General features: G+C 41.3%; 4 protein-coding genes across 4 annotated transcripts in view; all 4 read right to left on the minus strand.

Annotated features, from left to right (window-relative positions):
• Nucleotides 1-9,359: 9,359 nt before the first annotated feature.
• On the minus strand, nt 9,360-12,352 carry LOC114571777 (G-protein coupled receptor 4-like). The gene is made up of 3 exons (XM_028602970.1): nt 12,209-12,352; nt 10,014-10,201; nt 9,360-9,918 (listed from the first exon to the last, which is right to left on the minus strand). Exons 1-3 carry the CDS (start codon nt 12,350-12,352, stop codon nt 9,411-9,413), a joined length of 840 nt encoding a protein of 279 aa, XP_028458771.1. The 3' UTR covers nt 9,360-9,410.
• A 2,891-nt stretch (nt 12,353-15,243) lies between these two features.
• Nucleotides 15,244-17,693, minus strand: LOC114571778 (G-protein coupled receptor 4-like). The gene is made up of 3 exons (XM_028602971.1): nt 17,514-17,693; nt 15,847-16,034; nt 15,244-15,751 (listed from the first exon to the last, which is right to left on the minus strand). The coding sequence occupies exons 1-3, from the start codon at nt 17,691-17,693 to the stop codon at nt 15,244-15,246; spliced, it is 876 nt and encodes a 291-aa protein (XP_028458772.1).
• A 2,263-nt stretch (nt 17,694-19,956) lies between these two features.
• LOC114571779 (G-protein coupled receptor 4-like) lies at nt 19,957-24,530 on the minus strand. Its single transcript, XM_028602972.1, has 4 exons — nt 24,384-24,530; nt 23,995-24,179; nt 23,554-23,899; nt 19,957-20,088 (listed from the first exon to the last, which is right to left on the minus strand). Exons 1-4 carry the CDS (start codon nt 24,528-24,530, stop codon nt 19,957-19,959), a joined length of 810 nt encoding a protein of 269 aa, XP_028458773.1.
• A 26,008-nt stretch (nt 24,531-50,538) lies between these two features.
• Nucleotides 50,539-72,089, minus strand: part of arfgef3 (ARFGEF family member 3) — an 88,930-nt gene continuing 67,379 nt past the window's right edge. The window contains exons 35-42 of the mRNA XM_028604057.1: nt 66,059-66,190; nt 62,741-62,871; nt 61,029-61,247; nt 58,396-58,567; nt 57,691-57,792; nt 55,700-56,085; nt 53,331-53,835; nt 50,539-51,580 (exon numbers count right to left, since the gene is read on the minus strand). Coding sequence (XP_028459858.1) covers nt 51,389-51,580; nt 53,331-53,835; nt 55,700-56,085; nt 57,691-57,792; nt 58,396-58,567; nt 61,029-61,247; nt 62,741-62,871; nt 66,059-66,190 — 1,839 coding nt within the window. The 3' untranslated portion in view covers nt 50,539-51,388. The remainder of the gene's footprint in view (nt 51,581-53,330; nt 53,836-55,699; nt 56,086-57,690; nt 57,793-58,395; nt 58,568-61,028; nt 61,248-62,740; nt 62,872-66,058; nt 66,191-72,089) is intronic.

Genomic DNA, 72,089 nt, shown 5'->3' on the forward strand with positions numbered 1-72,089 from the left:
TGCCACCACCACGTAATGCGGTGTTATAAGTTCCTGATCGATTCACGGAATTCTGTAATACCAGGCTGGTTAGACACCACAAAAAACATGAAGTTGACTAGTGGGCACCAAGATAAGCCACACTCTATTTTACTTTCTTTGTTTTTTTTTTAGAACTGTGTCTACACATGCACACCGAGAACTCTTTCGACACATGCTCACCAAATGGTTTTTACTTCCTCATATCATCTCTATGACTAGGTACCTATTGCTGTTCTGCTGTTATTCAGCATTACAAGGATGATTCTTCAATGTCATTGTCAGTGTTCAAAGTTTGGAAACAGTTAAGAAAACTTAAGAAAGCAAAAGTGTCACATCTCATCCCTGTGTCAAGTTTCTGTGTTTAGTTGGGTTCATGTTTTCGGTTGGTTTTTCCATTTTTTGTTTTATTTTGTAGTCTGTCTGTTCTCTTATGTGTTGTCTTGTTGATCTTCCTGTTTTTTTGGTTTTCAAAAAAACATTTTCTTTGTGATTATCTGCTCCGCCCGGATGTCTTTCACCTGTTCACCAGCCTTTGTGTCACCTGCCCCTTCTTAACCCTTGTTTACTTGTGTATTTAGGCTCTGTGTTTTCTGTGTCTGTTGTTGGTTGATTGTCATTCGTCGTTCATCGTCTGTCTTTTGTGAAGAGTTCTGTCCTGTGTGTTACTGGGTTTTTGTGCTCCTGGATTTTTACATGTTCCTTCCAAGTTCTGTTTCTTTTGGATTATTATCTCCTGCTTAAATCTCTGTGTTTCATTAAATTATAGTTTGTTCTAACTGCTGCTTACTTATGCTTACACTTGTATGTAGTGTAGTTTATCTGTACACAAATTTAGTAAAACAAACTAAATTAGTTCTAGCGCCATTGATGCGGGCTGTTGAAAGTTTCATATAAATTATGTCAAGAAAGGTCAGAAGCCATTGCTTAATGCGTTTACCTGTGTGTTTTTTGCCCCCAACGGTGCCTTCCAGGCAGCGCTGCCTGGAAGGCACAGTTGGGAGGCACTGGTAATGGTTAGGGTTAGGGTTAGGGGGTTAGGGTTAGGGTTAAGGTTAGGGTTAGGTGCCTTGAAGGCAGCGGTCGTAGCGCTGCCTGGAAGGAGCAGTTGGGGGCAAAAAACACCATTGAGCGCTTAATGCTCAAGGTGTGTGGGGGCTTCCAGCGCACCGCCACCATTTTCTTTGCAGCCGTGAGCCCGGACTGAGCCAAGGACTATCCTTTTCTGACATTTAGAAATTTAGAGTGAAGAAGTGTCATTCAGCAGCAAAACGACGAATGTCGTCAGTTCTGAGGCAACATTTTGCCAGAACCGTATAACAGGGGGACACTCCTAAAACATATGAAGAAATGTGCCCATGGTCTTAAGCGAACATTGTGTGCATGAAGCATTAGCAATAATTTTTATCAGGCACAGCCTACGAGGGGTCAAATAAATCCTATGGACTAAATTATAGTGGATCTTCTGGTGGAGCTCTAGCTCTAGAAGCCAATTTGACATTATTTAATACTTTTAAAGTGCTTACCTCCTTATAACACAATAACAGTCACAATTTATAAAAAGTAAAAAGTCTTTGGATACATTTTTACTTCTTCCAACCATATTTTAAATTAAGAGTCAATGTAGATTACATTATGCAAAAATAATACCAAATAAAATGCCCTACTTTGCATCTGATTGGCTAGAACTTGTTTCATTGGTAGGTGGAAGTACAATGATTGGTTAAACCCAGCGCATCAAATACAAATCCCATGTGGCACCACGTCGGAGTACTTTAAGCCCTGTGGTACAATATTTCTGGGGTTTTAGTCAGTGGTGGAATGTAACTAAGTATATTTACTTAAAACATCTATAATATGACACAGGTGTGTCGGAGAGGTCCAAAGTTGCAAAGAGAAGAGTGATTGGTGCAGATTCAACGCCTACAAAGATGGCTTACATCAACAGTTAGGTGTCTTATTGGAAACCATATCAATAGAAGACAGAATCTGTGTTGTCTCTATGCTTTCTATTTACCTACATGTCTTCTTCTGTTTCTCCCCTTTCTCTCTCTCTCTCTCTCTCCCTCTTTCTCTGCCTACATGAAGCTGACTGTGGACATGTTGTCGTCATTCATACTGTTGAACTGCTGACGTCATTGCTGTCCATTCTGCAACAACACACAGTGGCCAAAAGCTTGTCTATGGACCCTTTCCTCATGACAACATACAGAACTAAGTCTGCAAGAGGACTCAACTTAAGAAATACACCAGACAGGATGTAGAGGGTCACGTCATATCTGTCATATTCTTTCAAAACGTGATGATTACGGGCAGGAACAGCAGCGTGTAAATAACCAGCACCAGGACCAACATTGCCACAATTCGTCGCTTTTCATCAGCAGGAACTGAGATGGAAGCAGACAGGGCTTTAAGGGTCCCAACCAGGAAGAATATGAGCGTTGGGAGGGGAAGGAGGAAGAATATGCAAGTGATAGTTATTGAAAAACCTGAAACATGCCAAAAGAAGAAAAAGAGAAGAGGAAAAACCCAGACCAGGGGCCTGTTACGCAAGGAAATGTTGCGTGAGGCAGGGTGAAATTTGCCATCGCAACATTCCTTGCAAAAGTTGGGATTTATAAAGAATTTCCATGCGTAAAAATGTGCCCAGTTTTCTACAACCAGAGACATATTTACTTTAGTAAAAATAGAAGTACCACAATGACAACCCTACTTAAGTTAAAGTAAAAAGTACCTGATTTTTAAGTATTAAAAGTAAAAATACTTGCATAACGATTATTCTCTTGTCTATATTATAATAATTAAAAGAAAAACAGTATGGGCTGTGGCATTTTAAGTGGATGAAGTACTCTGGATGCATAGCGCACAGCCTGCATGTGAGCACACTAAATTTGAGGTCTATCCATGAATTATAAAAATGGATATTTATATCCAACAAATAAATCTATTTAACCCTTGTGTGGTGTTCAGGTCTGTGTGACCCATTTTCAATGTTTGCTAAAAGAAAGATTATGCTATTTATTATTTCTTCTAATTCAAACTCATTGGCCTTGGCTCATTTTCTGTGAAGAACATAATCTGAACTGCTCTTCCTAAATATTTCTGCAGGGTCCAATCAGCTTCATGTACATTTTAACTATGGACTAGATTATTTTTGTAAATTCATAGGACATTAAAAGACTCAATCCCAGCCCCCTGACAACTCAGATCAAGATCCTTTACAGACAGACACATTACACAAATAGATTACAGTCATAATGTACGTACCAGAGAATAAAGAGCATAGATGGCCACGAGGGTCAAAGGAAGTCCGATACAGATGATTATGCATATGATGAATTGTGCTATATTATATTGTTTGCCGTAATCATGGCTCATGTCCAGTGATGTGTCATTAATGTAGACATCTCCCATTCTTCAGAAGGAAACCTGTTTACAGATCAGGTTATAAATCGAGGCATGAAACATGTTGTTTAATATCTACCTAACATTCTTGACATCACTAAAGCTGTGAGGAGCAAGTTCACACAAATACAGAATGCACATATATGATACCCACAAAACAAATCAGATCAAAAATATGTGCAGACGAGTTACTTTATTTCCTGCGTGAAGTGTGTGGAAATGGTGCAATGAAAATGTTGTACCACTTCCTGTTTCCACAAGAGTCGACCAGTACTGCCTGTTAATCTGCAGTTTTTTCTGAGCAGACGTCAATTTGTGCTTTTAAAATACTACACACATTTCCTGCTTTAAAGATATAACCTGGTTGATAACATCATCAAATATGTGTTTGGTTTCATCATGCTCTTGTCTAACATTTGTACTGAAAATGCTAAGCTTATTTGCTTAGAAATACCCTGAATACAACATGCAACAGTTATAGAAAGAACAAAAACAGACAGGCATTTCCAACGTGTAGGCATTCTACATCAAAAAGACGGACATAATCATAAAGAAATATGTAATTTTGACATACTTCCAATAATACTGTAACTTAAAATCTCAAGATACCAGTCCCCGCTCCATACTTGGTCCGTCTGACTGAGCTGCTGCTGTCCATGTATAATTTGCTCTGGCAGATACATCTGGTCCCCCTCCCATTCAGATTCCCAGCGGCCTGAGACGTGCCGGCCACTCAAAACCTTTCATCTGATATGGTGCGGGTTTAAGGCAATGGCTCATAGCACAAACTGGGCGGTGCTGATCAAATATGAATCAGGATGATGTTATTGTATTGCATACTGCTTTCCTAAAAGTTTTCAGAAACATTGTAGTGTACTGTTTAGCTGTAATTTGCTTTGTAATAAGTTTGTGACGAGGCCGCCATCTCTTTCCTGCTTATAAACCAACATCGCCCAGAAGTAACTATTAATTAGCCACCCAGTACAGGAAATAGAAAAAGACAAACAATTAAAGGTGCTCTAAGCAATGTCACACGTTTTTTAGGCTACAACTTTTTTTGTCACATACAGCAACCATCTCCTCACTATCTGCTAGCTGCCTGTCCCCTGAACACACTGTAAAAAAACCTGCACCATGAACCATAACAAACAGTGTTCCAGACAATTACCGACAATAAGGAGCTGGTTGAGCCATCACCGCAGCAGCATTAGCACGTAGGCTACTTCCACAATGCACGTTCATGACTCAACCGACTCCTTATTGTCGGTTATTGGCTGGAACGCTGTTTGTTATGGTTCGTGGTGCTGAGGCCTGTACTATGAAGCAACATCAACATGCCCTGGATTTCTTTAAGTCACCCGGCTTCACTAACCTTAAAAACCACGGTCCTGCATAAGCTGTGTCACGACGGTGGTTATCAACTAGTTCAATCAACCCAGGGTTTCCCAATCCATAAAAGAGGCTGTGTTTTTGCACAGCACGACCAATCGCAAACATCTACCAGAGCCGCATAAGAAGATAAGATAAGAAGAGCAAACTATAATTCTACATAAATATGAAGAACACAGACACAGTTTTGCAGGCAAAACACAATACAGTCGCTGCTTCCTAAAACAGGAAGGAAAGCTGGCAAAAAAAATAGGTAACGCTGTAAATGTGTAAATCACAAGGCTTATCAATATCACTTCCTTATCAGTCAGGCACAAGATCTGACCATATTTACGCTTGTGCTTTCCATAAACTGTCGTTACTTTAGCCTATTATTTCAGTTGCAACCCTGGCAGTGGAAGCGATCGTCCACATTGGCAACACATGGCTCAAGAAGCCGATAAATAGCTAATATGTAATTCCCTCCCATTAAAAGCTATATATCTCATAAAAATACCCATCAGGGAATGTTAACGGGGTTGTCGGTCTCTAAATGTTTTAACTTTTATGAGTGCATCTCCCTCTCTCTCTCTCTCTCTCTCTCTCTCTCTCTCTCTCTTCTCTCTCTCTCTCTCTCTGCGCACCGAGCTCCGCCTGATCTTGTAAGAACGGTGACGCTGTTATGAATCGATTGGTATCAATATTGATTGGTCGGTAGGCGGTGTTTTAACACCGGTTGATCTCTGATCTCCAACGTAACCTGCTCCCGACCAGGTTAGGCGTTCAGCATAAGTTATCACGGCGATTGAATCCGGTAACAAGTGATCCACCTTCGTGATACACAAAACCCTGGTTGAACCTGAAGTTACCTCTGTAACGCCAAAAATGTTGTAGCCTAAAAAACGCATTACATCGCTTAGAGCATCTTTAATATGGACCAGTTTCTCAGAAGATGTAGTTCTCTCAGGAGAAATGGATATCGGGCAGAAAAGGTGAAACAAGACACAGACTCAAGGGGTTATATTTAAAAAGGTGAGAAAACATTTATTATTTCATCTTGCACTTATCTTCTTTTTCTATTTATTTGTCTTGTTCTTAAAATACAATTTAACACAGAATAACAACAATATACAAATAAAACCACACAACACATGATAATAAATAAAATATCCTTTCCTATATGGTTTATCCTGGAATCCACCTGTCAGGTAAGTGCCTAGTGTATTTCCATTACCTTATTATATTTCAGATTTGAATGTTTTATTTAAATCCATTTTTGTCAGGCACTCATAAACTTGTTTTTTTCCCCCTTATTTTGTCTTTTACGAATTTATAAACAGTGTCTATTTGCACCCCAGGTACGAATAGCCTCGGCCACACAGCTGAGCTATTCACACCCTGTGACGTAACAACAAAAACACGTTCGCGTGTACCGAAAATATGGCCAAAATTCATCTTCCTTGACAGAAGATACTGGCATATTAAGAAAGTTTTGTCTCTAAAGTTTATAACAATTGAATTTCTGGCGGAAAATGGATACTACAGTTGCGCTTTCTGTCTTCAGTGAAAGCATACAACCGTTAGTTTGTTAGTTAGTACCTATTTTTTTTATACAGTTATTTATATGGTACAACAAGGGGTCAACAGTTGTACTACGTTCCATAAGAACTGCTACATGAGTGGTTAGAACAGTGAGCTATGGCCCAGGGGTCTATGGTTTGATTCCCCAGTGAAGAGATCTTATTTCTTTCATTTTGGATGCACTTTGATCATCAGAACAGGACAAGTGTGAGATTTTAAATCTGTGCGTTTTATAATGCTTCTTTAATCTGTTGAGGAGTACGGTCACAAATATGTGATCAGCTGCTGCTGGGCCCCTGGGAGTACAGTCACAAATATGTGATTAGAACATTAGCGCAGTATTATGTCATAAGGAAAAATGTTGAGAGATTTCCATTTTTTTTATTATATTGTGTGATCAATATCCCAGGGTAAATGCACAGGGGTGCAAATAGCATACATTGATATTTGTACCAGACAGGGTATTAATAGAAGACATTGCTGTGTGCACCAGCGGGGTAAGAATAGCATTTACTGCTAATTGTACCAGGGGTGCAAATAGCGTCACCCATTTATAAATCCTATTTTATAGTGCCCCTAATTTAACAAGTAGCTTCTTTAATTTTTCCTCCTTCAAATCAATTAAAATACCAACCAAAATATAAAAACAAATGAAAAGTTTCTTTGCGTCAGAAATCCACTAATATCACTCAGTCATTACCAAACTGTGATGCATAACATGACCATACATTCTATAACAAACCAACTTATGCTGTAAATAATAAGTATATAAAGAGGTTGATCAAAGAGCTCCATTCAATCAGTGTGTAAGTCCCTCTCAGACAGTGTTTTCTCTCCATCGACTGTATTCGGGGGAAAAAAAAAGGAAAAAGTCCTTGTGTGGGGGGAAAGTTAAAAAAGGTTTGTCCTACCACTCTTTACTGGACTTCAGTAACTCAACTTTCTCTCCTCCTACACTCCTACACCTCTCTCCAACAGAAGAAACGCTGGCTGAAGACTCTCCATGAAGACAAAGAGGAAGAAGAAGACCTGGCCTTGTATGCACAAAGCCAAGAAAATAATCACTATATAGTTCAATTGTTTCTTTAATTACAGTGTAAATAATAAAACATTCAACCATTACCTCGCATAAAACACTGGCCATATCCTTTTTGACACCCGACCCTCAGGCAGGCTTAGGGTCATGAGGGCGCAGACAAACCACATGAGAAATAGCTTTTTTCCCAGGGCCATAACTGAGCTGCCGAAAGGCTGAAAGGCTAAGCTAAGCTGGACTGGAACCAGTGTTGATAATGCACTGGTTTCCTTATTCTGGTTTTAATACTATTTTTTGTGTTTTCTTTTTTTCTTTACTCCATATTAATCTATTTATTGTTGCCGACACTGTCACTTTTTTATCTTTCTGTCATCATCGCTATGAACTGAACTTATCTTTTTCGTATCTTTTTGTATTTACAAACGTTGTTCCATTGTTGTTTTATTCTATGTTACATAATTTAACTCTACCTTTGCCTAACTATATTCATGGTACCTTGCACATGTGATTATGTATCTTTAAGGCATACTGTTTCTGCCTGTATCTATCTATCTATCTATCTATCTATCTATCTATCTATCTATCTATCTATCTATCTATCTATCAATCAATCAATCAATCAATCAATCAATCAATCTAGCTATCTAGCTATCTATCTACTGTATCTATCTATCTACTGTATCTATCTATCTATCTATCTATCTATCTATCTAAAAGGTAACTTCCCTAGAACACATTACTTTCACCCAGAAGCTGCCTCACTACAGTGTGCAAGCAAAACAATGGCTGAGTCAACTCACAGTAGTGGGCCACAAGCCTGCAGAAACTGCTATTTTTAATAATAATAATAATAATAATAATAATAATAATAATAATACGTTTATTTTATATAGCACCTTTTACAAACAAAGTCACAAAGTGCTTCACCTGACAAACTAGGATTGGTTTAGCCCAGCGAATTGGTTTTGCCCAGTGAATGAGATCAGTACAGTTATCAAATAAAATTTGTTTTGTTATTTATATATTCATATTTTATATAAACTTTTCCCACTATATTAATTTACAGTTTAGTTGACTATTTCACAGGGTTCTGGTAACCAGGGGTTACAGGGCCTTTTTTATTCTAACACTGGGGGGCACCAAATAATAAATCTTACATATCAAAGACCTTTAGGCTATTAGAGGTGTGTGTTTTGGGGGGGTGTTACAGCTTTACCAGTGATAAGGGTTTCACTGTGAGGATTGTTTCTTACTTGATCTACCCATCTTTAAACTCTTTATCTTTTAACTGTCTCACATAGTCACAACCGGTCACCAAGTGTAATAATGATAGACTTTAAAGGTGCCGTAGCTAGGATTGTGAAGATCCAGGACTTAGCCAAAACATTTGAACATCGACAACTTCTCAGCCCCTCCCCCCTTTTCTGCTAAAGCCCAAAATGGTCTCCTAAGACCCTCCCCTCACAAGGGAGAATGAATGTGTGTGAATGAGCAGTGATTGACACACAGTTAGACACCCCCCCTGGCCCTTATTGGTGCATCTGAACAGGGAGAGGTGGATTTTTGCAAATCGTAATACAGGCTGTAGGTGGTGACAGAGGAGCCAGATTTGTTTTTTAAATGACCTGCTTCATGTAGTTCTACTGGAAAACAGGGTCAGTTTCAGCAAATATGACAGTCTTACCTACTGAACCTTTAACAAATGTCAATCAAATATGCTGTTATTAGGTTGCTAGTCTAGTTAAAGAAATCACAGTGAAGCTGAGCAAGTTTACAAAAACATTTCCCAGTGAGCAGAACTCCCACAGCATGAAGACAATACTTCCTTGTTTGAACAATTAGGTGTCTTATTAAAAACCATATCCGTAGAAGAGAGAATCTTTCTTGCCTCTATCCTTTTTCATTGGCCTACATGTCTCCTTCTGTTTCTCCCCTTTCTCTCTCTCTCTCTCTCCCTCTTTCTCTGCCTACATGACGCTGACTGTGGACATGTTGTCATCATTCATACTGTTGAACTGCTGACATCATTGCTGTCCATTCTGCAACAACACACAGAGGCCAAAAGCTTGTCTATGGCCCCTTTCCTCATGAAAACATACAGAACTAAGTCTGCAAGAGGACTCACCCTGATAGAAAAATAAGGCAGGCTGTTCATGTTAGTAACACATCTCTCTCCCTCTTTCAGACAGAAAATCATTGGGTGCAGGAACAGAAGCGTGTAAATAAGCAGCACCAGGACCAACATTGCCACAATTCGTCGTTTTTCGTCAGCGTGAACTGAGATGGAAGCAGACAGGGCTTTAAGGGTCCCAACCAGGAAGAATATGAGCAGTGGGAGGGGAAGGAAGAAAAATATGCAATAAATAATTACTGAAAGATTTGGAGTATCCAAAAATAAAGAAGAGAAGCAATAGACAAGAGGAAGAGTCCAGACCAGGACACAGACCACCACGGAGATCTTGATGGATCGTCTGAAGCGGTACCACAGTGGGCAGGCGATGACCAAATACCTGTAATACAAGATGTAAGACACAGCTTCAGAATGATGTAGTAATACAATGGTCAGACACAGAAGTAGATACACACATTCTGGATAGACAGATACCTTTCCAGGGAGATGCACACCATGAAGCAAACACTGGCCACCAGACTGGAGAAGTAAATACTATACACAATGTCAGTTTTGTGATAGTCCTCGGGTTTTGCCACAAAACCGATCATGCAGCAGAACTGAATGAGGTCGGAAATGAGAAGGTTGATGACGTAGATCGGAGCAACATGATCCTTTCGCACCTGCAGGAAAACATTGGTTAAAGTAAAGAAAGTAGTTGTAAACATTTTCTGAACTCCTCCTCCAAAATATGTCTGCAGGGTCCAATCAGCTTCATGTACATTTTGGGCCCTTTTTTAACGATCTGAAACGCAAGTATCAAACGTGAAACGCAAGTAGCTTTGTGGACAGATCTGCCCGATGCAAATCTAAAATGGGTTGGTCTGAAGTAGCTGGGTGTGGTTTGGGCGTAACGTGCAATAAATCAAACGTCATCTCACATTCCCTTTAAGAGCATGCGTGCTTGTTCCATGGCTGATTGCTATTATGACGGCAGATTTGCCTGGCGCACGCCAGCGGGAGCTGTCCGGGATGCGGCAAAGTAATAAATGCCCGTCTTGACCGGGCGGCGATGTTGCTGCTCCTCTCGGGCGCATCTCCTCAAGTCTGGAGAGGATTGCTGCAGCCATGGAGCGTGGGCCTCCAAACGCACCACCTGCTCCTGTTGCCCCTTCCTCCTCCCCCCACTCCATCTCCGTCCACCCGCTCCACCAGGAGCGCATCGCGCATTGCCACTCCCAGACCAGATCCCGCCGGAGTGTCCAATCCCGCCGTAGTTCAACATCATGTCTCCTTAAGTCCTCTAATATTTCCTCTTTTATGTCATCAACACATCCATGATTCATGGAAATGTTGTGTAAAACACAACAAGCCACAAAGAATGCTGCGACTTTTTGAGGACTGTACTGTAAAGTGCCTCCTGACCTATCCAAACATTTTCAGTAATATTTTTCTTTGTAATTATGTATGGTTTGCAAAAATGGGAACTGCTGCGTCCGTGTAGATGAGAGAAGCAAAGTATATGCACGTTGTGAGCACGCTATATTATGGCCAAGCATGCGCCCCTAAAATAGCATCTGAATAACGCGCAACTGACTTTAGACTAGCACTACTGACTTTAGACTAGCGCCACTGACTTTAGACTAGCACTACTGACTTTAGACTAGCGCCACTGACTTTAGACTAGCACTACTGACTTTAGACTAGCGCCACTGACTTTAGACTAGCACTACTGACTTTAGACTAGCACTACTGACTTTAGACTAGCACTACTGACTTTAGACTAGCGCCACTGACTTTAGACCAGGTTTTTCCTGGTCTGTGGCGGAATTGTTTTCTGAAACTGCAAAATAGTTTGTGCCTGAACACACCTCCTCTTTTTGCTGAACCGCCCCCGGGAGGGCAAATACATTCCCTAATTTACTGACGTGCGTCTGTGGATGGAAAAGTCCGCTGTGCGTCGGGTGCAAAATAGGAATGATACATGCGTCGGTGTACAAAGGCAATTGCGCTGAGTGCAAGATAGGGCCCTTTGAGTTTGGAGTTAATTAGAGACCAATAGACCGGCCGGTGACCGGAATTGGCTGGTTTTCACGTGCTCGGCCATGCACGTGACCGGCAGGTCAGGATCTGTACATGTAGGGAACCTCGTGAATTAACCTGCAACATGTCAGCTGTTTGGAAATTCTTCAGCGTGTGTGCAGAAGATAACAAGTTTGCAATATGCAACACCTGCAAGGAAAAAGTACGGCGTGGAGGGACGACACCAAAAACCTAAATCACATTTTTTTTGTTGGATATTTGATGTGAAAAGAAGGAAATGGTTCTAACATTGCACTTTAGTTGTGTGTGAATTTCCCACACCAGGAGTAATTTATATAGTTCTATTTTATAGTGATCCATTATCTGTTCAAAACATTTTCTATGTTCTGTGCAAAATGTTCTATTAAAGAAAAGATAGAAAATAAATATTTGTGTGTGCTGTAAAGTGGTTAGAAAAAATGAAATCGGAATCGGCTAAAATCGGAATCGGCCTAGAAAGTTGTAATCGGTGCATCTCTCTAGAGTTAATTATTCCCGTATATGTATAGGTCATTTCAAGACTCAATCCCAGCCCTCTGACAACTCAGATCAAGATCCTTTACAGACAGAGACTTTACACAAATAGATCTCAGTCATAATGTACGTACCAGAGAATAAAGAGCATAGATGGCCACGAGGGTCAAAGGAAGTCCGATACTAATGATTATGCATGTCACCACATTTATGATGAATGTTTCTCGTATATAGTCGTCATAGAAGGTATTGATGTGATGTGGCATTAATGTAGACATCTTCGATTCTTCAGAGTGAAACCTGTTTAAGACATCAGGTTATAAAACGAGGCATGAAACATGTTTAATATCTAACTAACATTGTTCAGTGACATCACTAAAGCTGTGAGGAGCAGATTTACACAAATACAGGATTCATATATATGATACCCACAAAACAAATCAATTGCTTTCATTTTCTATTGACTTTCCTCAATTTTTGGCACACTATCTGCTTATTACGGTGGCCCTGAAGTGCAAACCACAACAGCAAATACTACAGCATGACGGGGAGTTGTGTTGTGTTGCTGTCCTGGTTTGCACTTCAGGGCCACCGTAGTTAATACTTAATCAAGTTTCAGATAGCACAAGTTCTGGTGATAGAAATATTTAATATGCTGATGTGAGGTCATTACTGTAGCCACAGAACCTCGTCCATGTTTCAGTAATTTAATATAATGATTCATGTTAATGTCCATTTGTTTAGGACATTTAGCCTGTCTTCTGTGCTGATGTCCCACTACTTGCTGAATGCCCCTCTGCCGTCTGGTTTTGATGAGACTGATTCATCCACTTGATAAAACATCTGCATTATCTTTTGTGTAAAGATTCATTTTTTTATTTCACTAAACATCTCTAACTGAAACATTAACCGACCTATTACCTGTCTTGCGTTACGTAACATAACATCAGTCATCATATTGTGACAACACACAAAACAGTGCATATCTCAACTATTATCATTTCTTAAAGAACTGCAATATATATTTTTGTGAATGAATGTTGGTTCAGAACATACATACATACATACATACATACATAGATACATACATACATTTGTAAGAAAAATTATTTGTAAGCACGTTTTCGATATATGGACCAAATTCCTGAAATATCTACAGTAGTTCTACTTCTTGTTGTTTAATTTCCCATTAATTGTGCATGCTCTATTTAATTTTTCTTCTCTAATTTTTTTAAAGTTTTTTAAACTACATTTTCTGTCTTTGTTGCACAATCACATAGCCATACGTCTTACAATTTAAGGTAAGACAGGGAAACACCCAAATGAAATATAGTTGGTTTAAACACAGTACAGTCCACAGCTGTCTGCTTGTTAAAGGTTGCATAATCATTTTCATGACTATGTACAATGTCTTTACCTCTTTAAACAATGTATGTAATAAAATGTCACAAAATTTACCTTTGACAGCTGCAAGACACGAAATGAGTCCCCTACACCAATGTCTGATGTTTTGTCCTCTGCATCCAAACAGTATACAATATGGTAAAGTTACATAACATCCAGTAGGTTGATAATAATCCATGCCTCCTCTTCAAAGGAAGACAGATTAAATGAGTATGAGATAATAAAACACCACAAGCAGCACATGCATGTTAAGTTTGCTTGCTGTTTTGATGAGCTTGTTGAGGGTTTTAAATATCCTCTATCATTTTGTAATATCTTTATGCAAGTTTATTATAAACATTAATACGCATTTTGCACGTAAGCTGTTGCACGAATCCAGGGCTGCTGAAAAGATGAGATGGACTTTATTAAGGTTTGTAAGAAGGATTTTAGCATTACCTGATAGCTTTTGGGAAAAAGGGCCTTGTTTTAAATCAGGATCTCAGTTCCTGACTTTGACACACTGACGTCTGAAACAAAATGTGTCCTGACACATTCACCATGTTTTAACAAACACTAAGCCGTGAAACCTATTCACTATTAATCTACATCTTCTTCTGAGCTTAATATCACGTACATTTCCTGCTTTAAACATGTAGCCTTGGCCACTTGTATTTTTTTAGCAGAAACAAGAAGTGATAACAACACATCACCACATTTTAAGTTGATATGTTGAACCTGTAACATGCAGCAGTCACACAGTTACGGTACAACATCTCTGGGGCCTTTAGGCAGTGGGGGAATGTAACTAAGTACATTTACTCAAGATCTTTACTTGACTATTTTCTTTTCATGCTACTTTCTACCTCTACTCCATTACATTTATCTGAAAATATGGGTTACTTCACAAATTAAGATTTGCACAAACAAAACATATGAAGAGTTTAACAAATTGATTGTAAGCACTACTTTTATCTGTTTTGTGGGTAGGACACACATTTATATAAACAGCAAAATGCTTGCACTGCACACATATATCATGAGACAGATGCATTGGAGAGGGACGAGCAAGTCATACGTTGCAAAAAGAAGTTGATTGGTGCAAACCCACAGTCACCTCCTACAAAAGATGGCTTCTCAGTATGTAATACCATTTGCCTGATGAAGGTGAAGTACCAAACATTGCCAGTTAACTTTGCATGTTAGACAGTGTACAGAGGTTTCTTTGCAATTCAAGTTATTACATTTATTTGTTTATCTTTCAAATGATTCAGATTGGACTGCTTCCAGTGCATTTTTTATTCTAACACTGGGGGTCACCAAATAATAAATCTTACATATCAATAACATTCAGGCTGTTAGAGGTGTGTGTTTTGGGGTGTGCTACAGCCTATCACTGTGACGACATCACTGTTCCTTAGTTGATCTGACCATTTTGAAACTCTTTATCTTTTAACTGTCTCACATAGTCACAACCGTTCACCAAGTATAATAATGATAGACATTAACTAGACTAGCAACCTAATAACAGCATATTTGATTGACATTTGTTAAAGAAATCACAGTGAAGCTGAGCAAATTTACAAAAATATTTCCCAGTGAGCAGAACTCCCACAGCATAAAGACAATACTTCCTTGTTTCAACAATTAGGTGTCTTATTAAAAACCATATCCGTAGAAGAGAGAATCTTTCTTGTCTCTATCCTTTTTCATTGGCCTTCATGTCTACTTCTGTTTTCTCCCCTTTCTCTCTCTATCCCTCTTTCTCCGCATGAAGTTGACTAATTCATACTTTTGAACTGCTGGCATCATTGCTGTCCATTCTGCAACAACACACAGAGGCCAAAAGCTTGTCTATGGCCCCTTTCCTCATGAAAACATACAGAACTAAGTCTGCAAGAGGAAATACCCTTACAAACACAGACGACAGGTCAGTGAGGATAATGTCATATCTCTTTCCCTCTTTTAGAAACAATATGATTCTAGGCAGGAACAACAGCATGTAAATAAGCAGCACCAGGACCAACATTCCCACAATTCGTCGTTTTTCGTCAGCTGGAACTGAGATGGAAGCAGACAGGGCTTTAAGGGTCCCAACCAGGAAGAATATGAGCAGTGGGAGGGGAAGGAGGAAAAATACGGCTAAGATGGTCCCTGTGAACTCTGAAAAACCACAGAAAACCAGAGCGATGAGATAGACGATAGAAAGGATCCAGACCAGGACACAGACCACCACGGAGATCTTGATTGTTCGTCTGAAGCGGTACCACAGTGGGCAGGCGATGACCAAATACCTGTAATACAAGATGTAAGACACAGCTTCAGAATGATATAGTAATACAATGGTCAGACACAGAAGTAGATACACACATTCTGGATAGACAGATACCTTTCCAGGGCGATGCACACCATGAAGCAAACACTGGCCATCAGACCAGAGTAGTAAATCATTTTGAGAATTGTTTCTTTGTTCTTGTTCTTTTGTGATACGACAAAACCGATCATGCAGCAGAACTCAATGATGTCGGAAATGAGAAGGTTGATGACGTAGATCGGAGCGACATGATCCTTTCCCACCTGCAGGAAAACATTGGTTAAATGGGTGATAGAATGATTATATAGGGTATTTCACACTGTTCCTTATGGTCTGCTTATGGGGTATGTAACATTGGTTGGGCTGAACATGGCCTGGTTGATATTTTATTGGCCCTTACGCATCCCTGTGTTTTGGCCCTATTTGTAACAAGAGCTTTTCTTCCAAATATAGTATGCTCAAGAATATTTAGATGAGCTGAGCGCTGATTGGTTGAGCGAATCCCCATACACACACATTAGAGATGCGACAGAATCTCATATTCCAGACACTGCAATGTTTCGTTACCATATTCACTTGTGAGACTTTTTTATGTGAGAAATCAACTATATTAAGCTCAAATATGGGCCGTTTTACGAAAATTGTATGCCAATTGCAAATTTGGTAAGACGTTTCGGACTTTAGGAGCTCCACACAGTCTGCCGAGAAAGCGGCAGCCTGCTGGGCTCCATACCCAGGGCAAAGTCACCCTTTGTGGATTAGCTAGCTACTGCACTACCGGGGCTCCGCGGCCGGCTGCCGGCATAACTATAATATATTTACAGTTTGAATTTCGTCACGGCACTTATATCACAGCTTTCCCAAGGTCGTACAAATCTAACAAAAGCTAACAGTCCGATTTGAATTTAAGGCATTTTTATGAACGTGAGGGGTCTTGTTAGGAGGAGCAGCTAGCTAGCTATGTGTCCCATTCAATACAATCGGAAAATATCGCGGCTACCTAGCTACACTTTCAGCATAACTATTGTATATTTACAGTTTGAATTTCATCACGCCACTTATATAACATCTACTACCCCAAGGTCTTATAAAGCTAACCGTTATGTCAGATTTCAATTTAAGGCATTTTTGTGAACGTCACGGGTCGGACTCCAGCTTGAGTGAAAAAAGTTTCAGAAGTGAATTTTGTAATGGAATAGCAGAGATCTGCGCGACCTAGATTCAGAAGACTACCTGATCTCAGGTCAGTTGTGTAGCCTATGTAAATGTTGGGGCTTGACCGTTCTCTTAATACATCCATGGGTGTGACAAAGGTACAGGTCCTGGGATGCTGACGTCAACTTCTAGCTTTGTTGAGATTCCCCCAATTTTCAGCGGCAGTTTCAAAATATGAGATTTTCATAGTAAAGGGGTGTCAATGGGATTTTGAGCTTCTGTGTATGTCCTATTTACCCACTGAACTGTCATTATTCAACTATGACAAGGTAAAATCGGTTTTGCATTCTATCACCCCTTTAAAATAAAGAAAGCAGTTGTAAACATGTTCTGAACATCTCCCAAATATGTCTGCAGGGTCCAATCCGCTTTATGCACATTTTAACTATGCGGTTCATTATTCCTGTAAATATATAGGTCATTAAAATACTTCACCCCAGCCCCCTGACATGTGGACTCCAACCCAGATCAAGATCATTTACAGACAGAGACTTTACACAAATAGATCTCACTCATAATGTACGTACCAGAGAATAAAGAGCATAGATGGCCACGAGGGTCAAAGGAAGTCCAATACAGATGATTATCCATGTCACCACTTGTGTGATCAATTCTGCTTTTTCATCATCTGTGTCATAATAGTTGAAGGTGCTGTTGTAACCATTGCTCATGTCTTGTGAAGTTTCGTTAACGTAGAAGTCTTCCATTCTTCAGTGTGAAACCTGTTTAAGAGGTTGTGAAAAGAGGCAAGAAACATGTTGTTTAATATCTACCTAAAGTATACCTACATAACCACAAATAAAACCTAGCAACAAAAATGCACATTGCTCATAGTTTCTTTTGGCATTCCTTAATATTCTTTTTTACCCGATCTGCTAATAATATATCAAATCAAATAATACAGTTTCAGAAAAAGTTCTGGTGATGTATAGGAATATTTTTGTGCTGATGTGAGGTCTTTACTGCAGCAACAGAAGATCGTCCAGTTGTTTCAGAAATGTAATATAATGTTTAATGCGATGATACATTTGTTTGGGACATTCTTCTGTTCTCGCTGTCTCACTACTTGCTGAATGCCCCTCTATACTCTGATTTTGTGTACAGAATCATTTTATTTTTTCTTAAAAAATCTTAACTGAATCATGAACTGACTGTAACCTGTTTTTGGTTACATAACATATCATCAATCGTCATATTGCAATTAAATACAAAACAGACAACCGTTCTAAATTTATGGGCTCAAATACTGAAAAATCATAACAGTACTGCTATATTCTTTCTTTACCGTCTTAATCTGTTTGTATTTCATTCATAACTCTGCATCTTTTTTGCATGTTTAATCTTTTAAACAAGCTAGTTTTGAACAAGCTAAAGCTTTTTTGTCAAACTGCTTTTTTTTTGTCAAAATCACATTCTTGTTGTTCAAGTTCAAGTTCAGGTTACTTTATTGTTCCCCAATCGGGCAATTTGTTGTGCAGCAGAAAGTATAGTACAAATCACACACAATCACACACACATTACCTAGATTGCATACCTTGCAGGCATAGTTAAAAACAATAAAAAAAAAAAAAAAGGAAACAATCAATAAATAGTTAGTTAATAAGTTATCTATGGTTCTTCATAGAATAAAGAAGTAGAATGGCTGCAGGTACAAAAGAGTGTTTATATCTGTTGGTTCTGAATTTGGGGAGTTTAAAGCGTGATCCAGATGGCAACATCTGAAATTCAGATGTCAGTCTTCACTATCTGACAGGATAGACATAAGGGACAAGAGAGTGAAAAAAACACCAAATGAAATAAAACACAGTTGGTTTAAACAGTGTTCTGTACACAAACACTCCAAAGCTGTCTGCTTGTTACAGTTTGCACATTCATTCTTAATTAATTTATTGACTTTGTCTTTTATTGTTTGAATAATCTCTACATATATCAAAAAAGTAATGTCGCTAAACTTACCTTTAAAAGCTGCCGGACCCACCCTGAATCAGTTCCTTACTCCAATGTCTGATGTTTTGTTCTCTGCCACCAAACAGTCTACAATAAGTAGGCTAAGTGACATGCAGTAGGTTCCTGTTACCTTTCTCTTAGAAAGAGAGAAACAAGACTGGGTGGGAACCTAGTATACCTATGGCTCAGGGCCGTAGCTTGTCAACAGCCAAGCCAGGCAACTGCTTGGGGCCCCCAAAGACAAACTTTAAGCTTGATTCATGGTTCTGTCGGGGGGAAATGCAACGCTACCAAGACACGGCCGAGCACTGGCGAGCCGTGACGTGTAGTTAAATGTTTTGAGAGGTGCACATCAGGCTACGCCGTAGGGTCCGGCGTCGGGTCGTGACTCCACGTACCTACACACAGCGTCGATTTAACGCAGAAGCATAAATCGACCTTTACTCCACAGCAATGTCTCAAAATGTGGCAACCAAAGTGACCAAAACTCCCCCTCCCCCTTAAACAGACAAATGACTTTTTGGAATGACATCTCAGTTGGAAAGCTCCCTGAAGGGGCCACATGCCATTCCTGTAGAAACATGATAGTCCAAATTTTGAATTGAAAGTCAAAAGAAAAATGAAGAGGAGTCATGCTTCTGGGAGTGAACAAAGAAAGAGAAAACAGGAGGATGAGGAGAAAAGAAGTGGTAAGTAGAGCAGATAATGAGGATTAAGTTGTGTAACAGTAACTGTCTGAAAATTTAGCCTTAACTATGAGGGAGATGCCATTGTACTTCTTGTTGTCAATGGAACATTATTTAAGATCTGTGACAGTATTTGTTTCTAGGTTAGGTTTTCTGTTTTATTCATTGTGTGAGTTTTCTGTGTGTACTTCGTGTGTATCTTTAGCCCTGCCCTGCATGTATTCCCTGTACACCTGTATTGTGTCTACCCTTGTCAGCCTATCTTTTTGTTATCAGTCCTCATTGACGGGGCAGCTGAGCTGGGGGTCAGCAACAGCAACGTGTGTCTGCAGCTCATCTAGGGCTGGCAGTTGCAGCACAGAGTCTGAGGGGCAGTGGTGGAAGGGTCCAGACCAGGACACAGATCACCACGGAGATCTTGATGGTTCGTCTGAAGCGGTACCACAGTGGGCAGGCCATGACCAAATACCTGTAATACAAGATGTAAGACACAGCTTCAGAATGAAAGATAATTTTAGCTGTGTTCTGCTCCTCGGATTGTTCCACAAAACCGATCATGCAGCAGAACTGAATGAGGTCAGAAATCAGAAGGTTGATGACATAGATTGAGCAACATTATGCTTTCGCAACTGCAGGAAAACATTGGTTAAAGTTACAGACAGAGAGTCATAATGTACATACCAGAGAATAAAGAGCATAGATGGCCACGAGGGTCAAAGGAAGATCAATACAAATTATTATGCACGTCACTACATCTATGATGAATTCAGCTTCTTCGTTATAGTAGCCTAGTAATAAAAAATATCCGGTAAAGTGACTGGCAGAGAAGATTTGGCAAATCTTTCTTGGGCGCCCACATACTCAGCGCTGCTTCTCATCCCACAAATGCATGTTCCTTACAAATGGGGCACCATTTGAAAGGGAACTAAACAGGCTTTCCAACAGTATAAGATGTTTTACAAAAAGCATTGTTACCACAGAGAAATAATCTAACAAACACAAATTTCTTTAATTTTTGTGCTAAGTTTAGTAACTTTGATGAAGGCCCTATATTCACAGTCCCCGTTTCCCCGCAGTCTGACGCCCCTGATAAGGAGTGTCTTCCACTCCCCTCCACCTCCCATAGAACAAGCAACAATTACGACCCAAAGTTACCTTTTTTTGTTAGGTGCCGTCTAGTGGCCATAGTAATTTTGACGGGAGCAAAGCAGGAATTCATGTAACGTGGTATTATGATAAAGTCTGTTAAGGTTGGGTAGCAGTCCCCCATGAAGTATGCTGGGCTCTGAAGCCAATTTGACATAGTGGTTACACAGCAGAATTACAACTTCAGAGTCCATTATGTGATGGCGCCCAATTTTTCCCATACACTTATAATTCTGTAAATAAGTGGACACATTTCTTTGGGCGTCACAAGCCCCGTGACATGAGTCATTTTACTATCGGAATTTGATCCATTCAGTTCGACAACATTTCGAAAGTCTAGAAGAGCTGAATGATCAAATAAATTAATCCCCATTCAAGTTAGGAGAGCACTAAAAACGGATGTAGCCATCTCGGCGGTGGATGTCTACCCCTCCTCTATGGGCCGCATAGACCGATCAGGTCCAATCATGCAGGTAATTTAATTCGAGGTAGTAGAACTTTTTCGGCTTCATGCACCAGTGATCAACTGTCATAGGAATGAACAGGGCTATGCCTCAAACAAGGGTTGTCTGTTGTCTGTTGTTTTCGCCGTATCCACACAGTGAGTAACGTCACACAGTGCTGCCTGTCAATCAATATCTCTTTCTGAGCAGATATCACATTGTGCTTTTAAAATACCATTTCCTGCTTTAAAGATATAGCCTGGTTGATATTTGGTTTAATCATGTCCTAATCTAACATTTGTACTCAAAATGCAAGGCTCCTTTTCTCAAATATGCCCTGAATACAACAACAGTTATAGAAGGAACAAAAATAGACAGGCGTTTACAATGTGTAAGCATATTATACATATGGTACATCAATGAATCTGAAGCAGAAGAGGACATACTTTCCTAATCCCAAGGGAAAATCTAATTTTTGTTTACTCTGTTATTACACAGACACACAGGGGAACAGGATGCAGGATCCATGTTTCATTTGACTAGGCCCCCTGCCATTCAGATTCCCAGCAGCCTGAGACCTTGCTTGTTTTGTTGGTCCTACTTTTACATTACAGTTTTTCTCAATTGCTAAAACACTAAAACCCATTGGCTAAAGAAAGTTCTCAGTTGCCTGAACTCATTTAGCTAATTGTGCAGTCTGTTGTCAATACCTTAAACCATTTCCCATGGTAAAACACATTTGCAGATCTCATTTAGACTTTTCAGCAAATCTCTAAACACATTCTCATTCTCAAAACACATTCTGCAGTCTAATGCACATGTCATCCATACTGGTGAACACAAGTAGCAACAATCAAATACAAATAGAGAACACGTCATTGATTGAACACAACCACTCAAAATGTATTTCACTTGTTTCAAATGATGTGACACAACCAATATAAGCCAGTTCAGAGAGCAAACAGGTTGTTGAAGGTGGGAAAGAGAAAGTCTGAGAATGGATAGAAGAAACAATGTGAGAGGACGAGTGCATATGCAAGGTGTCAGGGCTGGATACGGCACACAAGAGGCTTCTTCCTTCCTTCTGGCCTGACCCAACCCAAAGACAAGAAGAAGCACATTGGTCACATGTTTACTCCTTTGATTTTTGTCCCTTGTTAGTATTGTATACTGTAGTACAGTGCATTGTAGGCTGTATACTGTACAATGAACAAATTGTGATTTCCATTTGTTACGTAACAGTACTGACTGCTCAATAGATTTTGACTGGTTGCAGGTTTATATCAACAAGGAACAAGAATTACAGTATCACAGAGACAAAGGACAAGTTTGTGAGATGCAGGGTACAGCACTGTAAAAATAGGGGTAGGGGAGAGTGGGGCGATTTGTGCTGGGGGGAAGTAGATCCACCCCTTGTTTCTGGAAAACCATAGAAGAAATTGGTCATGTGACCACATAATTTTTAAAAGCCATCCATTTTACTAATATTTTGTAAAATATCTATGATTAAGGTTTTTTGATTGTAGTGTCTGAACAGTTATAGACAAGTTTAAAAACATTTCACATATGTTTTAGTGTTTTAGTAGGCTACACAATGAGTCTATAGAGTTAGCATGATGTTAGCTCTTAACTGCTGGATCATGCTAGTTTTTCAATTATTAAACACTATTTCAATTAATATTCGTGAGGAAAAAAGTAGCCAAAGGAGAGATCTGCAGGTATACATGAGAGTCTATACACAAGAGAAAGCAGTGGGTTGCCATGATTTTGAGAAAATATTTAGCTATAGGAGCTATACGCTGAAACACAAGAGAGTCCACACAGTAGAGAAACCAGTGGGTTGTAGTGTTTATGGTAGAAGATTAAGCCAGAAGAACAATATGCAAATATGAAAACCATACATGGACAGACACCATAAGCAAAATAAACCATTTAAAGAAATGTGAATATAAGTGAGTTTACTTTTTCATTATTTAAATAAAGATATATCTATATATTTTAGGACTGGGCTCTGATTGATAAGAGGTCAAAGATCAAATAAGTGATCTGGAATAATCTCATCACACTAAAGCTTTAAATGAGATGTTAAACATCAGTAAATAAAACAACCTGGGATTTAACAAAATCATGTGCTCGTGAAAATAATCTGATATCTGAGACTCTGAACAATGCTGCATTCATGTTGTCATCATTCATACTGTTGAACTGCTTTCATCATTGTCCATTCTGCAACAACACACAGAGGCCAAAAACTTGTCTATGGCCCCTTTCCTCATGAAAACATACAGAATTAAGTCTGCAAGAGGACTCAACTTAAGAAATAAAAAAGACAGGCTGTTGAGGACCCGGTCATCATGTTTTTTCAGAAGCGTGATGATTATGGGCAGGAACAGCAGCGTGTAAATAAGAAGCACCACGACCAACATTCCCACAAATCGTTGTTTCATGTCAGCAGGAACTGAGATGGAAACAGACAGGGCTTTGAGGGTCCCACCCAGGAAGAATATGAGCAGTGGGAGGGGAAGAAAGAAAAAGCTGGCTAAAATGGTTTCTGAATGTTCTGGAATATACAAAAATACAACAATGAAGCCAAGGGCAAGAGAAATGATCCAGATCAGGACACAGACCACCACGGAGCTCTTGATGGTTCGTCCGAAGCGGTACCACAGTGGGCAGGCGATGACCAAATACCTGTAATACAAGATGTAAGACACAGCTTCAGAATGATATAGTAATACAATGGTCAGACACAGAAGTAGCTCCACACATTGTGGATAGACAGATACCTTTCCAGGGCGATGCACACCATGAAGCAAACACTGACCATCACACTAGAGCCATAAAAAAGAAAGCCTGTTTTATGTATTGTCTGGTCAGGTTTTGCCACCCAATCGATCATCCAGCAGAACTGAATGAGGTCGGAAATGAGAAGGTTGATGACGTAGATCGGAGCAACATGATCCTTTCCCACCTGCAGGAAAACATTGGTTAAAGTAAAGAAAGCAGTTGTAAACATGTTCTGAATCAGCTTCATATACATTTTATTATGGAGAAAATTATTCCTGTAAATGTATAGGTAATTTCAAGACTCAATCCCAGCCCTCTGACAACCCAGATCAAGATCCTTTACAGACAGAGACTCTACACAAATAGATCTCAGTCATAATGTACGTACCAGAGAATAAAGACCATAGATGGCCACGAGGGTCAAAGGAAGTCCGATACAGATGATTATGCATGTCACCACATATATGATGCATTCTGCTTGGTTGCTGTAGGGACCACAGCCCATGTCCTTTGAAATGTTGTTAAATTCTTCCATTCTTCAGAGTGAAACCTGTGTAAGAGATCAGGTTATGAAAAGTTTTATTTATTTATATATTTAGGGACTGTTAGTTATTTTTTTAATGGACCACCGGAGGAGTTTTGGGACCGTTAGTCAAAATAGACCCGCCTCTCACCAGTAATAATTTTTCTATGACCATCCAAAATGATTTGGAAAAGAGGCATGACCCACCCCCAACAACTTATCGATTCCTTCTCTACTAGTTTGCACTTGGCACATATATACAGATTCCCATTGCTTTTTTTTTTACTGCATTACTTCAAATACTATGTTAATCCTCTAGTAAACATGAAATAAAACAATAGAACATTGAGACCATTCAACAAAGCACACTGGGTAATAATTGATCGGCAATCGCGGGACGGCTGTCTTGGAACGCAATAGACGGACGGTGGCGGAATAATTCAAATAACAGTGAACAATCAGTGTTCGACCTACAGTCTGTTGAGATGCCTCTCCAAACGCAGCACAATCACACTATAAAATGTTAATAGCCTACACATTAAGAAAAAAAATCCGTATTTTGCCGTAATCCAATGACACAGAAAAAAAAGTAATCCACAGCGATCAGTAGATCCAAAAATAGAGTCACGGTGTATCCAGCAAGGCCTATACGAGCGTCACATTCACCAGCCAGCTCCAAACAAGTGAACGAGGCCTCTCCACTTCGCCGTTTAAACAGAGTGGAATAAAACGTATAAAAGTCCAAATCTACACAAAAGCGCAATCAAGGTGACATCAAATTTATATACATGGCATTTAGGAAACCTGTATGGCAACGTTGCCATGGCAAGATGTCCAGTGCAACAGTCATTTTCGTTTTTTGGGTCCTGTTGCTCCCATCATCAGCCAGGTAATATTTTTTTTACTAAATGTATGTGAAATCAGGTGTATTACCTACCACCATTTAGTTGTTTTGTGTTATCTAAAATATTAATAAAATATTTGGTCATCATGCCAAACAATTATTCCACTAATTTTTTAAACAATGTAATTACCCATTTCAGCCACCAGGGGGGCAGTGGTCCTCTTGCCCCCAGCAAACTGCGTATGCGGTCAGACCCATCTGCTAGGGTGCTGATGGAGGGCCGAGACCACTACACCAAACAAGCCACTTTGAAATGTTGCTCTTATCATGAATACAAAAGTTGTGTGACCCTCCCCTATTTTCCTCCGGTGGTCCATTCCGTAAATACTGAACGGTCCCTTAGTGCCCCTTTTTTATACATGTGTTTCTCGGCAACGTCATCACTGCTTGCGCACGCAACCAGGGGGCAGAAAGAAGACGTGTTTTGTGTAGCTAGCTAGTAGTAGCGGCATAGCGTAAGTCAAAATGCCAAGGAGTTGTTGCATGGTTAATTGTACAAACAGAGCCAGTGATAGGTGCCTGATGTTTAACACACCTAGGGGGAAGCATGCCTTTGCCAAAAACTGGCGGAGGTTATGGCTTCAAGCCATAAGAGGGCCATATTGGGGTCATATGCAAGAGTCAGGCTCCCATTGTATCAATCAGAAAAGTTGCAGCTTGTTGTTGTTCAGCTCCGTGATATCTACCTGTCAGGGCTGTGGTACTCAAGTCTGGACCATAGACAGTTAAAGGTCTGGATTCAAGATAAGTTTAGACTGCTAGCTAAAGCTACGTCGATGTTTTGGTAACGTTAGCCCAACAGCGTTAGCCTAGCCTATTAAGTAAATATTACGACTGCCTTCGGAGTTTACTATATCTGCGTCCACGTATGCCAGATAAGACCTGTGGCGTTAGTGCTCCTTTTAACTTTATTGAATGAAATATTAAGCTTTGCTCCTCTGAGATGGGTGGGTTTTTGTTACGTTACATACAAAGCTAACTGGCTATAGTTAGCCTACATTAGCTAGCGGACATTAGCTAACATTGCCGAGACAGTGGCAGTAGAGCTTCGGCGAGCTAACCAAGACAGTGTTGTCGCCCTCTCGCCCACAATCAACTTCTGCTGCGAAAAACAATCAACCTGCAGTGATGTTTTGGAACAAACATATCGTACCTTTTCCCAGAAATCCTGGCCATTATTTTAAGGCATAAACCAACCATAAGGGTACACTCAGAGACACTACCTGTTAATACAGTTTTGCATTCATAAAGAGTTGGGGTGTAGCCAAAAAAAGACTTTGTACAAAGGTATTCTCTATGAACCCCTCCCTGCATCTTTGATCAAGGCCCTCTACACTTAGTCCCCCTTTCCCCCAGTCCAACGCCCCTGATAAGGAGTGTCCTCCACTATCCCCTACCTTTCTGAAAAACGACCCCATAGGTCGTTTGTAAAGCAGCAATTACGACGGGCTTTGAAGCCAATTTGACATAGTGGCCAAACAGTGGAATTAACACTCCCATGTCCGTCACATGATGGGGCCTAAGTATTTCCACAGACTTACACTATCAGAGTTTGATCATTTCGGTTTGATAACATTTGGAAAGTCTAGAAGAGACGCACAATCAAATCATTTAATCCCCATTCAAGTGCATGGAGCGCTAAACCGGAAGTAGCCATCTTGGCCAGTGGAGGTCTCTAGTGCACCAGCTCTATGGGCCCCATAGTGCTGAAAAAGCGCTGATTATCTAGGTAATTTTATATGAGATGGTGAATTTTTGAGTCAGTGAGCAACTCTCATAGGAATGAACAGGAGAGACAAAAGGGCTCTTTGCCGAAGTCTGTTGCTTTCGCCGTATCCACAAAGTGACTTAAAGTTACACAGTATCATGAGCAAATTTCAAATTGTGCTTTTAAAATACCACGTACATGTCCTGCTTTACAGAAATAGCTTTGTTCATATTTGGTTTAACCATGTCCATCTAACATTTGTACGCAACATGCAAAGCTTCTTTTCTTAAAAATGCCCTGAATACAACAGGCAACAATTAAAGAAGGAACAAAAATAGAGAGGCATTAACAACATGTAGGCATAATACATCAAAAAGACAGACATAAACATCAAGAAATTCTGACACACTTCCAATAACACTGTACCTTAAAATCTTCCAATATTCAATATCAGTCCAGTATAAGGCAGGATCCTCTTGACATGATTTTCGTAACTGCAAAGGTTTCTGTTGTCTATTGTCTTTAATGTAGCTTTGTACAAAGTGAGCCCAAGCGTAACTACACCATACCAAGAAAGCTTTTTGGGAGTTTTGCCTAATTCATCTGAATTAGGAAAGGTCCTGGGAGCCAGATCGAGGACATACTTTAGCAATCCCAAGGGGAAATTAAATTTGTGTGTTTACTCTGTTAATATAGAGTTTACACACACATGCAAACAGGACCCATACACATGCATTAAATGGAGAGATGTCAGAGAGAGAGGGGGCTGCCCATGTACAGGCGCCCAGAGAAGTTGGGGGTTTGGTGCCTTGCTCAAGGGACCCTCGATAAACTGCATGAGGTAAACTGGCACTTCCCCACTCCATACTTGGTCCATACGACTGAGCTACTGCCGCCCCCAATCTGCATGCCCATGTTTCATTTGCTCTGGCAGACATGTCTTGTCCCCCAACCATTCCTTCTGTTACTGTATTGCATATTTTTTGCATTTTAGTGTACTGTTTATATGTAACTTGAGAAAATGTTTGACCAGGCCGCCATTTTTTTCCTGCTTAAAAACAGACCAAGCATCGCCTCACTTGTTCATTTTCGTTGCTCTTGAAATGGATAATCATAATCAGTTTTAGATCAATTTCCTATTTTCCACTTTGCTTCAGTTGATTTTATTGTGCTTAAAGTGACTCGCAGAGGCTAAAACTACGAGTTTAGAGCCCAAACTGAGCACAAGAAAACAAACGCAGGAGCTGTGACGAGGATCATATGAATTTGGTTGCTTCTTGCATTATTGATAAAATATTTATGGAGTATACATCCTTCCTGTAGATAGAAACATACACTACTATTGAAAAGTTTGTAATCTCCTGCCACAAAAGCTTGATTGGGACAGGCCTAACCCAGATATGTAAATACAAAGGGTGTGGATTCAGAATGCAGACAAAATTGTGTTAAATATAATTGTGTTAAATATTTTTGTTTATAACGTTACAAAATATTCGCACATTGCAAAAAGAGCATGGAATGGAATTGGAATGTAAAGGTATTGTTGTATATTGTTGTATTGTTGTAAGTTATTGTAAGACCTGAAAGATTGTATGCTGTATCTGCATTTCTATTTGCTTTGTAATAATACGATATTGTGAAGTAGGGTCAGGACCTACTGTAATAAGCTATTTGCTTCCTTATCGAACTTATCCTTTTTGGTCTTTGGTAAATTCAGATTGTTTGTGTTTTAATTTTGTGGTTTTAATTTTTTTTCTTTTGCAACATTGTTGATTGTTCGAGATAAATAATAACATAAAAATAAAAATAAATATTATTCTCCACAAGACGTGAAGTTCATCTTCTAGTTCTTCCTATTGCTTCAATGTGTGATTTTCCTCCCTCTTCTCTCCACTTTTACCTTGGTCCTCAGGATCTTCTTGAGGACAAGATGGAGGCAGCAGACAGCAAGCCAGAGTCAGTCGATGATATCACGGTGGCAGCCGCAGCTCCGATGCCGATGACGAAGATGTAGGGTGGGGTTAGGTGCTGCAGGGAGAGGGGTAAAACAAACAGAGGTGGAGAACCGTATGAGGTCAGGTTCCAGTCTACGAAACAGAAGAGGGACAGGATGAATCAGACAAACTGATAGGTTCGGTGTGTCAGGAGTAGCTACTGTGATGTTTTTAAAATAATACCGTGTTGAAAGAGCCACAATTCAGCAAGTATTGCGTTTAAATTTCAGATTGAATGGTGTTTAACACACCTGCTTTACGCGTTGATGAGGCGACTGCCCCAAAGAGAACTGGAGGAATTCCAGACGTGGGGATGAGAAATGCTGCAGCGTAACATCGCAACTTAGCTGTGGATGAGGACGACGCTGATAAAGTTCTCTGGTGGAAGTCCTGGAAACCAAGGTCTCCTACACTCTAGGAGGGAAAGAGAAATAAATACACATACAAATTCATGACGGTAACAATATTGAAAATAGAGGTCAGTAATTATTCACCATTTAGTCATCCCCTTTTTTTGTTAAAAACAACGCCACTGTGTTTTTGTTAAGAGTTTTTTAAAAGGAAGAAAAAAGGCCTTTGGGGGAATATCAAAAATGCTTTCATAGTAGACATTTTGACACGTCCAAGCAGGAAACTGGCAGATATTGTATTCTGCCACAGACAAAAAAAACATGAAAATATAAAAATACATTTGCATGAACTGGTCTAACCTGATCTTTTTCTGCATTGGAATTCAAACGTCATCCTTTGAACATCCAACTCACTACTCTTACATACAACGTTCCCCAAACACACATTAAACGAGACCACATCAACTATCGTGGGTTTTACAGTGGTTTCAGTCATGACGTCAGCCTCAGTTGTTTTTCTTTTACTCAGTCGGCCCTTTATGTCCCTGCCTCCTTCCCCTGGGCTCATGCATTTCTGAGGACCTCTCCAGACTTGACATCTATCCACCAGATGCCTCATTTCCCAAATATACTTCGTTTCACTTGAAATCTGCTCTTTTATGTGCCTGTGTATCACTCTTGATACGTCTCAAAGCATCAAATGCTTTTTGTACAATCAGTTTCAGAGTGCCGACCCAGGGAGCCTGGAAGTTGTAGTTGAAGGATGTGGTGGTGATGTCAACGGTGGTGGGACTCATGAGGAGGAAGGGGACGCACACCCACTTAAGAAAGAGAGAGAGAGAGATAAACCATAGATACACATATACAGTATAACAACAAAATTACAACACTTTGTTTTTGCCCCCATTTTTCATGAGCTGAACTCAAAGATCTAAGACTCTTTCTACGTACACAAAAGGCCTATTTCTATCAAATATTGTTCACAAATCTGTCTTAATCTGTGTCAGTGAGCACTTCTCCTTTGCCGAGATAATCCATCCACCTCACAGGTGTGGCATATCAAGATGCTGATTAGACAGCAGGATTATTGCACAGGTGTCCCTTAGGCTGGCCACAATAAAAGGCCACTCTAAAATGTCCAGTTTTACTGTATTGGGGGGCATCCGGGGGGGTCCAAAAACCAGTCAGGATCTGGTGTTAGGGTTAGGGTTAGGGTTCATCCGTGAAGAGAGCACCTCTCTAAAAGTCACTAAAAAATTAACTTCTTTGCCAGCCTTCAGGTCACACTTAAATAAGTTTCTAATTTCATCTTAAATATTATGTTGGGATAATTCTGTTGATTGTATTTTTTGTCTGACTCTATTTTTTTAAAGATGTACATGTTGTGTTTGCTTGTTTGTTTGTGGTATTGCTTGTTTTACTTTTGTAAAGGAATTATTATATTTTAGTTGTCTGTTTTTTTTCTATTTTGAATAAAGGGAGGACTCTGAATACGCCTCTAGGCTTCTTTCCTCTCCTGCACTAAAATTGCTTGTTTTTTTAAATTTATGTTTTATACTTTTTATCTTTGTTACTTAATTAATGGTACATAGAGTAAATGCACAGTATGCACACAGAGATACACAGATACAGATTAAGATAAATTGTTACCCAAGCTAATCAGTGTTGATGTCACCCAGATAATGTCTGACATCAGTGGTGCCACAGACAGAAGTGCACTCAGTGCATTTCCGTACTTGATCTGGAAAGGGTCCATCATGGTCACATACTTCCTGTCTCTCATCGGCTCAGCAAAGAAAAGACCACCTTAAAAACAAAAGTAAGAGAGTTGCTATTCTGATTCAACTGCACCATCAGACAGATGCACATGTTTAGCAGGCCCTCTGCCCCCACCAGCTCTGCACTACATGGAGCTGCTTTTAAACAAGGCAAGTAACAAACATACTCAATTTAACCCACGTAACCCTGTTGCTGAAAATGTTTTTCTCTATGTTTTAATCTATTCTATTAGGATAATCAAGGTCTCTATTCGATGACATTTTCGAAATTTCAGTTACAATACCAATTTTGCTTGGTAAAAAACAAGATTCTCAGAGAACTTCTGCTGTAAATTGTACAAGCAATAGGTTTTATAATGCGCCAGGTTAATGTTTACATTGAGAAATGACCCACAAAAAGTTTGCTTAAAAGTACTTTTAACTTATACATCCATGGTAAAATGGCATGTATTAAAAGATTGATTTCTGGATTTTATTAATACTCAAACAAGGATATATTTTAATTGGAGAATCAATTATTTTAAACCAGCCCTATTGAGAATGCAATACTATGTTGTATGGGACATAATTTTAGTGGAACCGTAGATAGGATGGATTTCAGTTTAATAGTCACTGGGAGGAGTTGGAAGTGTCAGTTGAGTTGTGAGTTATGAAAGCACTTAGAGTGATGGTTGAAGTGAAAGTCCTGAAAGCATCTGTAGTGTCTTGAAAACTTAAAAAAAAAAAAAAATTCACCAAGAGTGAAGGCCAAAATTGCTGCCAATGGCATCACAGCCCAAATCAGCCCCAACTTTGGATCGTACACCGTCTCAGCTGTGCCGATGATGAAGGTCCCGCCAACCCAGATAGCTGCATGGTGCACACACACAAAACACACAGTTGAGGTCCACATTTTTCAAATGTACAAATTGTAAGTGACAAACAATATGATTTTTTTAAGATTTTCATCATAATGCATTGTTTTAATTCTGTTTCCTGTTAAAATGGATGTATATTTGGAAAGGTCACTATGCACTTGTTTAAAAAAAGAAACAAGGTAAACAGTGTAGACGCAGTAGTCTGGATCGACGATGGTTCATTGACCAGATAGTTCTGACACCGGCGGAAGTTTCACCGAATGTCCTTCACTTTCCGCTTTCTTTGTGTTACTCTGTTGGCATGGAGGAACAGCATCCGGGACCTCTGAGCAACGTTACATGCTGAAAATGTCAAGATTTGAAGTAAATTTGGAACCTGCAAAAAGGCAGCCCTGTTTGGTTCTTTCGGGGAATGATTGTAAAGATTTACAAAGAATATGTTTACGGCATTACCCCTCTAACTGGGACATTTTGGGACTGATTGGCAGGATTGCTGTGGACGAAGTACACACAGCGATACGTGGAAAGAGCCAATGATGTTTAATCATGTATTAGCTAATTTACATAGCTCACGTTTCTCTGCAGTGCTGTGGAGATAGGTCTGGCAATGCGAGACTATAAACATGTTAACTGTAGCCTACTGTAAAAACATTTTTAAAAAGATTCGTAAGGAGATTCATGAGAAATGTTCAGGCCATCTTAAAGAGCTGTTGCTAATGAATCCTTTTATTCTCGTCTTTGGTCATTTACATGACCCATGCCTAATGGGTTTATTCAGGCACATTATTCAACTCCAAAATTTTCAATATGAACAGTACAATATATGCTGACCTCATACACATTTGAAAAGCCTACATATACAGAGGAGGATATGATGGATTCAAAATACATATATACACACATCATCACAAAAGTAAAAACAAAAAACACAATACAGAAGAAAACGTTCTGTCTTAAGGAATAAACTTTGTGCGACTTCATCCAAACCATCCTGCGATTATGCACTTAAAATGCAGTTCGTATAACCGGCTATATGAACCTGCAGGTTGCTGCTGCTGATGCACAGGAAGAAACTCACCGGTTGTGGTGAAGATTCCCACCACCAAGCTGATGTCTCTGTTCCCCAGCAGGACCATGTCTGCATGGTTTGCTTGCGTCCTGTTTCCATCCCTTTTGGATTTGATGGAAGCCCAGATGCCAATCCCGAGCAAATTGAATTTGCACTTCTCTAAATTACAAAGTTTTGTATTGTATTTTTATGTATTTGTTACACACATTAATCGTGTTACATTTCACCAAGATCCTCAAAATTGGTATATATAATACGTTTATTCATCACACCCCTAAAATGTATTGCTTGTTATAATTCAAAAAAAATAAATTAAAATGGGGGCTCTTGGGTACATTTTGAGAAATGGAATAGCTTCAAAATCAGGGCCTGTATATTAAAATATTAAACATACAAAGCCAAATATAAATCCTGTTTTTATTTATATTTGTTAAAGCTAATAAATAAATAAATTGGCTAGTTTTCCAGACTAAATAGATTAAGGTTGAACATATGATAATTATATAAAAGTTTTTTGCTTTCCCACTGCAAATAAGATAGAAAGGAAATAGACACATCCACCATTATCAAGGTTGGTTCTGTACAGATTTATTGTGGTAATCCTACTTTGAATGAAATGAAATTGGAGCCTTAGAGCAGAAACAGCCCTCTAAAGCCCGAATGTACTGTCTTTCTCTAAAGCAATGTTTGTCATTGTGTGCCTGCAAAACAAGTTCTACAAGGCATGCTTTTTTCCTTGTAACTGGAATGTCTCTGACCTGATATTGAATCTAAAAAGGAAATCGAATCAAGCCCTTGTGAATTGGAGTGTGTGTTTTCATATTGCTTCTCTGGTTGAGTTATTAAATAACCCAAAATCATGTAACCATAACTCATCTCTGCTTTAAGCACTTTAGTTAAATCATGTTGACATAACCTTTCTATTCTACGCACTTCAATTAAATCTTGTAAACATAACATATATGCTTTAGGGTCTTTAGTTAAATTATGTTAACATAAAAGTTCTTTTTTTTTATTGAGTATTTTCACCGTTTTCATTTAAAAACACACTTTTTCTGGTCAGTTGCTGTTCTGGTGATAACAAAACATTAGTATTGAGTTTCACATTCACCTAACATGCTTAATAACTAAACTAAACCTCTTTTCTTACAGTATGGCACTGTTTAACACTACTATTCACATTTAGTGTCATTAGGAAGTAGTCTACACTGCCCCTTTAATATGTCAACATTGACACAGACCTTCTGCAATGACTATAGGTTCCTGAAATGGAGAAGTTAGAGAAAGTGCTTATGTTACATAATTAACCTCATATTTAACAAAAAAAGCAGACTTGTGTATTACTAAAACCAACATTCAGTTAACTATTTACATTTATTACTCGTCAAGAAAGCACAATAGAGGATGTACTTCCTGCGGCAGCTGAAGAAATTCAACCTGCCAAAGATTGAGTCCATCCTCACATCCTCCATCACCATCTGGTATGCTGCTGCCACTGCCAAGGACAAGGGCAGACTGCAGCATGTCATTCGGTCTGCAGAGAAGGTGATTGGCTGCAATCTGCCGCCGCTCCAGGACCTTTACGCTACCAGGACTCTGAAGCATGCTGGAAAGATTGTGGCTGACCCCTCCCACCCCAGACTATTACACACAGTTAACTAGTCGTACATTTTAAGAAAGTGCGCACTCATTATAAAAGCCTTAGCTACAAACAATGGAAACATTCAATGTGCGAGAGACATCACTTTACTTTATTCTTTTAGTAAATCCAACCCCGTTATTCTTTTCCTAAATCCAACCGTAGCTTTCTTTTCCTAAACCCAACCGTAGCTTTCTTCTCACGATAACACGCCAAGCTGTATACAGCATAGACATACACGTGCATCGCTCAAAATGTGTACAGATAACACACCACTTGGCTTAAAGAAAGGGGCTGTGTATGTTTACGCAAAGTCATGATGTCATGTTGTCTGCAGCAACTAGCGTGAAAACACGAACGTTCCGCCTCACTGCTACGCAAATAAAACCAAGCCCCCAGGAACAGTGCCAAGCTTTGACGCAACCGTGGGCTTTGCAACTAACGGTGGAATTGCAACATCTGGCAACCCTGTGGGCCAGAAAGACTTTTCCCATAGCCTGGACATGGCGAAAGACACGTCCGTATATCAGCGTATCATTTTTTTTGGGGTACACTTACCAGTCCGAACACTTAAATAGTCGGTAATACTTTATAAAAAGAGTACATGAATCATGCATGACTTCATTCATGAAAAAGCAGGAATTCATTCATGTTCATGAACTACCACTAATGTACAAGGATTAATAGGATCTCATGCATGACTCGATGCAGGAACAATATGTCAATACAACATTACGATTTCGGATTTATTAATGATGTTTATGTCTTCATTGGTAAATCTGTAGTTAAAGTGATGGAAAACTGGGCGCCCGGGTAGCTCACCTGGTAGATTGGCGCCCATATACCGAGGTTTATTCCTTGATGCAGCGGCCGCGGGTTGGACTCCAACCTGAGGCACTTAGCTGCATGTCATTCCCCTCTCTCTCTCTCTCTCTCTCTCTCTCTCTCTCTCTCTCTCTCTCTCTCTCTCTTCCTTTCATGTCTTCAGCTGTCTCTTAAAAATATAGACTGAATTGTAGGGTTGTAATCATGATTAAGTAAACATTACTTCTTCGTTACTTCATCATGTTTGTGGCCCTTCAAATAAAATACTGACATGGGTTAGGGTTACGGTAGGGTAACCCTAACCCTAACCCTGACCTGGGCCTTTAACATTGATAAATAAGATCTATGGCCACAATCCAATCTGTACTCAGTACAGTATACATTGGATTACGGCCATTTGGGACTTTTGGGGTTAAGACAGTTGGTGGAAAAAACAAGCAATATGATTCAATCAGTTTTTAGATATATAAACAGCACAATCAATCACTTGAGAGTTTCCTGATCTGTAATTTATGAGGTTGGCTTGGCTTGGCTTAACCTGCTACTTCCTGCTACTTTAAAGTAGTCGTTTTGTAGTGTTTAAAGAAGGCTTTGGTTTTCCCCGGGAGACAAAATGCTGCAAAATACCGTAAAACAACTAAAAGAGAAAGAGAGAACTGCAGAAATGCTACATTTTATTGTCATTGTCATTGTATCCAGCGGGCAAACAATGAGACAACAATGAATGTGCTGTGAATTTCACACAGCAAAAATATATTACAGAAATATTAATATTACAAAATACATCTCATTCTATTTTCTACTCTTACAATGTGTATACATAATACATTGTAAGAGTAGAAAATAGACTGACAAATGCCTTTCCAGGTTATGTATGAGGAATGTACTCCTTTTTCAGTCATTTTTATTCTGTACTGTACATGCTGCACGATGGTACAGAGGGGGGTCTTCGTGGTTACATCATTACATCATTCTGTTTCATTGTCATGAGCGCTCTGCAGCGACAATCACTGAGGGTAACATCCAATGAGAGGTATAAAGACAGATAATATGCTCTGGATCCCAGTCAAACAAAGCACATCCAAAAAATCCATACATACCTACAAAGAGATGTTGGTGCAGCAGGAGAGGGCTCTACGGAAGCCCTGAAAGGCAAGGTAAAAAAAATAAAATTGAGCAAAAGTTTATCTCCTATTTAGGAGATATTATCTCGTCATAAATATTTAGGCTTAAGTGCAGAATTAAGCGCTAAGAGCACAATCCAAAGGGAATTAAAAGTTCAGCCAAATGCAGCATAACAAAAGGTTTTACCTTCTTAAGCCCTATTCACACGGGACTAGTATTACCTGGGGACCTCTAGTAATATTTCATTATAAACTGTAAGCCTTTTTATTCACCCCGTGAGTTCGCGTCATTCATTCTGATCGGTGTCTACATCTCACCGCAGGCCAACGTGCAGGACGCACAGCGCATGCTTGCCGACCAGATTCTGTGCGTGGAGCGGACCAACCCGGAGTCCCTAGTTATTGTCATTGGTGACTTTAATAAAGGGAACCTCACTCACGAACTCCCTAAATATAGACAGCATATTAAATGCCCGACCAGAGAGGAGAACATTCTGGATCACTGTTACACCACAGTCAGGGATGCTTATCACGCCGTCCCCCGTGCTGCACTTGGACACTCTGACCACGTCATGGTCCACCTGATCCCCACCTACAGGCAGAAACTAAAGGTAACCTGTTGTGAGGACATCAAGGAAGTGGACCAGTGAGGCTGTGGAGGATCTCCAGTTGTGTTTGGATTCTACTGACTGGGATGTGTTCAGGACTGCTACTAACAGTCTGGATGAGTACACAGAGGCTGTGACGTCATACATCAGCTTCTGTGAGGACTGCTGTGTTCCATCAAGCACCAGGGTGAGTTACAACAATGACAAACCCTGGTTCACAGCCAAACTCAGAAGGTTAAGGCTGGCTAAGGAAGACTCGTTCAGGAGTGGGGACAAAGACAGATTTAAAGAGTCAAAGTACAAGTTTAGCAAGGCGGTGTAGGAGGCTAAACGACGGTACTCTGAGAAACTCCAAAACCAGTTCTCAGCTAATGACTCTGCGACTGTCTGGAAAGGACTTAGGCAGATCACCAACTATGAGCCTAAAACCCCCCACTCCTTCGATGACAGACACCTAGCCAACGACCTGAACGAGTTCTACTGTCGATTTGAAAGACAAAAGGTCAGTCCTGACACCATCCCCCACGAAACCTCCCTACAGCTACAGCCACTGTGCATCACCTCCACCTCCCTCACCTCAGCAGGGTCCTGGGCCCCCCCACCAATGCCCTCCTTAAAGGTCTCCACCTCCAAGCCCCTACCCACCTCAGTGACGACTCTCTCCATCCACGAGAGGGATGTCAACAGACTCTTTAGGAGACAGAATCCCAGGAAAGATGCTGGACCGGATGCTGTCTCCCCATCAAGCTTGAAGCACTGCGCTGATCAGCTGTCTCCAGTGTTCACAGACATTTTTAACACCTCACTGGAGACATGTCACATGCCAGCCTGTTTCAAGACCTCAACCATCATCCCTGTCCCCAAGAAGCCAAGGACCACAGGACTTAATGACTTCAGACCCGTCGCCCTGACCTCTGTGGTTATAAAGTCCTTTGAGCGCCTTGTGCTTTCACACCTCAAAGCCATCACCGACCCCCTCCTGGACCCCCTGCAGTTTGCCTACAGAGCCAACAGGTCTGTAGACGATGCAGTAAACCTGGCCCTACACTACATCCTCCGGCACCTGGACTCTGCAGGAACCTACGCCAGGATCCTGTTTTTGGACTTCAACACCATCATCCCGGCTCTGCTCCAGGAGAAGCTCTCCCAGCTTTGTGTGCCTGACTCCACCTGCAGGTGGATCACTGACTTCCTGTCTGACAGGAAGCAGCATGTCAAGCTGGGGAAACACGTCTCCAACTCACAGACCATCAGCACTGGATCCCCTCAGGGCTGTGTTCTTTCTACTCTGCTCTTCTCCCTGTACACCAACAACTGCACCTCCAGTCACAAGTCCGTCAAGCTTCTGAAGTTCGCGGACGACACCTCCCTCATCGGACTTATCTCTGATGGAGACGAGTCTGCCTACAGGTCGGAGGCTGACCACCTGGTGAAGTGGTGCAACCAAAACAATCTAGATCTCAACGCTCTAAAGACAGTGGAGATGGTTGTGGACTTCAGGAAGAACCCAGCCCCACCTGCCCCCATCACCCTCTGTGGCTCCACAATTGACACTGTGGAGTCTTTCCGCTTCCTGGGAACTACCATCTCCCAAGACCACAAGTGGGAGCTGAACATCAGCTCCCTCGTCAAGAAAGCACAATAGAGGATGTACTTCCTGCGGCAGCTGAAGAAATTCAACCTGCCAAAGATTGAGTCCATCCTCACATCCTCCATCACCATCTGGTATGCTGCTGCCACTGCCAAGGACAAGGGCAGACTGCAGCATGTCATTCGGTCTGCAGAGAAGGTGATTGGCTGCAATCTGCCGCCGCTCCAGGACCTTTACGCTACCAGGACTCTGAAGCATGCTGGAAAGATTGTGGCTGACCCCTCCCACCCCAGACACAAACTCTTTGAGCCACTCCCCTCTGGCAGGAGGCTGAGGTCCATCAGGACCAAAACCTCACGCCACATGAACAGCTTTTTCCCTTCCGCCACTAGCGTTATTAACAAGGCCCGGAAACCACCCTGACTCTCCACCTGGCTCTTCATGCCACTGTTCACTCTCTGCTGTAATGCTCTTTGCTCTTTATTTATTTATTTTATTTTATTTCTATCTTTATTTTTAATTTAATACATACTGTGTATTATTGTTTATACCTATACTTATATTGTTTATTACATTTAGAGAATGTGTGATGTGCACCAACAACACCAAAACAAATTCCTTGTATGTGTTAAAAAACGTACTTGGCAATAAAAACCCTTTCTGATTCTATTTCTGATTCTGATTTGTAATAAATAAGGCTAGGCCTTTTAGGGTTTTCCGTGGGGCTGTGTGTTTTTTCATCTCAAGATCTAGATTGATGTCTAGAAGGTTTTAATTAAGTTTTCCTCAACAGGAAATCTTTGGATCTTTTATGAATCCTCTCTTCAAACAGGGTTAAACAGCGTAGATAGGACGTCTGATGGAACCATATTGAGATAGTATCCCCTAATTAGAGAGTACACTTTAAGACACTATCTCCTACGTAGGAGATACACCTGGCCAACAATGCCCGCAATATTTTCTCCAACTTGCCTTTCACGGCTTCCGTAGAGCCGGTTGTTTTTTCATCTCAAGATCTACATCGATGTCTAGAAAGTTTTAAATAATTTTTCCTCAACAGGAAAACATTGGGTATGTTATATAGCTGTCAATCTTCCTCTATAATACCATTCCAAATTCATTTTTTTTTAATATTCGAATAATATTCAAATATTTAATGCTCAAATGCAGCCTGTTAAATTTGTAGTACACAACTCAGGCTTATGCACTGTCAATGCCACTAGAAGCATGTGGTTGTTGTTACACGTTCTGTCCACTAGAGGGACTTCTAACATCAGCCTGGTCTTGAAGGGGACTACGTCACGGCGCATTGCATTTCCGACACGCCGCTTTCTGTTTACATTATATTCCACCACGAGCACACAGCGACAAACACAAATCAACAGAGAACTCTGTAATGAAACATTATCCTAAAAGTTTAGCTAGTGAAGCGGCTCTGTTTTAAAGGCTAACGTTGCCTGGTTAGCGCAATGAAATCATGTTAGAAAGCACAGCCGAAACGATTGGTCATAAACTAAGTAACAATAGTGTTAGCCACAATGCTAACGGCATTGATAACTAAGCCAAACTACTACTACTACTATTTTAGTGTTTTATAAGCAACCTGTTTCTTGCAGATGTCTAGTTACTGAGAATACAGCTGTTAGAAGGTATTATATGAAGTCAAAGCTAACTCTGATAGCTGTAGGGCAGCTAAAATTAACTTTAGCTGTATAACTCGAAACCTGAATGAGCTAACTAATTATAACATAAGCACTTTAGCTCGGTGGATGTTGATTTTAAAGTCATGTAAAAACTATTTCCCGTCCTTCTTCCGATTTCCAGCCGCAGCCTGTCGCTCCCCCCTGTACTAACGTTACTCGGTACGCTTATTGTTCATCAGACGTGACATGAGAAGAGGGAGATTAGCTAACGTTAGCCAACTTATTTATATATATATATATATATATATATAAAAATAATAATCACATTCGAATAGTAATTTCAGCATTTGAATAGTATTGATCTTTTTACTATTTGAATTATATTCGACTTTCGGAATTCATTCCAACGGCCTTAGTATGTTGTGAATCCTCTATTCTCTACTCTCCTTTGTATTCAGTCTCTGCTGAATTTCTCCCTCTACAATTGCCCTGTCGTTCATCCTCGTCCCGTCCCCTTCTTCCCTGCCTGTCTCTGGCCCGGGACTCGGCGGCAGCAGCTCCATATGGGAGCTGCTTGTGCTGGCGGCTCTGGCAATCCTGGTGAGTGTCTGTTCGTACGGCGAGGGCAGGTAGACCATGAGGAACACGCCGTCCGTCACGTCCTGCTCGGAGCTGGAGCTGGGCAGCCGGTGCTGCCCCCTGCTGCGCCGGATGGACGACAGCAGCTCGCAGTTCCTCTCGGGATCCTGCAGGTCCTCCAGGGCGATCACATTGGCCAATCCCAGCTTGCCGCCGAAGCCGTGGCGGCGCCGCCACATCAGGAAGCCCAGAACACTGAAGAGGAGGAGGAGGAAGGAGACGGTCGCTATGGTGATGTAGGCAATGGATCGGGCACTGATGATGGCCTCACCTGAGCTCTGGCCCGGGGAGTCAGACACAAAAAGGTTAGACTGGATCACCTGAGAACAGATTCATATGTGATCACTGTATCACAATTTTTATTGTTTTCCTTTTTTAATTGTTAACTAAAAATTCAATTTTACAATTCACTTGAAGTTAGGAAAGTGAGGAAAATAATTGAATGTTCATATTTTAGTATGTATCTAGTTTTAATGCAGATTTTGATGTTCGACTTTGCTCATTTAATCAGTGCATCGCAACTTGCACACAAAACGAAAACCTTAAATTTGAAACAAATGTATAGAGCTATTATTTACCTTCAACAAAGTCAGATGAAAATGCATTGTGACCGTTTAAATATTTGTAAAACCCACAGACAGACATAAAAGGTGATCAACATTTATGAAAGAAAATGTAATACAATGACATATGGAGATAGGTTTCTGCCCGACAGTGACGATATTCGTCCCTTTTTTTCGTGCATTAATGAATTCAATATCACAAATAACCTTCACACATGAAGTTAGGAAAGTGAGGGAAATAAATAATATTGACATACGTCCCTATTAGTTGTTTGAATGCAAATAGTAGGTTTTCATGTTTGACTATATTATTTGGAATAGAAAACATGTTTGATGTACTACACTGGGCTCTGCTGTTAAAGTGAGGTGATAAAATGCCTATTTGTCATTAAAAAAAGTAACTGAAATTGGTAACAGAGAAACATATTTACAATAATAGAAAAATCACATTCAGTAATAAAGGGAAGACTGAAGTCAGATGGTATTCAGATAACATCTGGCCAACAGAGGGAGCTGTAGGACACAAACATCTATTTGGCCTCTTTACACAAATTAATCAGTAGCTTACCATCTGTATCATCAACACTGCTGAGTGTTAGTGTGAGCTTATGGTTACAGAATGAACTGCGAATGCAAATTTAAGATCTGATGAAGCAAAATCAACAAGTGTTCCATTTTGCTGTAGACCTTTGAGCGTGAGCATCGCATCTAAAAGCGCTATATAAAATGAATTAGAGCTGGGCGATATGGAGAATATCAAATATAAGAATATTTTTGACTAAATGCCTTCATATGGATATTGTAGGGTTGAGTATTGGTGCATTCACAAAATATTTACACAATGAGAGTTTTGATAAATAATGTGGATATGTTGACTAAGTGGGTAAAGGCCAGTAATAGAACAGCTATAGTAAGTCTGGTATGTTTAGAAAATGACATTACTTAAATGCAGCCTTTAAAACACTTGTCATATTACTATATTACGATATCCGAATATTAAAACAGTATCTAGCATCATATATGTATGTTGATATAATATTGATATATTGCCCAGTCCTAAAATTAATGCATAATTATTTAAAATTGTTCCTTTTTGTTTTGTTTTTTACATTTAAAAAGATTTTACTGAGAAAAAAAATACCAAACACTAATTGACTAAATGACGGTGCTCATCAGTCCCAACACACCCGTCAGATTTGGGATGAACTCACCGGTGCCTGTCTGTCGGTGGAGGGCAGAGCCGAGGGTCCAGGCGACCAGTCCAGAGAGTCCCGGCCGGCCGGTCCAAACTTCATCCAGCTGCTCTCCAGCAGAGACCGCATGGTGGAAGAGTGGAGGACGTGAAGCCCAGCCGAAGCCAGAGGGCTACAGGGGCCGAGAGAGCTCCGACAGGGGTGCTCCGGACGGTGGACGGAGAGACGAGGACGACGAGTCGGCTGGGAGCGCAGAGGGACACTGGCTGCCGAGCTGAAGAGATCAGCCTGAAATGATAACCGTGAGGGGGAGGAGGGAGGAAGAAACGAGGGCAGCAGACAGTCCGTGTGTCCAGCTGAGAGGAGACACGTCACCGGTCCTGATGGGAGGATTTACAGCTGCTGGGAGCTGGCAAACATTTCTGTGTGTGTGTGTGTGTACCTGTTTTACTATATTCGTGGGGTCCAAAAACCAGGGACTACAGTATCCTTGTGGGGTCTGCACAGCCTTGTGGGGCCCAAAATGCTGGTCCCCACGAGTTTAAAGGGCTGTTTGAGGGTTAAGACTTGGTTTTAGGATTAGGGATAGAATTAGGTTATGGTTAGGGTTAGGGTTAGGGTAAGGGTTAAGGTTAGGGTAAGGGGCTAGGGAATGCATTATGTCAATGGCAGGTCCCCACAAAGATAGTGAAATAGACACGGTGTGTGTGTGTGTGTAGGACTGGGAAATATATTGATATTATATCGACATCGATATATGAGGCTAAATATCGTCTTAGATATTGGATATCATAATATCGTGCATATGACATAAGTGTTTTTGTCTTTTGCTGGTTTTAAAGTGATGTCATTTTCTGAACTTACCAGACTTTATTTGCCTTTACCCACAGTCATTAATGTTATGTTAATACTTTGTGAAAGCACCAATAGTCAACCCTACAATATCGAAATTGATGTATTGGGTCAAAAATATCATGATATTGGATTTTCTCCATATCGCCCAGCTCTGTGATTGCCCAGCTATTTCTCATATGTGTGTGTGTGTGTGTGTGTGTGTGTGTGTGTGTAAAAGAGACAGGGATGAAGGGAGTATGTGATTGCTCAGCAGATCAAGAAAACCGACTAATCCAACTCTATTCTGATGGCCATTTGATTGGTTAAAAAAAGGTTAGATATTCATTAGATATACAGATTTGTTGTGACAAATTCAGATGTCCATATCAATTGAACTCTTTTAAAAGGAATTAAGGGTAAATACTAGGGGTGAGAACAACCTTTTAGAATCGATTATTTTACTTTTAGAATCAATTATTTTCCCTAGAATCAATATCTTTTATTTTTTACCAATTATTCACTTTAATAGTTTCTGTTTATATGGTACCACTGACGTACACTACACCATATCTGTTTCCAGCAAAACAGAGCGAATGCAAAAAGATGCAGAAAATCCATATGGCGTTCTTCTTAGAAAATAATTAGTTTTTAGAAATGTCTCATGATATATTGTCTCTAGAAGTGTATGATTCAACTTTTGTTTTTGTTAAAGAATGAAAAGAAAATACAGGAGTGGTGTGTGGACTAGCCAGACCCTCCTCAGCAGCGCGGTGAAGGAAGGTCTGGCAATGCCAGACTATCGTAGATGTGACGATGTGAAACAGTACATCACAGCTTTAAACACATGAGATAAACTGCTTTTATTGTACAACACACAGAGCAGACAGGCAAAGCCAGAGCAGGTTAGAAAGAGATCACAGGTGCTTTTCTTTTTTTTTCTTTTTTCTTTTTTTTTTTAAGATATCAAAAGCAGAAAAAAAGTTACACTTTTAGAAATCACAGTCACGACATACATTTAGCTGACCTGCCGATGCCGGTCCAGCAGCGGAGCGTTCACGGTCAGTGAAGGAAGCAAACGTTCAAACTAACCCCCATAATCAGGAACCCTCTGCACATTCCCCAGCAGGGATAGGGATGGGCACATCATACATCTTTACAATTCAATTTCCAAAACGGCCTAAAAATCACACCCAAACCATTCGCGGTGTCTTTCTACGTGTGAGTTTGTATCATTCAAAGAGACACAGACAGTTCGAATGACAGTTCGCTCTGTGGTCACCCCCCCCCACACACACAAACACACACACACGCATCAACACCTTGTCTTTGGAGCGAAGAAAGCAGTTACACTTAACTGTATGCAGGTAAACAATCTTGTCATTGTCAGGGGTTCAAGTCTAAGTGCAGCATTTAAACTAAGGTGCAGTTAAAAAAAGAAAGAGGCTTAAGAAGACAGAGTTATGGAGCTCAGCAATATGGAAACATGACTGGGGGGTTAGAGCAAGAGAGCAGTGCCAGGTGAGTTGATTGTCTCAGCTGTTCCTTGTTGTGCTAATTAAAGCTCTCCCTTTATATGCCGTTGGAGATGGTTGTGTTCCTTCATGTTAAACATTGAGCAACGGGCCGTCGGTGGTGCACGGATCGTAATCGTAAAGTCGTGTTAAGCGTGAGCAGCCAGAGAATAAATATTGTTGGCCTGTATGTTGTACTGTCTGCTCTGTTCTGTGCTGAGGGTAACCCATGGTTAGAGCTGAATATCTTTGCCCTAACCCAACAGAACTTGGTTCGGTCTTAATTTCTGTAATTTTTTTACACGGGCTTGGGCTTGCGCTCACGGTTGCGCGGTAAATGATGTCAGGTGATGAGTTTCGATTAGCGCGAAAATGGATGCCGAGGAGGTGGAACAGAGACTGGCCTCTGGAGGACTTCATTTATTTCTTTGTTCCAACTTCCAAGTGGCCGATAGCCGACGTTAGTCATGGATAAATGATGTTAAAACATGTTTAAATGACTCATTCTTGACAAAAGGCAAAAGAGTTGTGTGCGTGCGAACATTTGAATAATGTCGGGCTGTAAACGGGTTTGATTGAGCAACGGGCCGTGCGCCTACCAGTAGCCGGGCTGTTGGAGGTGCACGGTTTGTAATCGTAAAGTTGTGTTAAGTTAAGTTGTGTTAGCAGTCAGAGAGAATAAATATTGTTGACCTGTACGTGGTACATTGGGTGGCGACTGTGGCCTGCCAATCTGATGGTTGGTAGTTCGATCCCTGGTCCCTGTATGAATGTGTGTGAATGGTGAATGGTTCCTGTACTATGTTAAAGCGCTTTGAACGGTCGTTAAGAAAAGCGCTATATAAAAACAGTCCATTTACAGCGAAACATGCTACAATAACCTCTAGTCCAATGTTATCCAAGCCAATAAGTAGGGGTGTGCCCGTCTAAGAATTTTCATGGTCAAATCTGAATTGTAAAGTCTTCCCCATTGTCGACTAATCGTCAAAACAAAGGATCCTACTCTTTAAACAAAAAGGTCGACCTCCTCAGATTAATATTCTAAGTGTCTGAAAACATTATGGAAAGGATTTTGGAGTCTGTCAGCGGCAAAACGAGCACTTTTGTGAAGGTAAATAAAAGCTGGACAACTGCCTAGCTATTAACTTACACTGTAGCTTGTTTCTCCGCTGCCGACTGCAGTGATCTCGCTTAATACTGGCCAATTGGAAAGATTGTTGTTCCCATCAGTCACTTAGACACAAAAACATAGGAACATAGGGTCCAGGTTTAAAAAAAAAAAAAAAAAAAAAAAAAAAAAAAAAAAAGGTAGTTACCCTTTAACCAATTAGTCAAAATAATTCACAATTTAAGCTTTTTAACTCGAAAATTGGGTATAAAATCTTATAAATTAGATTTATTGACCATTAATTTGAAGATTTTTAATATATTTTGTAAAACTAGTGGTAATACATTGGTGTAGGAGTGTATATGCTGGTGGTAGTGGAAAAAAAAAAAAAAAAAAAAAAGAGTTGAAAACGTCCTGGTACGCCTTACGACTTGAAGTGTGCCGGAAACGTTGAAAAAGCGTTTTGAAAAAAATGTTTTTTAAGAAATTGCGACAAAAGTTTTTATTTTCAGTTTTGACCTGGGAGAAAAGACAAGTGCATGGTTGACGGGAAGACAACACAAGGGTTAACGCGGAGAACTAATTTGGTCAAGTTTTGTTTTCCATATTTTTTTCAGCAAGTTCTTGGTCTTTTTTTTTTTTTTTTTAAAGATACACTAGCAATCAGTCTGAGCTCTGAGCAAGGCAAGTATACTAGGTCACTGCCTTCAATCTGTTCAGAGTCCCAGTAATCCCTCGACTCCACCATAAGACACTAAACTGTAGATGATTTTTACTGTAAATTATTATAGTTAAAATGCGATTACAGTTTCCCAGCCCACGGGCAGAAGAAGGAGCTTTTACATTGGCGAATCAGAAAGCAATCAGAGCTTTAAAAATCCAGCAGACTTTGTTCTAAAAAAGCTTTCTGGTGATACTATGACAATGGAGGGATTTGGAACATCTCTTCCATGTTGAACCACATCCCCAAGTGCATACAATCTGCTTAGAGCGGAGATGAAGTTTGCGCTCGTGATGATCTTGAGCGTGCCACATTCATGATTCGATCTTAATCCCTGCGCTAATGTCAAACGTACAAAACTCAAAGAAACATAAGAAACACAAACAATATTCCAGACTGAAAGCTGACACAGAAATCAAAACAAACTGTTGTCGCGTGACACCGATACATTAGTCGACTGTTAATTTTTTTTTTTAGATGGAAACGCTGGCATGGACTTAACACCAACTAAATCCTTCCCTGCACTGCTGATCACAATGACGGCCGACAACATCTGTCCGCTCGCTGCCCGCCCGGGAATGGCAGGGGTATGGGGACAAACGGGGACAGGTCAGGGACACTGGGAGGGGCCGAGAGACAGCAGAGACGGGACAGGGCACAGGCGACGAGACCTTCTAATGCGGTCTTGTAAGTTACTGGACAGTCGGAAAATGACTTCTTTCCAGGGGCGATTCCAGGATTTTTTAAAGTGGGGTGGCACATTATACAATATTTTTATCCGCCAGGTATCGTGCCCTCCGGTTTGTTTTCCATCTACACAACCAGGGCTGTGTATTAACTCCGTCTTTTTGCTGCGCACACAGAAAATAAAGAGCTAGGTGACCGTGAGGAGATATTCACTGAATTTGACAAAAAGTGTATTAGATTAACATACAACTTACTATACCTTTTTAATATCTTTGCATTCTGGTCAGACAAAAGAAGATATTTGAAGACATCGTCTCAGGCGCTGAGACATTTGGAATGGGGATTTTTCAGCCATTCCATAGACTAAAATGAAATCAATTGATGCAAAAAAAAGGGAAATCAATAACAATATAACAATTAATTGGAGCCTAGTGTGTAAAAGTTGTATTTGGTCACTGAATGGAGGATGGAAAATGGATGATAATGTTGTGTTGTGAACATGACATGACGCATTTCTTGAAGCTTAATCAACCCAAACATTGGAAACTTGGTGCTCTGGTGGTCTCTATGAAGACCATTGGCATTCTGACGATAGGTAGAGGCTCTGATGGGAAACCTTGTAAATACTAACAGACCAATCTAACTAGCTAAAGCTGATGCATATTTAGCACTAACAGCTTCTGTAGGAATCCAGGGTTTCTGCAGGTTTCAACAAGTCAAATTGAAGACTTTTTAAAAGACCTTTTTAAGACTTTTATGAATTAATATTTAAGACCTATATCACGACATAAAAGTACAAAATGCAGAGCCACAAAATTACTTGCAAAGTAAATATATGTATTCAAATTGAATAAAAGCAACACAGAGTAATAATGATCTGTATTTGGACCACCTTAAGAAAGAACTACAACACCACAGAATAAAAAAAAAAAAAAAAACATTTCAATGAATTAGAGGTAGCGTTACATGGACGGAGGACATTTAAGACCTGTTTAAAAGGATTTAAGACCTAGGACTCAATACTTCAGCTAATTTAAACCTTTTTAAGGCCTAACATTTTGATTTTCAAATTTTAGACTTTTTTTTAGACTTTTTAAGATCCCGCGGAAACCCTGGAGTCTTAACCCCCGACCTGATATTGTCTTGCTGTCAGTTAGCATAGGCACATACAGCATCAATAAAATACGAAAACCAACTCTCAAAAAATAAAATAGAAAATGCACAATATGACACATTAAATATCTTAAATAATGAAGCATTTACAGAAATACATGTAACAGACATAACCAGGATGTAATATATTATCGGCATTCAACGTTGATACACGTACTTTATGTGTGTTTTTTGGTTAAAATAAATACTTTTTCCAGGAGGATTTTACGAGTGAATAATAAACAAAGACATTTAGATGGAAGTCAATGAGACTGCACAGTATTAAAGCTGGCTATAGAGAATGCACGGCAGCGACAAATGCGACAAATGTGTTCATGACACTGTCATGAACACATGACACAGTCATGACACATGGACCCTAACTCTAACTCGAACCATAACCTTAAACCTAACCATAACTTGTCATGACAAAAACCGAATGACACTTACTAAAAGAAATGTTATGTCATCAACGTTTATGACTGTTTATAATGTTTATGACACGTTCATGACAGTGTGACATGTCACTCTTATGTAGATACCGTCAAGTAAAGTGTAGCCCTAACCATCTCCGCCGGATGTAATGTGTCCACGCTCTCTGAGTCTGAGGAAATGAAAGTGAAAAGTATTTCAAGTTTGCGTTTTCAACTTTGAACACGGATTACCTAATTTTAGCGATCTGTCGCCGTGGCGTTTACGCACGATATTTCTCAGACACAGATAGTGAGGCCGGACTGAGACGTGGTTTTTCTTTTCCTCCTTGCATCATCATGCATCACATGTTGAGAAAGTGAATTTGCAGGCCAGCCGCGGTTCAGAATGAAAATACGCCCCGGGGTTAAAAAAAAACAACGAACATTTTCCTTAAAAGGTATCCTGTAGAGTTTTGGTTTCAATGAGCCAGTCTCAGTTTTTCTTTGCTCTACACTTGTGCGCTGGTGTGTTTGCGTCGTTCTAGCGTATATCTTTAAAAGAATAGCAGAGCTGGTATATGTGTATGTGTGTGTGTGTGTGCGCGTGGCGAGTGTGTGGTGGAGCAAGTGAAGGAGTGATGGCGGGTATCTTCGGAGCGACTACCTACTCCGGCACATGGATGAATTACGAAAGGTGGAGACGGAGAAACCGGAAACGAGTAGTGCATCGCCGCGTCGTGGGGAAGGTGCACGTCAGGCTACGTTGTAGGGTCGGTCTCTACGTATTAGGGATGTCATGACACCAAAAATCTAGTCTTGCTTTGCCGGACCTTCCTCCACAGCGCTGCGGAGGAGGGTCTGGCTAGTCCACACAGCATTCTGGGATGGGAGAAAAAGCTGCTCTGGTTTATTGGCATTTCTTTAAACCAATCACAATAGTCACCGGCGGCGCTAAGCTCCGCAAAATAGCCTCGGGAAGGAACTTGTTTTGGTGGAACGTGTATGTTCAAAAGTTGCGACAGAAAACTCAGATAGGACAGATAGTCTAGCTAGCTGTCTGGATTTACCCTGCAGAGATCTGAGGAGCAGTTAACCATAGTCCTCACAAATCCACCGGAGGTTAGAACACCAACACAAAGAAAGAGGAAGGAAAAACGGACATCGGCGAAAAGACATGAATCCAGCAGGATTTTCCTGCGGCACTGGAGCAATCCCAGAAGTGGAACGCCGTGGATATAGACTTACCAAAAATGTAGTAGTCTGTACCGTTGCCACCAAAAGTACACAATACTCGATAACAAAGTCCATGCCACGGTGTGTAAAAAGAAAAAAAAAAAAAAAAGTCATTGATACATAAATCAAGCTTTGTGTCTGCCTCCACATTAATGTAATTACGTATTTATGAGCTTAGTGGAAGCATATTGTGGCGATATGACAATACTGTGACAAGATTAGGAGCAATTCTGCAAATCAATTTTTCAAACTAATAAGCAAATCATATTAAAAGCTTTACGTGTGTGTGTGTGTGTGTGTGTGTGTGTGTGTGTGTGTGTGTGTGTGTGTGTGTGTGTGTGTGTGTGTGTGTGTGTGGAAAATGAACAACTTCAACTGAAGAACAAGAGGCAGAACTGGACACATTCACTTCTCAAACGCATTTCTATTATAGACAAAGAACCATGTTTGCCAGTGTTCTTCAAAAATGCCACAAATCCATTTTTTTTTATCATCACTCCATCAATCTCGTTCCACCAGTTGAATTGGGATTGTGATGTCACAGTCTGCCTTTGCAGTGCCATCATCAGCCAATCAAACCCTTTTACAATCTACCGCGCAGCTGTGCCATTGGACGGACGGCATCAAACCAGTCTTCTGCATCTGTTTTACGTCCTTCACTGACCCGACAGACTGGCGCTCTTCCGCACGGCGTTGTTTTTTTTTTTTTGTTTCTCCGCTGCGACGTCACGCGATGATGTCATAGAGCCTGCCGACACGGCCCAGCCACTCGCGCAGCGCCTGGCGGACGCGAGCGTCGGTCACGTGGCAGGACAGCTGGCTGAGGCAGGGGTAGAGGGCCGGCTGGAGCGCCAGGAAGGAGGAGTCTGACAGCAGGAGGACCTGGTTCAGGAGAGTCAAGACCATGTTGGTCCACGCCTGCAACAGGGAGACAAACCAGTTGTTTTTTTTTATAACAAAGCAGACATAAAACACTTTACTGTGGAAACGTCTGTTTGTAACCCATTTACCCAAAAAAATTAAAAAATTGTGATATTTGATTTTCTCCGTATCACCCAGCCTATCAGAAACCTCTCTGGTGATTGTTGTTCTTTTCAATACAAATGTGGAAAACCAAACACTTCCTGTTCCAAAAACACACACATGCACACACGCGCACACACACACACACACACACACACACACACACAGAGACAACGGACACACGCACAAACACGCACACACACATAGACAACGGACACACAAACGTGCAGATGCGCGCGCGCACACACACACACACACACACACACACACACACACACACACACACACACACACACACACACACACACACACACACACACACACACACACACACACACACACACAATGTTACTAGCCACTCAACAGATCACTGTTGTTTTTGGGGGCTGGTGAGTGAAGCTAATCTATACTTCACCAGCCATTTGGCCGGTGGATGGGGCCACATTTGAACCCTGGACAACCGAACGTCATTCCTCACATCAACAAACACACATACATCTGCACATCCATCTTTGTGCGGTCTTTCATACTATATTGCCTACAAAAAAATCCTCAATTTCTGTCTTAAACTCTAATAGGACCTCACAAAGACAGCGCAAAATAATAGATGTTCTCTTACTTAGATCTAAACTGATTTACTGTAATTAGGTGACAGACATTTGGCTACAAATGATTTATGTTGTAAATGGCGAGAACTGAGACAAACAGAAGCCTGCAAATCCGACGCTGACCTGGCGTTCCTGCTGTTGCACTTGTAACTATCTTTGGGATAAACTCGGTTTAATCTTTATATTTCTTATTATTGTGACCTCAGGATGTTTGCTATTGTCTGTAAAGGTTTTGATTATGATCGCTGTCTGTTACAGGGCTTACAAGCTTACTAGAGATGTTAGCATAGTCGTTAGCAAACACGTTCGTTTCTGTAGTTGTTTTGTCACTGCCCGATGTGAGTTGAGCGCAGATGTGAGTTGCACATACTCAGATTTAAACGTTTTACTGCATAACGTGTCTTACTGAAATTTGTGAAATCCATAAAATAATTAACTTTTCTCTTTACATACAATAACAGAAGACGGAAATCATTTCAAAAACGTTTTAGCTATCTAGGATTGTTTGATTGCTAACGTTAGCTCAAAATGCCATTCAAGTGACAGCCTTTGTTGTGTTTGATTGCTAACTTGTAGCTAGCAGTCATTTTAAAAAACGTTTTAGCTGTCTATGATTGTTAGATTGCTAACGTTAGCTCAAAACGCCATTCAAGTAACAGCATTTGTTATGTTTGATTGCTAACTTGTAGCCAGCAGCAGCAGTCATTTCAAAAATGTTGTAGCTATCTATGATTGTTTGATTGCTAACGTTAGCTCAAAAAGCCGTTAGCATCTTGTAGGCTACTCGTCGCAAAGTGACGCATGCGCGACTCAAATCTGCGCTCGACTCACATCGGGCAGTGACAGTTTGGCCGTTTCTCTGTGTAGTTCGCCAAGCCTTACGACAGCGTTGCCAAATATGTACTCCGAAGCTGTAGGGGGAGCTCTATAGAGAAACCTGCGAGCAAAATGTGAGAAAAAAGCAAAGAAATTGCCAAAGCTGCATAGCGCCCCTTTAAAACGTCTCTTTTTCTATTGTAATTCCCGGCGCCATGTACCTGTATCTGAGCCTCCGAGTCCCTCAGCGAGATGCTGTGGGAGCTGATGGTGGATGCTGACCGAGGTCTCTTCTCCTGCCTCAGGACCTCCGGCCCCGCGCTGACCGAGTGCCTCAGAGCGGGACCCTGCTGGTCCACCAGATGTTGGGGCCTCTGCAGGGCCCTTTGTGGCTCCACGGGGCCCCTCCTCTCCCCACCCCCGCCTCCTCCTCCTGCTGCCGCCCCCGCCGCACGGCCCTGCTCCTTCATAAACAGGTTGACGTGGCTCTGCTGCTGCGGCGGCTGCGCCTGCTGCTGCTGTTTCCGGCGTTTGTACTCCATCATCAGCTTGCTGATGGTTTTGTCCGTGGCGATGGTGTACAGTTTGTTCCCGGCGCTTTCCCACCATTCCTTTCTCCTTCCTGGGCCGGCGCTGACAGGAGCTGCGCCTGCAGAGCTTCCTGTGAGGCCGGAGTCCCTCCTCTCGCCTCCGGACCTGAAGTGGTGGGGCAGACTGCCCGTGCAGCTGCCAAGACAGAGGAAAGGGTCGCTTTAATTGGACAGGTGACTGAGTGAGTTATGTAACACCAGACGCCCCCACGATACCATATTATCACTGTACTTGTACCTGTCACGTCAGATGATATTGCGATTTAGAAAATATTCTGCGATATATTGCAATTTCTTCGATTTTTGTCCAACTTCAAATTATGTCCCCAAAGGACTCTTTTCTTTTTTTCTTTAAATCTAAAAAAGACACATTTCTCTGTTTGTTCCTCTCACTTCAATTTTTTTGCTGCAAAATGGGATTGTCATGCAAGCAGACAAAACTGACCAACACATACTGTATACAGATAAAGCAATCTAAAATGTCTGCTCCCTCCGTGCTGGGGCCACGGCAGGTCCGTGACTGGTCCCTGGCAGGAAAAAAAACAATAAAAAAAACCGCGATGACGTAATGAGCTCGGGGACGACCGGCAACACCCCTAAGCTCTGTGTGTGGAAAACCAGTTGCAATGGTGCATCTATCCACCAGAAGGAGCAGTGATTTTGGACAACGAAGCGGTTTACTGCCCTGAGAAATCATCTGATGTGTAGTAGGCGGTATACCTTGAAACCGGCAACCGGCCCATGCCTAATGTGTAGCCTACTGTACTGTACAGTATGAGGGAGTGTGTCTGCTACACGCAGCATACGTTCTGTGGCGCCAACAGGATTCTATTTACACACAGGACTCTATATTTGTTATATCAATAACCCCAGGTCATGAAAATACTGTATGCTGAAGCGTTATGATTGATTTAAACTGAGGCCTGTGTGTTCAGTCAAATGCACGCGCAATTTGAATGTGTAACTTTAAACACATCCGTGGGGTCACACGCTAGTGCACAAGTGAAGCGCCAGCTGTTACGTGGCAGGTGCTAGGACTGTAGAGGATGGATACCTGAACCGAGGTACCGCTAGGGCTGGGCCGGGTTCGGACAGATGTTTAGAAACGATGTGCGGATCGGGCTCAGACACATCAGCACAATAAGGCATTGAACATTTTAAATTTAAAATGGCTTATTATGTAGGAGCGCGCTTGTGTTAACGTGCGCTTGTTGCCCCGTGTGCGCTGATGCGCTCATCTGTTGACATTTCCCAATGCCTTCCTACAGTTGCTTAATAAAAGCTTTCCACACAAACAAACATACATGTGTACATGTACATGTGTCATTAGTATGAGAAAAAAATTTGATTTTAACTGTGTGGGACGCGGGCCGGGCTCGGACAGAAAAATGACGGCCCAATCCGCACTCCATAGGGCTGGGAGGATATGCTTTCTACGCTTTTTGCAGATTTTGATTCTTTCCCGATACATGGCTGCAGATTGAATATGTATCACGATTTTCATTTATTGCGATTCTAGAAGTATTGCGATTCGATAGTATTGAGATTATTTTTTTCCCCTTCTTTAACAAAAACAAAAGTTGAATACTACACTAAGAAGAATGCACATCACATTTTATTTTTTTATTTAATCTCTAAAGAAGAACGTCACGTGGATTTTCTGCATTTTTCGTCTTTCCATCTGCTTTGCTGTAAACGGATATGATTTGGTTACCGTCAGCGGGACCATATAGACAGAAAATATTTAAGGGAATCATTGGTAGAAAAATAAATAAAAATGATGGATTATGGGGAAAATGGATTTAAAAAATCGTCACAAAAAAAATAAATCACGATACATACGTGAATTGATTTTTTTTCTCCCACCCCTTGCAGGTGGAGACAGCTGTAGAGACCGAAATAAAAGCACCTCAGGTCCATCACATGGATAAGTGCGTAATGAGTTCATAGTGTGGAGACCAGTGGCCATTATACGGACACAACAACTGCTAAAGTCAGACCTGAATCCTGGGCTGGGTGTGGGCGTGTCTCCCGGCGACGCTGCCCTGTCTGCCGCCTGACCCCTGTACCCGCCTTCCTCCGACAGCGTCCCCTGTGCCGACAGCCCGCCCACCGAAGTCGGGGTGGACGTCTCCGACTGGAAGAGGGGCAGGAAGAAGACGTGCTCTCCCCCGCCTCCCGCTCCTCCCCTCAGCAGCGCCATGTCCTCCAGCGTGCTCTCCAGGTCGCGGTGCATCTGAATGTAGCTGTTGCACAGATCCATGCACAGCTTGTAGAGGCGTTTGACCAGCCAGGCCCAGTCCGCGCTGCTCACCGGCTGCACGCTGAGGGACGGGACGGGCGCCCGCCAGTGGTGGCGCTTATCCCGGCCGCGGGGGGGGCTGACCTGCCGGAAGGAAACACAAGAGTAAAGTGGATGATTGTTTTTTTTTTCATATTATGATATTAGAAATTCATCTTCCTTGTTCCATTACCAGGTGAAACCCTCTGAGGACTGGGCTTGATAAACTGGAACTAATTTACTAATAAAGAAGACGTTCTAATCCAGGCAAGTCTTTCATTTATCATTTATTTACTTTTGTTTCTGTGGTCACCTGTCAATCAGTGTGACCTTTAAAAGGCAGGGTTGGTGACTCTTTCCAACATGCACTTCTTTGTATATTGTCTGAAATGGTCTCTCTACCCCGACAGCAATAAATAACTTATGGGCTCTGAAAAAGGAGTGAAAAATATCTGTCATCTGTAGCTGCTGTAATCCTGTAAAAAACACCCACCAATCACTGGCTCCGCTTGGAAAGAACCAATGAAATGCCTCCTCGCCCCGCTGCGCGTACTCTACAACTCCCGTGTACGGGCCTGAGCTCAGTGCGCGTCGCCGCCGCATTGCTAACAGTAGTCATGTTTGTTTTTAACATTTGGTACGATAGGATGGACCTTTTTCCCAGCAGACATGTTGACTTGTCATAGTAGGAAAATTCACAACTGAAATTGATAACCTTAACGATGGCTCAATTCCATCAAGTGTTCCAGTAAGATATTTCAGTGAGTCAGCATGAACAATACCAGGGCCTCTCCTAAGTGGAATGCAGCCATCAGTAATGGTTTACACACACTGCAGCCATCAGTAATGGTTTAATACCAGGGCCTCTCCAAAGTGGAATGCAGCCATCATTAATGGTTTAATACCAGGACCTCTCCTAAGTGGAATGCAGCCATCATTAATGGTTTAATACCAGGGTCTCTCCTAAGTGGAATGCAGCCATCATTAATGGTTTAATACCAGGGTCTCTCCTAAGTGGAATGCAGCCATCATTAATGGTTTAATACCAGGGTCTCTCCTAAGTGGAATGCAGCCATCATTAATTTTCAATACACCTGTGCTTCTCCTACTCTGACATGTCAACATGTCTGCTGTGAAAAAGCTCTATTAGGTGTTCGCTTACGGCGAACAAGACATGAAGCAAAATGACGGTCCTTTCCCCGCTCTGCTCTGAAGCAGCGATGCTCGTCCACGTCTGCGTGTGGGTTGGAACCCCGAGGATGATGCTACTGTTGTGGATTTTCTTTAAGCCGATTTGTTCAGGGAGACCGGATGGCGCAATAATAAGATCTTTATTTAATTGAAAGACCCCGGGTATTTTTCTGCAGAAAAATGACTCCCCTTCCTTCAGCATTCGGTCCTTTTACCCATAGCCACATAACAGACCCACACTTCTCATTGGACATCCCAGCAACCACCATCCCCCACATGAGGTCACTCAAACGCCTCATGCTCTTCCAAACAATTAGATAGCAGGCAGTTGGATTGACTTCCAGATATAGTTCTGAACATTGTTCAGAACACCACGTAGGCAGAAAAACTAGTTACATAAGAGTTTTATGGCCAGGGTCAAGTTGACACAGAAGAATAATGTGTGTGTGTGTGTGTGTGTGTGTGTGTGTGTGTGTGTGTGTGTGTGTGTGTGTGTGTGTGTGTGTGTGCGTGCATCACCTGTGCTGTTTCTTCAAAGATGTCTTCGTCCTCTGAGGAAGCAGAGCCAGGGTGAGAAGAGTCAGAGCTCCCCTCCTCTTCCTCATACAGCATCCTCTTCACCTAAATACGATGAAAGGTTCAAATGTGAAATTTTGATTTCCTAACGACGCGTTAGTGGTTGCATCTGTAGCTGATGTGTCGCTACGTGGTTGCTAAGGTGTTAATATGTGACTGCTACAGTGTGTCATTAGTAGAAATCACATTTTTTTCCTCTTTTTCATCAAACCACAGTTTTTGCATAAATATTATATAATAAATATAATATAAACATTTTTTAAGAAAACGTGCCGTATAATCAAGGTTTTTTGCCCGCAACAATCACAAAAAAACTTTTTCTGGAAGGACTGTCTAAGGTGAAAAAGGTGGAGCAACTAGTCTCTAACTTTGTCTGCTGTTTGGTGCTGAGTAGGTTGAATAAAGTGGATTCATCAGAAACTATTTAAGTTTGGCTCTGTGAAACTTGAACAATAAGCTGAAAGACCCTAAAAGGCTCTGTGTTGCTGAGGGGAACTTCAGAGTCAGGTGATAACTCTCTGTGGATAGGTCACAACGAGTTTCACACAAAAAGCATTGCTGGTATAAAATGTATTAGTGCAGCTTTAAACTAAAGGTTTTTAACATTCAGTTAAAAACAACGGAGGAGTTTGGATGATGGGTTTCTACCTGCTGTGCGGTCATGCTGTCGGCCTGGCTCAGTGTGGCGCACAGCAGGGCCTGGAAGTACAGGTTGAAGCTCATGGTGGACTGACGGTACAGATTAGCCGCGCCAGAAACCCCCGACACCTTCATCAGCAGGTACTTCAGACCGGGCCGGGTGTCAAAGTCCCGCGCTGTCCTGCAGAAGAAGAAGAAGAGATCAGGAGATTAGTCAGAGTGTGAAGCTGATCAGCATTATTACCAGCCGGATTACAGATTCATATGACACAGTCATCCGCATATCGTATGCATGTCATCTTTGTTGCAATGAATTGCTAACATTAGTCCTAAGGGGTATAACTCTTGATGGTATATGGCATACCAGACCGAGGTGTTGGTTCCCCTGTTCAAAAAGGGGGACCAGAGGGTGTGTGCCAATTACTGGGATATCACACTTCTCAGCCTTCCTGGTAAAGTTTACTCCAAGGTGCTGGAAAGGAGGGTTCGGCCGATAGTCGAACCTCGGGTTGAAGAGGAACAATGTGGATTCCATCGTGGTCGTGGAACAACGGACCAGCTCTTCACTCTCGCAAGGATCCTGGAGGGAGCCTGGGAGTATGCCCATCGGGTCTACATGTGTTTTGTAGATCTGGAGAAGGCGTATGAGTCAGAGTGGAGAGGGGTTGCAGTTTGGTGGGCTGGGGATCTCATCGCTGCTTTTTGCAGATGATGTGGTCCTGATGGCATCTGAGTGTGAAGCAGCTTAGATGAGGATCAGCACCTCTAAATCTGAGGCCATGGTTCTCAGCAGGAAACCAATGGAGTGCCTACTTCAGGTAGGGAATGAGTCCTTACCCCAGGTGAAGGAGTTCAAGTACCTTGGGGTCTTGTTCGCAAGTGAGGGGACAATGGAGCGGGAGATTGGTCGGAGAATCGGTGCAGCGGGTGCGGTATTACATTCAATCTATCGCACCGTTGTGACGAAAAGAGAGCTGAGCCAGAAGGCAAAGCTTTTGATCAACCGGTCAATTTTCGTTCCTACCCTCACCTATGGTCATGAAGGCTGGGTCATGACCGAAAGAATGAGATCCAGGGTACAAGCGGCCGAAATGGGTTTCCTCAGGAGGGTGGCTGGCGTCTCCCTTAGAGATAGGGTGAGAAGCTCAGTCATCCGTGAGGAGCTCGGAGTAGAGCCGCTGCTCCTTTGCGTCGAAAGGAGCCAGTTGAGGTGGTTCGGGCATCTGGTAAGGATGCCCCCTGGGCGCCTCCCTAGGGAGGTGTTCCAGGCACGTCCAGCTGGGAGGAGGCCTTGGGGAAGACCCAGGACTAGGTGGAGGGATTATATCTCCAACCTGGCCTGGGAACGCCTCGGGATCCCCCAGTCGGAGCTGATTAATGTGGCTCGGGAAAGGGAAGTTTGGGGTCCCCTGCTGGAGCTGCTCCCCCCGCGACCCCGACCCCAGATAAGCGGACGAAGATGGATGTTAAATTAAGAAACAATTACGTTTTGTAATATTAAACAGGTGTGGTTTACTTCATAGGCCGTGTACTTGTGTTATTAACAAAAATGACATATCCTGGGATTCATTCAAAGCTTTAATTTGTTTTAGAAAAAAGTAATACATACATACAATTTGACTAAAAGAAACAAAAACGTTGTCAATCGCAATTATTTCTGAGACTATTTACTGTACGGCAACATTTGAAATAGTTACAGCTTTTTTTGACTTTCACCATGTCAAATTTAAGAGACCTTGATGAATGAAATTTAAGACCTTAATCACAACATCAACTAAGCCCTAAATTCTGTTTTTTTAGTATCTCCAAACGTGGACTTCCCCAAAGCTGAAGAACAAAAACCATCTTATGTCTGTGGTACAATCTGAAAGCGACTCGCGCTAATTACACCAAAGCTGATTGGCTGCAATATAAGTTGAATGTTGGTCATTAGTAGTCTTAATACAGCGAAATTATATTTGGACTAGCAAAAGAAAGAACTACAACCCCATGAAATAAAAAAAACAAAAAACAAAAAAAACATCAGAGATAGCGTTGCATAGATGTAGGAAAACTAAGACCTGTTTAAAATTATTTATAGTCTCTCATTACCAGACCTTTCTCCACAGCGCTGCAAAGGAGGGTCTGGCTAGTCCATACAGCACTCCTGGATGGCAGAAAAACGTGCTCTGGTTTATTGGCATTTCTTTAAACCAATCACAATCGTCTTGGGGCGGGGCCAAGCGCCGGACGGAGCCACAGTGCCTCTGCAAAATAGTCTCAGGAAGGAATTTGTTTTGGTGGAACATGTGTACGTTCAAAGGTTGTTTTAGTCGTGCAACAGAAAACTCAGATAGGACAGATAGTCTAGCTAGCTGTCTGGATTTACCCTGCAGAGATCTAAGGAGCAGTTAACCATAGTCCTCACAAATCCACCGGAGGTTAGAACGCCAACACAAAGGAAGAGGAAGGTAACGGACATCCGGGTGAATATGAGGGACATACCAGGGGCAACGGAGCAATCTCGGAAGTGAAACGTCGTGGTTATAGCATAAATTATTTAAGACCTAAAACACAATAGTTTGGCGAATTTAACATTTTTTAAAGCCTAAAGGTTTGAGTTTTTAAGACCGGTATGTGGCTGATTTTCTCGTTGCAGTCACCTGTAAGAGTCCAGCAGCAGATCCAGGATTATGGCTAAATTAGCCATGGAGATGTAGCGCAGGAAGCCTGCCGCGGCCCGGCTGGGGTCAGAGGTCACGGGGGTGACGCTTTCGGTTCCGTCGGGATGCTTGACAAACTCCTCCAGCAGGATGTCGTAGAGGTTTTGGAGCAGGACCTGGTGGGACAGCAGGCTCACCACGATGGTCCTGAAGGGGATCCTGCAGGATTCAGAAACAGGGATGGATGCTGGTCAAATCACATTTATTTTGTTCTTAAATGAGTAAGGACAATCTTTTGCCTTAAGTAAGAAATAACCACTTTATTAGTGTAACCAGGCTGTGATAAACCTATTTATCAGTTACTGTATTTTGGCTTCTGAAATAAATTATTTAGCTTTATATACGTTATAATTAAGGGGAGACACTACAGGCAAAACCAAAATCCCCCGTCTTAACACACACACACACACACACACACACACACACCTGCACAATGGATCATATTTGTTTGATTAGTTTTGTCAATTTCCACATTAAACTCATTAGGGGCCGCATTGTCAGAAGGCAGAATCCATAAAAGACATGTGGAAAATATGATTTCATAATTACCATTACCTTTTAAATTAAAAAAAAAAATTTGCAAGTGCTTTTCATTTCACTAAACAGCAAATTCGACACAAATTTCAGGATATATCACATCTCATACAATAAAGAAATGTATCACACGATACTATTGTCTCCACACAGTACAGCTCTACAGGTGAACAAGTTTGTTTGCATGCAGAGCCATACTGTACTCTGTGTGGACATTTTTCATACTGTTAAAACTGACCAGCACAAAGTCACAGATGTCACAGAAAAACAGCCTTACCCAATTTTCCTGGAAGCACAGCAGCAGAAAGACAAGCAAAGACAGTTAGTGAGAGTAAGGTGTGAGTTAATTTGTTTGTTATTAATGTCCAAACAAAAATACATTGATGTACTTTCTTGTTGCAAATCTGGCTTTCCCGATTTTGAAAATTTGCATCATGTGAACACAAACTGTTCTTCCAAGTTACTGACAGAGGAAATATACTTCTGAACTCCAGCTAACATCTAAAAAAAAAAAAGTCTACAAAACAGCTGTTAACTAAAGAGCCGGGCACATTGTAAGAAAAGTACCGCAAAGACGAGACAAAATGTGCTTCCATGCACATTCCATCTGGGCTTTTCATATAAAAATAAGCAGCAACCCGAAAGGCAAAATAAAACACAGCGCTGCCAAGGAGGGACTGGTTAGTCCACACAGCATTCCTGGATGGGAGAAAAACGTGCTCTGGTTTATTGGCATTTCTTTAAACCAATCACAATCGTCTTGGGCGGCGCTAAGCTCCGCATGGAGCCTCTGCAAAATAGCCTCGGGAAGGAACTTGTTTTGGTGGAACGTGTGTACGTTCAAAAGTTGTTGTAGTCGTGCGAGAGAAAACTCAGATAGGACAGATAGTCTAGCTAGCTGTCTGGATTTACCCTGCAGAGATCTGAGGAGCAGTTAACCATAGTCCTCACAAATCCACCGGAGGTTAGAACGCCAACACAAAGGAAGAGGAAGGTGACAGATATTCAGATGGCACCTGAACAATCCCGGAAATGAATGTCGGATAATTATCATCACATGTGGAGCCGAACGTGCTTCTGTGTGTGTGTGTGTGTGTGTGTGTGTGTGTGTTGTCCACCTCTTCTGTGTGTGTCCGTTGGCCTGCTGGTCTGTCGGCAGCTCGATGATGAGAACGCAGGACTGAGCGTGCTCAAAGCCCTCCTTGTTGTTGGGCGTCTTCGGCGAGCACTGGGTGTCCAACATAAAGACCTGGGACCCAGAGAGGACACGTTAGTCGTTGTGACAATAAAGCCACATGTTTGCTTATTGAAGTTTAATTTGTGCGTTTAATTCTATTAGGGATGCACCGATTGGGAAATTCTGGGCCGATACCGATACCGATGTTTAACATAACAACTTGGCCGATGCTGATGTTTTTTCTTTTTGTTATTTATTCCTTCTTTTGTGCCACGGAAACATACAAGTCTTTCGGCTCTTGATCACACTATCTTAGAATGAGCACAAATTCAATCAGACCAATTTATGAAACAAAAACAACCTTTAATGTCACTTTCTGGTTTAGTTATAACCTTATTTATGACAAGTTATTTTCTGAAAAATAACATTCAAAAACCTTTGACTGCTAACTAATCAATGAAAAGATTGTTTCAGTACATTGCCCAACAAAATTATTTGAGTGGTTTTAGCCTGATAAACAAAAACTTACTCAATTACATTATTTCCATGGCCCAATAAATGATAAATAAATAAAAAAATACATCAAGTGTAAATGCAAAAACAAGTGAAATAAATAAATAATGTTATTAAAATAAATAAATAATGTTATTAAAATAAATAAATAATGTTATTAAAATAAATAAATTATGTTATTCATAAATACAAACATAAATAGGGCTATCTTTTACCTTGTGTATTTCTCTTACAGAATAAAACATTGCAATGTTTCAGAACTCACAGGCTGGAACATGGGGCATCTTATAAAACAAAAACAGTACCTCCACTTCTGATCTGACACATAAGTCACCTGCTGAATCTCTGGCCTACTTCTTAATAAGATGCATGTTTTTCTTTACAAAGATAAGCATCTCTGCCTTGTCACAGCAAAGCCTATTTCTCTTTTCATCCAAGACATGAGACACAGAGCTGAATAACCGCTCACTCTCGGTGCTGGTGCATGGCGCACTAAGGTATTGGCGTGCCATTTGTGCGAGTTCTGGAAAACGCAGGTGGTTATTTCTCCAATAGCAGAGTGCGCTCTCACATCTGGGAATAGTGGTCTCTGCCAGGAAAATACCCAGTTGTTGGGATACAGAGGTACTTGTCCTCTCTGGTCCTTTTTCTTCCAGAATCTCCTCAAACACATCATGCAGGGAGGGCCCTGCTCTGTCGGATCGTTGCCTCTTGCGCTCTGTGTGATGTGCGCGCTCTCCATCGCGCGTCCCATCCTCTGCACCGGCAGCAGGCAACAGGTGTGCCTCAAGTATTTCTCGAGCGTGTTGTTTAACATCCTCATCAAAGTAACGATCCTTGTATCTGGGATCCAAATAGGTGGCAATGCAGAACATGGGATCGTACTGGATTTGATCGAAGCGTCTATTTACAGCCTCTAATAATGAGGTCTTTGTTGTTTTAACGCCGTGGTCTGCGTCAGCCTGCTTACTCAGAAGACGTCTCAGGGCTGTCACAGAGGGGATGACATCTGCAGCTGATGCTTCTGATGAGCTAACTTCTCTCGTCAATTGTTCAAATGGGGAGAGGAGTGTTATAAAGTTTTCAATTAATTGCCACTGGTGCGCACTGAGAGTGGCCGGGAGGTCGTAGTCTGCGGCATATGTAGCAAGTGCGCGCTTTTGTTCCAGCAAGTTCTCCATCATGTAAAATGTACTATTCCAGCGAGTGGAAACACCTTGCTGTAGCCTTTTTGGTTTCATTCCCAACTGGATCTGCACAGCCTGGAAACAGGAATAGGCGAGGGGTGAGTGTTAAAAGTGGGCGACGATTTTTCGGCAAATAGCCACAACATCCGTGAGGCTGCGCTGGCTAAAAACACCGTCATGAATTGCCAGTTGCAGTGTGTGCGCCATGCAGCCAAAACTAGCCAGACCACTGTCCATCATAGCTTTCGTCATATTCCTAGCATTATCTCTCACGACAGCATGCACTTTGGTTTTGTCGATTTTCCACGTCTGGAACATGTTCTCAAATGCCACCGAGATGGCAGATGTTGAGTGGGTACCTGCGAACTCCTGGGAGTGCAACACTGCCTTCACCAGGTTGAAGTCCTCATCAATCCACTGTGCCGTGAGGCTAAGCATGCTCACAGGGCTTACATCTGAACTCCATATATCTGTGGGGAAACTGATTGCAGCGATGTCGCAAGCCAGTAGCTCATGAATGTGCGTGGCCACAATGTTGTGGATTTCGGGGAGACAGACCTCGGCAAAGTGACGCCGGCTCGGCAGCGTGTAGCGTGGCTCCATAAACTTCATCAGACTCCGAAAACCCACGTCCTCCACTACAGAGAACTTTGTTCACCTTGTTTGTTATTTGTTTGGCTTCGGCGCTGTCTGGAGGCAGCTGTTTGGCTTTCTCAAACGCCGTGTAAATTGAAGTCTGAGTCTTACCGGGGGTTTGCGCTTTCTTGGCGGCTTCATTTTTCCGTTTTTGGTCAGCTTGCAGGTAATCGCCGTACCCCGCCTCGTGCCTGCTTCTCAAATGTCCAATGAGATTTGTTGTGTTTAATGACTTTCTAACAGCACCCCCTCTTGAAATTTCAATGGAACACGTATTGCAAACTGCAAAACGCTGATCTTTCTCTGAAACTGTAAAATATTGCCACACGACCGCCATCTTCTTTGTTTAATCTAAGTTACTGAGGAGAGTGCGCGGGTGCCTTCTTCCGTCTCGGTATCTTCCCCCGCCCAAATAAAAAGAGGGAAAAAAAGTTTGTCCTGAGCACAGCGTTCATGAGACATATAATCATCGGCGAATGTCATTTTTATTTCCCGATGGCCGATGGCAGTTAACGAGGCAAATATCGCCCGTTACCGATGTTCAGCCGATGCATCGGTGCATCCCTAAATTCTATTTGATCTTTGCTTGAAGCTTTAGTGCGTAACTTTTTGATATTAATGAAGGTCCGTTACAGGCCTTCCGTGATCGCACACCACCCCCGCCCCCCCACCCCTCCTCCGCGCAGCTGCTAGTAACCAAGGAGGACACGGGGGATTAAAAAAACATGATGGACTCTGCATGTGAAAGTGGCCGGACGCCACAATCTTCTGAACATAGTCCTACTGAGAAATCCAGAGAGCGTTGTGTGGAGCTGATGGTCTTCATTAGCTTTGTAGCAACTCATTTGGCGACGGCTTGAATGTAACGGACATTTATTACTATATAAAAAAAGCTACGCACTAAAGTTTTAAGTCCTACTGACCTGCTGAGCCATGGCTTTGATCCGCCAGTACTCCGCCTCAGCTGCAGCAGAGTGGGACGGAGCGGCCACCTTCACCTCACAGGCGTCTCCCGAAAAACTGTCTGAACCGCTGTGGAAACATGCCAGAAGGTTCTACAGAGAGACAGAGAGAGAGAGAGAGAGAGAGACACAGGGAGACACAGAGAGATATAGAGTATTAGTATAGTACAGTTTAGTAGTATATAAATACACAGAAACAAGCTATTACATTTTGGAGATAGCTTAATTTAAGCCAAAAAGACACACTTCATTTCAAAGCACTTAAAACCCAAGAGACAGTCCCATCAGTCAGCTGATGGTGAAGCTAACTAACCCGGCTCCCATCAGCACTGGTTCAACATAACACAACAGCACAAAACCGATTATGAATCATTCAAAATATCTATATTTAGAACATTGGAAAAGTCAAACAAAAACACAAAGTAGACTAAATTGTTATCTGACTCTTGACAGAGAATATGAATTGGCTGAGTATCTGCACACAGAGACAGATCCTGACTAAATACAAGCTCAGTGACCACCAACTGGCCGTAGAGACAGGAAGACTCAGACAGACAGGTCAGAGAGAGAGAGAGAGAGAGACAGGCTCAGTGACCACCAACTGGCCGTAGAGACAGGAAGACTCAGACAGACATGGCTGCCCAGAGAGGAGCGTATTATGTGCTCACTGCTCAACAGGGGAGTTAGAAAAAAAGAGCTACACTTCCTCCTCCACTGTGAAAAATTCTATTCACCAAGATATTTACACTTTGGAAAAATAGCAAAAACATTTGCCAATTTCCCAATGTTAACATCAGAGGAGAAGCTGGTAGTTCTCCTAGGAGAAGGGACAGCAGCTCCACTGGCAGCTAAATATGGATCACTCATTCCTCAAAGTAGCCACCCTTTGCTTTTTTATTAATAAGGGAAAAAATTCCACTAATTAACCCTGACAAAGCACACCTGTGAAGTGAAAACCATTTCAGGTGACTACCTCATGAAGCTCATTGAGAGAACACCAAGGGTTTGCAGAGTTATCAATAAAAAGCAAAGGGTGGCTACTTAGAAGAATCTAAAATATAAGACATGTTTTCAGTTATTTCACACTTTTTTGTTAAGTACATAATTCCATATGTGTTCATTCATAGTTTTGATGCCTTTGGTGAGAATCTACAATGTAAATAGTCATGAAAATAAAGAAACACATTGAATGAGGAGGTGTGTCCAAACTTTTGGCCTGTACTGTATATATGTATACATATATATATATATATATATATATATATATATATATATATATATATATATATATATATATATATATATATATATATATATATATATATATTCCCTAAATACATAAATCAAATAAAACAAGAAGCAAAACAACCCTGAAACTTACACTACACGGTATACAGTACATAGACTTTATCCATGCTTTTTATTTCCATTATATTATACACTCTGGTAAAATGGTGAAAGCCGGTGAGTCAATCACCTAACTATTACTGTGGCCAGCAGATACAAATTTGTTTTAATTTCCTTCCTGATTTGATTGTTTAATACAGTATATATATTATGTTATACGAATGTGACCTGAATGCAGCGCTTATAGAAGAATCAGCTTTCCTATAAGACCCAGTCAGGGGTCACGTGTTGACGTGTGTGAAAGGATAAGGACACGTTAGGGATTGACTGTCAGCTTTATGCTGAGGGCTGCCGGTGTTCTACAAACACTAGACCTTCTCTTTAGTTATTTCAGCTGCACCCGGGTATTTATGCAGATCTTTTCACTGGCAAATGGCCATAATTTAAATAGTTACTCCCCCTCCCCCGCCCCTGACCTGAAGCTGACGGAGGTTGCCAGGTTGAGAACACGGCATCAGTGTTGCAAGACGCTAGTCATACACAGCTGGACATTACTCCAGAGCACAGCGGAGTAGCTAACGTTAGATGCTGGCTATATTGACAGTCATAAAAGCCTGCGCTCACACGGAGCTCTGTACCCGACTGACAACCACCCTATCTCGGATTAAAATGATGGCAACAGCCGCTAAAAACACCACTACCTCGCAGTCTTCTCTACCCCACTGACCGACATCTTAAATTGAAATTATGCTCATTTTCCGGTTCATTGTATTTAGAGGTTATACCAGAATAGGTTTACATGGTTTCATTTTCAGAAAACACCATCTTTTTGTTGTACTGCACATTGCTGCAGCTCCTCTTTTCACCCTGTGTGTTGAGCTCTCTGTTTTAGCTACAGAGTGAGACATCGCACTTCTGTTCCATCTTTGTTGGAAGTTGCACATGCTCAGTAGCTAGGTAAGGATTACTAGCCAGTCAGAGGCAGAGTATGAGGGCGTGCCCTTACAGTACCTAGATAAGGACTACTAGCCAGTCAGAAGCAGAGGCTGAGGGCGTGCCCTGACAGTACCTAGGTAAGGACTACTAGCCAGTCAGAAGCAGAGTATGAGGACTTGCCCTGACAGTACCTAGGTAAAGACTACTAGCCAGTCAGAAGCAGAGGCTGAGGGCGTGCCCTGACAGTACCTAGGTAAGGACTGCTAGCCAGTCAGAAGCAGAGTATGAGGACTTGCCCTGACAGTACCTAGGTAAAGACTACTAGCCAGTCAGAAGCAGAGTATGAGGGCGTGCCCTGACAGTACCTAGGTAAGGACTACTAGCCAGTCAGAAGCAGAGTATGAGGGCGTGCCCTGACAGTACCTAGGTAAGGACTACTAGCCAGTCAGAAGCAGAGTATGAGGGCGTGCCCTGACAGTACCTAGGTAAGGACTACTAGCCAGTCAGAAGCAGAGTATGAGGGCTTGCCCTGACAGTACCTAGGTAAGGACTACTAGCCAGTCAGAAGCAGAGTATGAGGTCGTGCCATGCTAGCAGCTAGGTGAGCATTATAACGTGTGTTCCAAAGTGACCACGTTGGTCTCTGAAGTAAAGGCTGGACTACAATAGAGCTGTTTGGAGCAGTTGGTGAACAGAGTTTTCTGTTGGAGATGGTAAGTCCCTTTGGGGGCTTTGGGCTTTTTCACTTTGTAAACCTATAACGTGCACAAAAAAGATATAGAACACAATAAAGGAAAGGGGAAACGCCAAAAAGCATAATATGAGCACTTTAAGGAAACAACCGCTAAAGACTCACGGTCCTCTGTTCCGATTTATAGCCATCCTTTCTTGGCTTAAAATAACTCACCGCTGTCGGCTACGGTTGCTGAACAGGCTACACGTTGTAAACACCCGTGGCCCGCTTGCCTGGTCCTCCGGTAACGTTAGCAGTTATGGGCTGACCAGTCGGGATCACTTAATTTAATGTAAGTACACAAATGTTAAAATGACTCAATGTCTCTGGTCACGCAACTGTTAGAAACATGGCAAGGTTTTTTTTTTTAGGTTGGGTAGAATCTATCTCCGTTGATTCCGTTAGTTTGTTTGCAGCTTCCATGGCTGTACTACCGCTGTAGCGCGCTGGGTTTGCGTTATAACAGGTATATCTGGCAACCCGGCCCGGCTTTCAGAATGGGCAGTTGATACCGACACACAGGCCAAAACACAAACAGACATTCTGTCACGGAACGGAAATTTCAAAAGGAGAAATTACTGCCATTAGCATTGATGTCAGAAAACATAGCATTTCAGCTTAGCATGTTACCTTAATATCTGATGACATATTTAATCCAGTATTACATATTGCACCTTTAAGAACATTTGCTGCTTTTAGTCTCCCGTTTTTATGTAATTCTTTTGGCATTTTAGGCCTTTATTGGACAGGACAGCTTAGACACGAAAGTGGAGAGAGGTGGAATGACGTGCAGCAAATGGCCTCAGGTCGGAACCAAACCCGCAGCGACTGCGTCGAGGACTGAGCCTGCATGTGTGTGCACGCTCTACCAACTGAGCTATCCAGGCAACCCTTTTCATGCTTTTATACTGACGCTTTTAACCTTTATCACTTTAAGATTTTTTTTAAATGTAAAATGTGTTATAAATAAAATGTATTTTTATTAACATCATCAAAAAGCAGTACGAAAAAGTAATTAAATTGCTAGTTATATGTCCCATTTTACTATTTGACATGTAATCTATCTACACACATTTAAAACATGAAAAACTCAAAGTTACAGATCAATATGTAATCGCAGCTGTAAAAGCATCTGGATCACAGCAGCTCTTACATAAACTGCCATAAGAACTAAATAGATATGATGTAAAACAAAACCATTAGCGGTCCAACAAAAGCTGTTACATACACAAAATGACTGCATGTGGTTAAGAGCATGCTGAGCCATATGTTGAGATTTCATACATTAAAAGGGAGCGTTTTATTTTAATAACCTTTGACTTAGTTGTTTATCTGTAAGATAAATTTCCCCACAAACTGCTTCACCAAGGAGACACGTGTTTATAGAAGACATTTCATACCCAATGGGCTTCACACATTACACAGGGAAAAGCACAAAAAACAAATGACAAAAACTAGGGGTGGGGGAAAAGAAATATATAAAAAATCATATGTATCGTGATTTTTCTGCGATGATTTTTTTAATTAATTCTTTTCCCAGAATCAATATTTTCTATTAATTTTTTTGACCAATGATTCACCTAAATATTTTCTGTTTATACTGTACCGCCGATGGGGACTACATCATATCCGTTTTCTGACCGATAATCCATGTGATGTACTTCTTTACAAATGAAATAAAAGTCAGACTGACTGACTGACATGTGATGTGCACATCAGAAAACAAGTAGTTTTTAGATATGTCTCATGAAATATTGTCTCTAGAAGTGTATTTAAGCAACTTTTGTTTTTGTGGAAAATCACAATCGAAAATCACAAATCGCAATAAATGAAAATCACAATACAAATCCAATCGCCACCCATGTATTGTGAACAGGGCTGCACGATATGAGGGAATGTCAAATTGTGATTATTTTGACTGATGTTGCAATTAGGGCTGGGACATTTTGTTTTCGATTTTTTTTAATCCAAATACAGTATAAATAATTTGGATGTTTAACAATCTTTGTTGCACACTGCACAGTGACTTTTCACTTAGAGAAAGTGTTTGCCTTTGCAATTTTGTTTATGTTGATGCACTTTAATTAATTATTGCACTAGTCCATATTGCGATTTCGATTAGAGGTCGACTGATAGTGGATTTTACCGATACCGATAGCTAGTTTGGGCCATATTTGCCGATAACCGATTAATCGACCGATAGTATTTAGAATTGATACTGGATAAAAACAAACATGACACTCCAAGTAAAACAGTGCTGAACTTTATTATAAAAATAAAAAAACTGTACTGAACCATGAAAACATGCTAAATGAAATAAATATATAAATATTGATGTCAATAAAAGACATTAATTCAAACTGAAACAAAAAAACTAAAATAAGCATGTGCTCTCCGTGCAGCGCGCAGTAACACGTGTCGAAAATAAACAACATGAGGCATCAGTGATAGTTTTTATTTCGCCTCTAGAGGAGCTATCGTATATTGTAATGCATGATGCCAGCAGAGCCTTCTCAGCTCTGTGTACTGTGTAATGAATGACAGCGTGCGCTTCTCAGTCGCTCCAGCAACGGACGCAACCAGGAAAAACTATCGGTATGGATTTTTGCCGATAACGATAGTTCCACCAATCAACTATCGGTGCCGATTAATCAGTCTACCTCTAATTTCGATACAATTGAGATTAATTGTGCAGCCCTAATCGTTAAAGAATCGAATCAGGACAAAAAGCATACCGTCCCACCCTAATAAAAACCATGAAAGAAAACAAGCAAAAACACACACAGAGTAGAACAATGAGAACAATAGAAGCAAGCAAGCAAAAGCACAGAATAAAACAACCAAAAGAAACTAACAAAGTACATTTGACTGAAAAGAAGATGAATTAAAAGCAATGGTAAACCGGTAGCTCTTTAGCTTGGATTTGATTTGAAAGAAGGTCTTAGCCCTTCTGCTACATTTGTTCCACATTTAGCA

Source organism: Perca flavescens, chromosome 17, assembly GCF_004354835.1.
Source record: "Perca flavescens isolate YP-PL-M2 chromosome 17, PFLA_1.0, whole genome shotgun sequence".
Classification (NCBI taxonomy): Eukaryota; Metazoa; Chordata; class Actinopteri; order Perciformes; family Percidae; genus Perca; species Perca flavescens.

Bases quoted from the DNA above. Each gene is read 5' to 3' on its own strand.
- LOC114571777 (XM_028602970.1), bottom strand. From the start codon at position 12,352: ATGTCTACATTAATGCCACATCACATCAATACCTTCTATGACGACTAT. The intron at 10,202-12,208 runs GTACGTACATTA...GTTTTCCTGCAG, and splicing joins TCTATGCTCTTTATTCTCTG to GTGCGAAAGGATCATGTTGC. The intron at 9,919-10,013 runs GTATCTGTCTAT...CTTGTATTACAG, and splicing joins GTGTGCATCTCCCTGGAAAG to GTATTTGGTCATCGCCTGCC.
- LOC114571778 (XM_028602971.1), bottom strand. From the start codon at position 17,693: ATGGAAGACTTCTACGTTAACGAAACTTCACAAGACATGAGCAATGGT. The intron at 16,035-17,513 runs GTACGTACATTA...GTTTTCCTGCAG, and splicing joins TCTATGCTCTTTATTCTCTG to GTGGGAAAGGATCATGTCGC. The intron at 15,752-15,846 runs GTATCTGTCTAT...CTTGTATTACAG, and splicing joins GTGTGCATCGCCCTGGAAAG to GTATTTGGTCATCGCCTGCC.
- LOC114571779 (XM_028602972.1), bottom strand. From the start codon at position 24,530: ATGGAAGAATTTAACAACATTTCAAAGGACATGGGCTGTGGTCCCTAC. The intron at 23,900-23,994 runs GTATCTGTCTAT...CTTGTATTACAG, and splicing joins GTGTGCATCGCCCTGGAAAG to GTATTTGGTCATCGCCTGCC. The intron at 20,089-23,553 runs GTCCTCAACAGC...CTTGTATTACAG, and splicing joins TGAAAAAACATGATGACCGG to GTATTTGGTCATGGCCTGCC.